The 72,089-nt window shown below is 36.3% G+C and overlaps 3 protein-coding genes and 1 pseudogene across 3 annotated transcripts in view; 2 read left to right on the forward strand and 2 right to left on the reverse strand.

The window, feature by feature from the left end:
- Positions 1-7,481: 7,481 nt before the first annotated feature.
- LOC112203699 lies at positions 7,482-10,215 on the forward strand. Its single transcript, XM_024344626.1, has 3 exons — positions 7,482-9,466; positions 9,608-9,889; positions 9,978-10,215. Exons 1-3 carry the CDS (start codon positions 7,482-7,484, stop codon positions 10,213-10,215), a joined length of 2,505 nt encoding a protein of 834 aa, XP_024200394.1.
- Positions 10,216-25,897: 15,682 nt separating this feature from the next.
- On the forward strand, positions 25,898-26,253 carry LOC112203707 (annotated as a pseudogene).
- Positions 26,254-36,844: 10,591 nt separating this feature from the next.
- LOC112203716 lies at positions 36,845-37,420 on the reverse strand. Its single transcript, XM_024344643.1, has one exon. The coding sequence runs from the start codon at positions 37,418-37,420 to the stop codon at positions 36,845-36,847; it is 576 nt and encodes a 191-aa protein (XP_024200411.1).
- Positions 37,421-61,603: 24,183 nt separating this feature from the next.
- Positions 61,604-72,089, reverse strand: part of LOC112192371 (exocyst complex component SEC5A) — a 17,943-nt gene continuing 7,457 nt past the window's right edge. The window contains exons 9-21 of the mRNA XM_024332063.2: positions 71,331-71,468; positions 71,063-71,245; positions 68,844-68,987; positions 68,269-68,395; positions 67,981-68,191; positions 66,980-67,095; positions 66,661-66,895; positions 65,890-65,983; positions 63,463-63,540; positions 63,297-63,353; positions 62,934-63,083; positions 62,304-62,519; positions 61,604-62,045 (exon numbers count right to left, since the gene is read on the reverse strand). Of these exons, the coding sequence (XP_024187831.1) occupies positions 61,824-62,045; positions 62,304-62,519; positions 62,934-63,083; positions 63,297-63,353; positions 63,463-63,540; positions 65,890-65,983; positions 66,661-66,895; positions 66,980-67,095; positions 67,981-68,191; positions 68,269-68,395; positions 68,844-68,987; positions 71,063-71,245; positions 71,331-71,468 (1,971 nt within the window). The 3' untranslated portion in view covers positions 61,604-61,823. The remainder of the gene's footprint in view (positions 62,046-62,303; positions 62,520-62,933; positions 63,084-63,296; positions 63,354-63,462; positions 63,541-65,889; positions 65,984-66,660; positions 66,896-66,979; positions 67,096-67,980; positions 68,192-68,268; positions 68,396-68,843; positions 68,988-71,062; positions 71,246-71,330; positions 71,469-72,089) is intronic.

The following is a 72,089-nucleotide window of genomic DNA, read 5'->3' on the forward strand; positions in this document are numbered from 1 at the left end:
AACGTCCAAAACAGAATTTGCATCACTTCCCAGTCAAGATCACTTCCTGGCCTATCACTTCCCAGGCAAGATCACTTCCTGGCTGAAAACTTTTCCGAGACTCTGCTCAATTCACTCCTTAAACTTCCATCACCTACAAGACCGTGACACCATCCATCCATCAATCTACAAAGCTCTATGGCGCTGAGTCAAGGACGCTCCACCACCATAGTAGAGACAAGTTCATCACCTTGTTGCCAAGCCGCTGAGGAAAGCTTCAAAGTGTAACTATGACTCTACTTACAATTTTTATTTCGGTTTTGTGGGTTTGCATTTGTGAGTTGTGTAATTGGAGACACGAAATTTTCAGAATATTTTTATTAATATTTTTCAGATTTTCATTTTATTATTGAGTTAATTTTGAGAATTCTTTTATGATGCATGTTACAATCTTGTGCCCTTTTATGTGTTTAGGTAATTTTCAGAGTTAGGTTCATAAGTTTGCATGCTAGAATAATGGTGAGAGTTCTTGTGTGTTTGCTTAATTTGCCAAGAGTAATTGTTATTTGTTAAGGCGCTAAGTTAAACAAGTAGCAATTAGTTCTAAAAAGTGGTAAAAACCATGTTCAATGGTTAGACGATTCTGGAAATTACGTGTTAAATTCTATGTGTAATGGTTAATTTGCACCTGTGAGTTGATTCGAGGGTTAGATAATACTACTAGTTATGAGAATTACGCTAAGTGTTTTCGAAAATTAGTAGTATAAGGCTTGGTAAGGACTTTTCCGATCCAATCCTACATTAGAACGAATTAGATAAATGGATTGATCCGCTAAGACTTTTCATTTGGGCTCTTATCTAGGCATTTAAGATGGACACATTTTTGTAGCATGTTAAAATGAATTTTCTGTTTTTACACTTAGTAATTTCCGAGTTGTATTGGTCTAGTTAGGGAAGTCGATCATTGTATATAGTTTTATTTGTTTTGTTTTTATTTTAAGTAGATTAGGAACCAAATTTCAAAACCCCCCATTTTATTGTTTTATTTGTTAATTGACCTTTTTGTGTAGCTGTACCCTACAATCCCCGGACTGAACGATCCTTGCTTATCCTATACTGACAACTACATTTTGCAGGGTTAAATTGTGAGGCTATTTTAGCGACATCAATTTTTGGTGCCGTTGCCGGGGATTGTTAAAATCTCTTGCACTTAAAGTGTCATCGATTTTTTTGTTTATATAGAATGCATGCTAAAGTTTTGTTCTACACTTGTGGAAATGGTGACAAATTGCGATTTATGTTAGGCCAAGCTATAATTGTGATTTAGTTTAAGTTTTATGAGTGTTACAAAATTAAGCATGTCTTTTATAATTGTTGTACAATTTGTAGAAGTTGTTTTTAAGCATATTGTAAATTGTATGTGTTTCACTTAAATATACTTAGGATATGAATTTAGCTAAATACTTAATTCACTATAAGAGAAAATGTCATCGGTGACAACCCAAAGTTGTCGTAAAAAGTCTAAATTTCTCGTTGAATTGAAAATGCGATGACTTTGGGTTGTCACAACCAGTTGTCGCCTTATGTGTTTTACTGATTGTCAAAAGCGACGAAATTACACGGTTGTCACTTTTTCAATGTGCGACGCAATTGGTTCCTCGCATATCATAAATTGTGAGACACACAAGTGTGTTACCAAAAACTATATGCGAGACTTTATATTTGTTATTATTTTTAATATACGAGGCTTCGTTTATGTCACATATTCCATCTGCAGGGCTTGTATGTTTGTCGCATTTTCAATAAGCGACTCAATTCGTTCCTCGCATATGACATCTTGCAAGACACATAAATGTGTTACATAATACTATATGCAAGACTTTATGTTTGTTACAATTTCTAATATACGAGACTTCGTTTACGTTACATATTCCGTCTGCAAGGCTTATATGTTTGATAAAAAATTTATATGTGAGATTTTTTTTGGTTGCAAAAAATAACTGCGAGGTTTCATTTTTGTTGCATATATTAATATGTGACACATATATGTATTTGTTGTAGAAAATTATATGTGAGACTTCTTGTTTGTCTTCTATAATTTCATCGAGGAACTAATTGCGTCGCATATTGAAAAAGAGACAATCGTGTAATTTCGTCGCTTTTGACAATCAATAAAACACATTAGGCAACAATCGGTTGCAACAACCCAAAGTCATCACATTTTCAATTAAGCAAGAAATATAGACTTTTTACGACAACTTTATAAAGATATAGATGCGGTTGCATATAATTATTCGCAAAATATACAAATAGTTCCTTAATTGCAAATCGAAGAGGATATACGACATCTTAGAAGCTGTTTAAGGACATTAGTTCCTTCACCACATGTGCAAAAGAAATTTCCTATATAGTTGCTCATGAACAATAATGAGCTAGTGTGTGTTGAGGTGCTGGTGTTGCATCTGGGGTGGAGGAAGTCTGAACTTAGCTTTCATAATCTTTTTCCTCGGGTTGGTGGTAATTGAGATTCCATCTGCATAGCATTGATAGCATCTAACATGAACATTAGATAAGTCAGTTCCAGTGCTTGATGTAGATAAGTTAGTTCCATCTAACATAGTAATGATAGCATATAACAGGAAAATTAGACAAGTCAGTAAAGAAGTGAAGAGTACCTTATGAAAATTTTCACCAGTCAGTGTCTAGTGGTAAGAGATAATTAATCTTTACACCAAAAGACGACTACAAAAAACACACTAACTGCAAATGTATTTGTTAACAATAGAAAGACATAAAAACCAAATAGTATATCATAGCTATCAAATTGAGACTCAAATTGAACTGAACTGAGATACCCATCAAGTTTAATTGCATTATCTACCACATTACAATGGCAAGAAAATGATTTTCATATATATGATATGAACTTGATATAAGAAGTTAAATTGGCGAAAATCTGCATTTCTATTCCCACATCAAATAAAAATATGTCTACTATTACCTACTAACTCAAGCTTGACTATTGTCACCTTCCTTAGATAACCAGTCAAAAACCAATTTCAATCATCTAATCAAATGCGGAGAACCAAAACTATAAATCCTCTAAAATATATTAAAAATTATACCTGAATGAGTGAGCATTTTGATCATCGTAATATTTTTCCTTCTTGCAGGGTTAGTACATAGGAGGCCTGAGTTTACAAGCTGAAATCTATAGAGCTCAAGTAAGAGCGCATAAACACCAGCTATGTGAATATTAAATAAGCTTAAAATTATGTATTCCTCAATCTGACCAAACAGAGAAACAACTTACTTGTTTGTCTCTTCACCAACTTTGCCATATATTGGAGGCTGGATGTATGTATATGCTGCAAACAAGAACAAACAAAAGCAGGTGAATCAAAAGTTTTCAAATACAAATTAAGGAATACAAAACTGAGGGGTGACCGAAAGGAAGTGATCTCCTCAAATATTTGTATATTTGAAATTATGAGCCAACGTTAAGAATATATGCAGAAGATAAGAAGCTTGGCCCTTTTTGGCCAAAGAGCTTCATTGAAGCAGAACTACAAATGCAAAACTAATAGGGCTAAATACAAATTACTACCCTGTGGTTTAGGTCCAAAATCAATTCAGTCTCTGAACTTCTAATTTCTTCAAAAACACCCATGCACTTTCAATTTTGATCTAATAGGTCCAATTTGTTAGTTTTCTTAATGTGGCTCATATGGCTTATGTTTTATGACGTGGTGTTGAGGTGGTCTGCATAGTCAATTTAGAAGTGAGTCCTACTAACAAAATTAAATAGTTTTTCAACAAATAATCCAACTATAACTTGAACCCTTAACAAAATATTAACGAATTGGACCTATTAGATCCAAATTGAAAGTGCAGGGGTGTTTTTGATGAAATTAGAAGTTCAGGGATTGAATTGATTTTGGACCTAAACCACAGGGTACTAACTAGTATTTAGCCCAAACTAATACAATACGTAATCTAATAAGGAAGGTTTCATAAGATCGAGCACACATATATGTTCCCCAAAATTTAAGTATCTAAAATTCTTCTATGTTGGACTGCTTATAAAATCTCACAATAGTGAACAGCTACACTACTAGAATTATGCCATCAGACATCACCACTATTAAATTGGTCGGAATTGCATGCGATGTAAAAAATACATCCTAACATCAGTTTGTGAAAAATCGATTTCTATTGTGATTATAAACATCGGTCGTTAAATTAACTGATGTGTAAAGTCTTGTTCAAAAATTTTGAAAAAACGTGGAGAGACTAACTTAAAACATTTGAGAGGCGCGGGGACTAAATTTTCTTTCCCCCCAACACTTAGTATTTTCAGACAAAAAACTCTCCAACCCTAGCTAAAGCGACTCCCACTTTCACTTCGCGCAGTTCCTTCACCTTGGCCGACCTCGTTCTCCCCTACCTCGTTCTATGACCTGAGCTCGTTCTCCGACCCGACCTCATCCTTCAATGACCCGAGCCACCTTCAGCTCCTTCACCGACCCAGAACTGCCTCGATCGACCACGACCACGATCTCCTTCAGCGAGCTCCTCCGACCTCTTTCTACGACCTGAGCTCATTCTCCGACCCGACCTCATCCTTCAACGATCCGAGCCACCTTCAGCTCCTTCATCGACCCAGAACAGCCTCGATCGACCACGACCACGAACTCCTTCAGCGAGCTCCTTCAATGACCTGACCACGAACTCATTCTCCCACCTGAGCTCGTCATTGTCCGACTTGAGCCGGCTCGAGGTAGTTCTCCGATCGCCACCATCGTAGGTCCGCTCTCTCTCTCTTCTCTTCACCACCAGTGCTGGTTTTCTGGCCGGTTTTGATCTAAAGTTTGGGTCTTTGCTGGTTTTCTGGCCGGTTTTGATCTAAAGTTTGGGTTTTTTTTGTTTAATTCTTATGTATTTCAATTGGGTTTGTTTTTGAATGGCTTAAAGCTCTAAATGCTTTGAATGTTTTTGTTTTTGATCTTTTGAGTTGTTCATGTCGATTATATTTTATTTTTGAAACTTTTAGTTCTTAGTTTGGTCTCATGAATTGAAGAGTTTTGTTGTTGAAACTATGGTGCTTAGATTGTTTGGTTTGGTCTCATGAATTTGGCTTATCTGTTGAAACTATGGTGCTTAGATTGCTTGGTTTGGTCTCATGAATTTGGGTTTTCTGTTGAAACTATGGTGCTTAGATTCGTTAATTTGGTCTCATGAATTTGGGTTCTGTTGGAACTATGGTGCTTAGATTAATCTCAGTTAATCAGTTTAATAAAGGTCTTTGCTTTTGCCAGATCGACATCATGAAATGTCTTTGATTGTTCAAATTTTGCGGTTTCTTTGTATTTGTTTCATTATCCAAGCTACTGTCCTTATCTGTGTTATATATTCTGCTAGCTGACTTGAGATGTAAATGGTTTATAAGGTTTGATTAACTTTGTTTTCGTCCTTTGTTTTTGTTGTTAGTGGGGAGTTTGAAGGCTAGGACCTATTAATTTGGAATCAAAAAAGTAAAATCAAAATGCCGTGAAACAGGAACTGTGTTGTTTGGTGGTGTTGCTCCGCGCCATACCGTAATTGTATTCACTCGGTGAGACTACACCTTCTCTGTTGTATAGTATGTTTAATGAGTTGGCCATGCCTTTGTCAATTCAGATTATAAGGTGTAGAAATTGATGTAAATATTGAAACTGGGATACCCATTTAGCTCCTGCATCTCATTTTCCATTTATATGCTCTGCAATATTGTTAACAGCACTGTAACTATATTTTTTTTCTTTTGGTGTTTATGAAAAGTTTCTTTTGTTACGAATCAAACAAAAACTTCTCTTAAGTGAAATGGTTCCTTTTAAATAAATAACCTGTTAAGTATCTTTTTTCCCCACAGCTTTCTTTGATCACATAGAGCAATGGAATGATGTTTGCTTTGTTTCTTGTTTATCTTTCAATTTCTTACTGATCATTGCTATTTTGTGGGTTTAATTCTACAGGAGAAACTGTTTGGTTGTTGAAGCAATCTTTTATTTGGTGATTTTATAGTAGGTAGAGTTGTGAGAATGTTTGTTGGGGTAACCTGGTCTTAAAGAGATACAGAGCTGAGCTAAATACTTTGGGAAAGGTAGAACATGCCACTGATCATTGCCTTCTGCTAACTGTACTGAGTTTGCCAGGTACAAACCAATATTTCATTTCCCTTCTGACATGGACGTGCTGTTGTTAATCTTACACAAGCTCCATTTGGATTCTTTGACATGGCTATTAGTTTTCAAATGTTCATTAAGAAGGATAGAATAAGATAACATGATTGCCACATGTTGATGCCCTAACATAACGTTTTTACATGTTTTTGTGATGATCTTTTCGATTCTGAAATGGGAAAAGACCAGTATTCCTATACCTATATTTGCAAGCAAGAGCTGCATATATAGCTATTCTCTTTATGGCTTTATGTTACTAGTTCTGAAACAACATGTTGACAATATTACTATGAATGTCCCAGACTTCTTTCTTTTCTACATCAGCAGCAATTGAGCAATTTGACTTCGATTTGTATACTTGTTTTCCGTAAGGCAGATTAAATTTATATATGTGTGGATTGAGACAATTACTAGTCATTTGGAAATTTATATATGTGTGAACAATTATGCAGGCATATGATAAAAGCGAAAAGTAAAGAAGCTTTCATTGCATAGATATCAAGTACGTCAACAAGGTATACTAAGTAATGTCATACCCTAATATCATTGAACTTCTCTTTTCATAGTTGCAGTCTGAAATACATGTCAGTATGTGGTTTTGCAAGATCAAATTATTTCATACTTAAATCAGCCAAATAGGCCCTGTAACTTTGCTATATCCAGAATTTATGGAGGATGGTGGGCTGCACTACATCATAGTCTAAAGTGTTATTATGACTTAACAGGTCATATAAATAGCGAGAGGTAATTGCAACAGCAGTAGAACAAGTTCACCTCTTCCTCCTCGGAAACCATAGGTAATACTAGCATCTCTATAAGAAGGCAAAGTTAAATTTGAGTTCTCTTGTTCTGGCTCAAAATAACAGATATATAAATGTCTTTGAGCTTGGTTAATGGTTTATTTTAATCATACAAAAATATTTTATTCCACTTTAGTATCATTATTTGTATTGAAGTACTTTGTTGAATTGTTTATTCTAGAATTAATTGGACAGTGAGGCATTGGGGCAGATTATAGTTACTAGTTTTGGGAAGGGCTATTCCTTGTTGATGCTTCCATAGTCAGGTTAGATTGTCATTGATCTTTTCGTTGGTTTTCCATTTATTTGTCTTGGTCTTCGGTATTCTTTATATGAGGAGCTTGATTTCCATTTTGTTGTTTGATGTCATGACTTCATTAATTGAGTGTTTTTATTTTTTTTTTTCTGTTTTTTTTTTTAAAATGTTTCAGCCATGGATAAATCTTGAATTAATGAAGATAGGAACACTTTAAAGTATGAAATGGGTGTTGAAACTTTCTTGATTTTTGCTGAAGAAAATGCTAGCAACCCTAAAAGAATTCCATGCCCTTGCTCAAGATGTGTAAACTTCAAAAAGAAGTCGATTAAAGTCATTAGGGGACACTTGTTTGATTACGGCTTTAGTTTGGGCTATACAAATTGGATTTGGCATGGAGAACCTACTTTGTCCTCTTGTGCTAGTGCACCTATTGGCTCTCCTCCAAACCCTCAGTTTTGTTTTGAAACTGTTAATATGTGTGAAGCTGCCTTTAATGAAGGTGATTATGATGAGGAGTCGTATGAGTTCAATAAGTTTGTCGAGGAAGCAGAAAGACCATTATTTGATAATAGTGACCACACTAAGTTAGAAGCATTAGCGCAACTTCACAATTTGAAAGCTAGGTTTAGTATGAGTGATACTTGTTTTTTTGAGTTACTTGCCACTGTTGGGTCTTTGCTTCCAAAAGATAATGTACTGCCTCAATCTCTATATGAAGCAAAGAAGACTCTCTCCAATTTGGGGTTGCAATATGAGAAAATACATGCATGTCCTAATGACTGCATATTATTTAGGAAAGAGTTTTCTGATGCAATTACTTGTCCTAAGTGTGGTGTGTCTCGTTGGAAGCTAAAGAAGGATAAATCTGTTAAAATGAGACAACCAGCCAAGGTGTTGTGGTATTTTCCTATAATTCCCAAATTTAAACGCTTGTATAAATCTGCTTCAATTGCTGAAATGCTTACTTGGCATGAAGATAAGCGAACTAAGGATGGACACATGCGTCATCCAGTCGATTCTCCTGCTTGGAAGTTGGTTGATTATAAGTGGCCCGAGTTCGCTTCTGAATCAAGAAATCTTAGGTTAGCATTGTCAGCTGATGGTATCAATCCACATAGCTCTATGAGTAGTAGATATAGTTGCTGGCCCGTAATATTGGTGACTTATAATCTTCCTCCATGGTTATGCATGAAGAGGAAGTTTATGATGTTATCTCTATTAATTTCTGGTCCAAAACAGCCGGGAAATGATATAGATATCTACTTAGAGCCATTGATTGATGATCTACGATCTTTGTGGGATGGGGTTAGTGATGTCTATGATGCACATGGGAAAGAATACTTCACTCTTAGAGCTGTTTTATTGTGGACCATCAATGATTTCCCCGCATATGGAAACTTATCGGGGTGCACCACAAAAGGGTACAAAGCATGTCCAATCTGTGGTGACAACACTTCTGCTATGCATTTGTCCCATAGTAGAAAAATGTCTTACGGTTGCCACCGTAAGTATTTGTCACGCCATCATCCATATAGGAGGCAGAAGAAGGCATTTAATAATGAGCAAGAATTCGAAGTTGCACCAGTACCACTATCTGGAGAGGAAGTGTTCAACAGACTTCAGCATGTTGACTATGAGTTTGGGAAGGGAAAGAAGAAGAAGAAGAACTCGGCTGTAGATGCAGCTGCACCTTCTTGTTGGAAGAAAAAGTCTATTTTTTTTAACTTAGAGTATTGGAAATCTCTTCATGTTCGCCATGCTCTTGATGTGATGCACATTGAGAAGAATGTTTGCGAAAGTGTGATTGGTACTTTGTTAAACATGCCTTTCAAAACAAAAGACAGTGTTGCTGCCCGCTTAGATATGGTTGAAATGGGTGTAAGAGTTGATTTGGGTCCAAAAATTGGGGAGAAAAGAACATATTTACCTGCTGCCCCATATAGTTTGTCAAGGGCGGAGAAGATAAAAATGTGCAAATCTCTTTTGTTTATGAAGGTCCCTGATGGTCATTCATCAAATATCAAAAATCTGGTTTCCATGGAAGATTTGAAATTGTATGGTTTGAAGTCTCATGATTGCCACATGTTGATGCAACAATTGCTTCCGGTGGCCATCCGTTCGGTGCTTCCCAAACATGTGAGAATTTCTATAATGAGGCTATGCTTCTTCTTTAATGCTTTGTGCACTAAAGTGGTTGATGTGTCAAAGTTGGATAAGCTTTAATCTGATTTGGTGCTGACTTTGTGTGAGCTAGAGAAGATATTTCCTCCCTCATTTTTTGATATTATGGTACATCTCACTGTGCACCTAGTTAGAGAAGTTCAATTATGTGGCCCTGTTTTTTATAGGTGGATGTACCCTTTTGAACGATTTATGAAAGTACTAAAGGGGTATGTCCGCAATCGTTTTCATCCTGAGGGTTGCATAGCTGAGAGCTACCTTGGAGAAGAATCTGTTGAGTTTTGCTCCGAGTTTTTACAACAATGTAGTTCAGTTGGTGTTCCTAAGGGTCCATCTAAGGTCTCTGGCCCACTTTCGGGTGCGAAGCTGAAGTCAATAGATGAAGAAGTGAGAGACCAGGCACATCTCCATGTGTTGTTCAATAATGCTGAGGTGGATCCATATAGAAAGTAAGTATTTTCAGCAAGTATGATTTCTCTCGCATCTTCTTTGAATATGATCATTATTATCGCATGTCTAATTTTATATCTACTGTAGGACACATAAGAAGATTGTGGAGCAACAATACGGAGGAAAAAAGAAGAGCAAAAAGTGGCTACAAAGTGAGCACAATCGCACCTTTGCCGATTGGTTTCAATCCAAGGTGTTAGCTGAACTTAAGTGTAGACCAAACAATGTCTCTCATACAGTGAGGTGGTTGGCTGGAAAACCAAGTTTTACAGTTTTTACTTATGAAGCCTATCGATATAATGGAGCTAAATACTTCACAAAGTAGAGAGACAATGCTAGAGCTGTCCAAAATAGTGGGGTGTCCTTAGTGGCTAAGACGATGCAGTTATTGAGTGCTAAGGATAAAAATCCGATGGAGAGTGATATGACTTTTTATGGGTTTATTGAAGAGATTTGGGAGCTCGATTATCATGATTTCAAAGCTCCCTTGTTTTTGTGTCAATGGGCAGAGAATGAAAAAGGAATTAAACAAGATGAGTTTGGTTTCACATTAGTCAACTTTAATCGGCAAGGCCACAGAAATGATAAATTTGCTTCTACTGGTCAAGTGAAACAAGTTTTCTACGTTGAAGATCCCCTTGATGCTGACTGGTCCGTTGTGCTAACTACCCCGAATAGAGATTATCATGATTCTTTCCATGACGATGATCTAGGAGACACCATCATGGAAGTACAACCATTCTGTGTAGAAATTCCATATTGCGAGGAAGATGAGAATGAGGATGATTCCACTTACATAAGAGCGAATGTTGAGGGGTTTTGGGTTCAGCAGTTCACCGCTGCAAGAGAACAATAGAGGTTTCCATTTTGTATGGTATTTGGTGCCTTCTACTTTTTTATTTTTGTTTTATAAGACTTTGAAACAAATTTGTGATTTATATAACTGCATTAGTTTGTGATTTATATAACTGCATTAAACCTCCACACCTTGTTGCCTTCTGATGGTCTTTTGATGTACATCATGTTGCTGTTGTATCTTGCTGCAATTTACTCTTTTGTTTCCCTTATATAGCATTTTCTTTATCAATTGTGAACATATTGCAGGTAGCAATGGGTTCCAAGAAGGGAATTCGCAAATCTCCAAGAGGCAAAAAATCAAAGAAAAAGAAAGATGAGGAGACTTCTCAACCTGAGACTGATGAAGTGCTTGAAGAAAAAGACGATTCTGTATCAGCCAACACTGTCACGAGCACTGAATCAGTTGCTGCTAGAGGGAAGCGAAATGTGGTTGCCATGTACAAGGTCTTGGTCAAGAAAGCTTTGGGAAAAAAGTTTAAAGTGACATACACTGACACGGGCAATCTAAATGGATCAATAAGGCACACTCTACAGTCTTATATAGGAATGTTGGCGCGGACTAAGGTGCCCATCAACATTGTAAGCTGGCCCGACGTGGACGGTGACTTGAAGGATAAACTTTGGCTCGATGTTAAGGTAATGATTTATAGTTTTCATTGTCATTATCATGTTTTGCTCATTTATATTGATGTGCTATTGTCATTGAAATGGTGCTGATGGGCATTTGAATCTATATTAATATTGAAATCAATTTGATACACTAAGCTGTAGTCACTGAATGTTTTATCTTTAATGCATAGGATACATTCAAGGTCGCCCCTGAAAGTAAGAAACTGGTATTGACATCTACTGGCGCTAAATGGAGAGCATTCAAGACCATGTTAACAAGAAAATATGTGCTCCCATACTTGGGAAAGAAGAAGAAGTTGAGAAAGCCACCAAGTCAATATGCATTTGTTGGGAGGCAGCCATGGAGGCAATTTGTGAAAGAGAGGACTATCGAGAAATGGCTGGTAATTATACTTTATGAAGTGAACTCTTATGCAAAATTTGTGATTTATATGTGATTGAGACAATTAATGGTCTTGTTTTTTTTGTTTTTTTTTTTTGTGTGTGTGCAGGAACTACATAATAAACAAAGTGAAAGAGTTCGGAAGAGAAAATATCATCATCGATTATCAAGAAAAGGATATATTGGACTAGAAGAGGAGCTGGTTGTAATATGTTTGTCCTTTGTATTTTTGGTTTCCATTTTTATGAGCTTATTGATATCTATCAAGTGAATTGTATAGTGTATTTACAAAGAGTTTTAATCTGTGGACAGAAAAAGACTTTGCCTGAAGGAGAGGTAATAGATCGTGCAATTATGTGGAAGAAAGCCCGTCAACGTAAAGATGGGGACATAGATGAAGAGGCTAGAGCTGTGGTGACAAAGATAGTAAGTGCCCGTTAACTAGAAAAACATTGATATAGCTGCTGATTATTAGGATGAATTTTTGTTAGTGTAATTTTTGGCTTATTTTCCCCATATGTAGCTAATCTGTCTATATCTTATTAGGATGATTTGTTGGAGAAGAAAAGTAAAGGTGAGCTTGAGATTTCAGGGAGTAGCGATGTTCTTTCTCAAGCATTAGAAACTCCTGAACACTCGGGTAGAGTGAGGGGTGTTGGAGGCTTCATCAATCCCTCCACATACTTTAAACTTCCGAAGCTGAAAAGGATTAGAATTACCAAGGCAGACTTACTAGCACGTGATAGAGAGCGTGATAGAGAGTTGGAGGAGACAAAGAAAATGCTCACTGCACAGCAAGCAAAAGCAGAAGAGCTCTTACATAAAAGGATTGCTGCATTAGAAGCAATGATAACAGGGAAGACACCCAACACTCCACCTTCGAATGTCCATGTTGTGGGAAACTGTAGAATTTCCCCTGTATCGGATAAAGGAAGTATCCATGATAGAACACTAAATACCTCAAATAATCTTGATGAAGCCAAGGTGAAAGAAGAGGTTCAGGACTGCGAGGTTGTTCCTCCCCCTAATGAAATGGTAACTATATATTATTTTAATTCCAGTTCCATGATTTTTACTTTCATGTTATTTCTGAAATATGTTTACATTGGGCACTATTTGCATTTGGTTCTTCGTCTAGGGTGGAACATGTGAGTTAGCAGTGGATACCATCAGCAACATAGTTGTTTTTGGTACCGTATTTGAGGATGAGAATGTTAATAGGAGGGGTGTGTTAGGGTGTCAGTGGATGGGGCCATTCAAGCTGAAGCACGACTTCCTTTCCCAATGGAGGGTGAGATGGGATTGGTTGGCCAAGCTGTTGGAAGTCATGTGGCTTGGCCTGAGGAGCTTGTTATTCGAAGAGTGAATAAGGTAAGGACCTAAATCTGATCTACATATTGTTGTTTGAAGTGAGTGTGAGTTGTTGAAGAAATTTATTTAGTAGGATCAGCTTCATTTTGCCACTGTAGGATGTGCTAATTAAAGTCAATTTCATTAAATAATGATGTGATTTAATTTATATGCTAACAGAAAAAGAAAAGGAAGATGGATTTTGTCAAACAATTGTTTGATCAAGCTGAGCTAAACTCATTTTTACCAAAGCGCTGCAAATTATTGTATAAACATGCCAAAACTATTATGAGCCAAACTAGTGAGTCGATAAGCACGATGTTGGACGATAAAGTCTTCGGGTTACACAAAGAGCTCTTCATATTGACTGAGAATGTCACTGATCTTTTAGAAATGGAGAAAATTGGCCAAGGAGTGATAGCAGCATACATGGCGTAAGAACCTTCTTACTCAACACCCAAACTTTGATTTTAAATGTCTCAAGTTTCAGCAATTTAATTAGTCTATTTTGACACAGTCACCTACATGAAACTCTTACTGAGAGAGATGAGTTGGACACCTTTGCATTCATTGATCCTGCAGCCACATAGTTGTGAGAGATCAGGATTTGGTCCTTACTTAGTGGATCGGTTGAAAGAGGGAAAGGCTGATCGTATATTCTTTATGCCCTACAATCCGGGGTAAGTATTCTTTTTATACTTTTAGTGGTCAGCTGCATTCTGCTTGGTTAGTTGCATCATGTGGGCTATGAAATAATGTAGGGAACATTGGATTTTGACAATCATTTGGGAGGATGAAGTCTACATCTTAGACCCTTTGTCAAAATCGGTCCATTACACGGCATGGGAAACTGCAGTGATGAAGTAAGCAATGTTATGCTTCTTTATTTTAATTTATTTTTCACCAAGTAACATTTCAGCTGAAACTGGACACATTTGGTGGTGCATGCAGTGCGGTTAAAAGTTACAATGCTGAAAAGGGGAGGGCTAACAAAATGCCTAAATTAAGACTACTCCCGGTAAGCATTGTATAAGTGGTTGATTGAGTTATAATATTTGATTTAGAGTGATATAGTCTTTCAAATTTAATTAATAACGTGAATAAATAGGGCGTACCTAAACAACCGGGTGGAATTGAGTGTGGCTACTATGTTATGCGGTACATGAAGGATATTATTAATGATGACACACTTTCCTTTTCGACCAAGGTATACGTATTAGGAATTAACAGAAACTTTGGTTTAAATATTAGCGCATTTCATTATGACTTACATTGATATATGTTTGTTGTGTGTATATATATATATATATATATATATATATTTGTAGTGGGCGGTAAAGACTCGGAAATGATATACCCAACAACAACTTGACGAGGTGCGCATGGAGGTGGTCGACTACTTGCAGACCTTGTTGTAGATTCTGACTAGGATGGGATTTTGAGTAAGGTTAGATAGCTTTTGGTTCACTTTGACTACTTACAGACCTTGTTGTAGATTCTGACTAGGATGAGGATTTTGAGTAAGGCTAGATAGCTTTTGGTTCACTTTTTTTGTAGTAGATGAAGTGAATGCAGCAATTATGAACAAAATTGCTATATATAGGCATTGTTAGGCTAGCCTTGTAGTAGGTTAATTGGGGTTTTGTTTTGCCTATTTTGTGAACCGTCAATGATGATGATTTTGGACAAAATACCCCAATATATATTGAAATCACTTTGGTCAACTGTGGATATTGCAATATTGTATAGCAGCAGCTACATATTTTGTGGACATCAATCCTCTTATTTCAAACTGATGTCTATGTATAAAGTTTAAATCAGTTATAGCTATAAGAACTGATGTCCAGTAAGAGAGATACATCAGTTCCAAAATCAAAATCGATGTCCCATTAACAACAGGAAATCAAATTATTATGTTGGAATCGATGTGCCATAAGCTACTGCACATCGTCTTTTAGACAAAGATCGATGTCCAATATAAGTATTGCCATTGATGAGGACAAGAAAACCGATGTTATGAAAATATATGGACATCGTTTTTTTTAGTGATTCGATATATTACATAGCATTAGACATCGTTCTTTTACTGGAACCGATGTAGTATAAGATGATTAACATCGTTTTTTCCCTAGAATCTGATGTTAATGTAAGTAAATAAATCGGTTCATATATGATAGGAGCATTTTAATGCGACGTTTTACTTGCTTTTCCCTGCATTTTCTGCGTTATTTCCTTAATAAAACCCTGTTTAGGAAAGTTTCCTTTCTTTGATTGGGAAAGCTCCTATTTGTAGAAAGTTTCTATTTTTGTAGTTTCTATTTATCATTTTTAGTAAGTTTCCATTTTCGGTAGTTTCTATTTTTCATTTTTAGAAAGTTTCCCATTTTCAGTTTAGGAAAGTTGCCATTTTTCATTTTAGGAAAGTTTCTATTTTTCTTATTAGTTTCTATTTTCAGGACCTCCGAGCTAAAAAGTGGAAATGAACTCACAAATGGAAAGAGGAGCTTGCGAAAGTCAAGGGGAGCAAAGATGAAGAACAATGAGCCACAGAAATGAGCAGAAATGAAGAAAAGAAGTTTTCCTGGTCCAACCAGGAAACCCTGCGAAAAGGAGGAAAGCTTACCTATGAAGTTTCCAACGTTATCATAAAAAAGAAATGGAAAAATGAAGTGTTATGACGTTGGAAGGTGACAAGGCTTGAAGTTGAAGCAACAAGGCCCAAGAACTCTCAAGACTCATTGGATTTTCGGCTAATTGGATAAAAGCCCACAAAAGCCCATGGAACTAGGGTTTGTGACGCAAACCCTAGTCCTAAAGATGTTATGCCGTAAATTTGCAAGAGAGAAACAAGGAAGAGGCGTCCAAGAAAATCAGAAATTAAAAGAAGACTTTCTAGGGCTATTTTTATGGAAATAAATCAAGAGATAAACCCTAGAAGACTCCTAGCCGTCCAAGCCAAGAGAAAAAGGAGGGATTGCCGTGCAAACCCTAGGGAATTCGGCCAAGGGATAATGAAGAAACAAACTAGGGTTTTGCCGTGGGGAAAAATCAGAAAATAAAAGAGATTTCGTGGAGATTTCTTAGGGAGCTTTTAAAGGAAAGAGAATATGTGTTGAACACAAAAAGCTCTAAAAGGAGTCTAGATTCATCCCTCTTTAATCCCTAAATATATTGTTGCCGAAATTGGTGTATAAAATCAGAAATTATCTTTTTATTTCGGCAAGAATTATTTAGGGAATTAATATTGGAATTTTGTGATTGGTTGCACCACTTCATAGGGCTTATGTGGCAAGAATTCATTGGAGGAAAATATGTGGACAAAGCAAGCAATAGCCGTGAGCTTTTCTAGGGTTTTGGACGGCATGGAGACCTAGGGGCCGTCCCCTATATATTCCTCTCTTCTCTCAACGTCAAGAGGTCCAAGACTTTTACGTTTACACTTTGAAAAAAATCAGAAAAACTCTCTCTAGCTAGCCGTGCTCTTCTCCATCCTCTAGGGCAACCACGAAGTTCAAGCAAGGCCAAGGAAGAAGAGGACAAGCCGTGCACATCATCCATCACCATCCTTGAAGATTGCTTTCGAAATTCAAGAGACCATTCATCAATTCATTCATCTCATCTTCATCACGGTGTAATCCGATTCTCTTTGTAACCTTTGCTTTGTAATTTTCGTTGGTTATGCCTTAGTTGACACACATGTTTGAACAATTATTGATTTCTGAAATTTTATGATTAATTGTTAATTTTCAGATTCATATATTGCGATTTATGGTTGCTTTTGTGTGAGTGTTTGATTAAATTTGCATGATAGAAATCTTTTGTATGATAATCTTGAATGGTTCGAAACATTTAGGGTTTTTATGTGATTGTTGCTACGAATTTGAGAACATGGATCAACTTTTTGGTTTTGTGTTCTTGAATCGACAAGTAGTAAAGGTTTTGTACAAAAACCGAATTTAATCAAAGAAGATTGCAATTAGGTGGACTTTTTCATACTAAGTTGCACATTTGAGTTGATAGCCTTTCTAGGTGCTTAATGCGTTAAACATGACATGATTGACTAGCTTTCTAGGGTTTGATTGCATGTTTGATAAGATTAATCTAGGTGCTTTCGCTTAGGTTAATTAGCATTGAAAGTAAAATATGGGAAATTGTTTGCTTTTGAACGTTTCACATGATCAATTCCTCTTGCATGACTATGATGAACAATGATGAACTTGAATCAATTTTAATCATGAGTTTCGACTTTGATCTTTGTTCTCACATCCCATTTGTATTTTTATGTTTTTGCATTTTAATTATTTTGTTAGCTTAGCTTTTATTTTCGAAAAAGAAAACCAAAATCAAAAATATCCCCCCTTTTCGTAAATATGTATATATTTTGTCATATATTTGTAAATATTATACTTTGTTTTAATTTTAATTGTTTAATTGTTTGACAATGACAGGTGTACCCTCAATCCCCGGAATAGAACGATCCCTATTTACTTTATACTACTAATGACATTTCAGGGTTAAATTGGTCGCTTCCCAAAAGCGACATCAATATAATATTCAACTGTGTTTATTGAATAAGGAATGGTAGGATATGAGCCAAATTACACGTCTAAATCATGAACAACAAGAAACGTTCATGGTAACTGATGTGTGAAACAATATCAGTCATCGTTTTTAAGTAAATAATGATGTTAAAATGTATAGTTGGGCTATAGGATCTATATTTCTATAAGCATTAAAGGCAAAAATATAAGGGTTTAACAATATATAAACATATAAGTTTGTCAGAATTTAAACGTATTTACATCGATTTATAATGAAGAACCGATGTATATAATTATACCAGACATCGGCTAAAAACCGATGTCTGCATTTTCCGGATCTTTCTCATCACCCACTAAGACATCGGTTGGAATTCTTTTTCTCATCGGTTTTTGGCCGATGTCTGAGGCCATAATTCTAGTAGTGCTAAAAGAATATATACTTAACACAAATTGGAAATGAATTCTTTTAAGCAAAACAATTAACAAACAAGATTGCTCAAGTATGTACCAGATTGAAGAAATACAAAAGGAAGCTTTGGCCTCCAATTTTGTATGACTCTTCCTGCACATAGAAGAACAAATACTTAATTAATTAGCTCTATTTTGTTAGAACCGAGGAAAAATTCAAAGAAATCAAGAAATAAACACATACACAAGGGACGAATTAATAGAAGATGAAATTCATATAAAATATGCAACAAGGCTAGGTAACGAACCAAGATATCTAAATTCGTTCTCTTTATTGAAAAAGAACCAAGATATCAAATCAAACAATATGATTTCAAAGCCCCGTCGCTCTGTAGTTATACCTAAAGAAATATGATATCAATAATAATAGTTGTAAGATTAATTAAGTTGAACAATTTGAAAGAGAATAGGGAAAAACTGTAAGCAATTACCTAAAGAAGGAGCTAGGCCACAACACAGCGGCGAGTAGAGAGAATATATGAGAAGAGTTTTTAGGGTTTGATCATGGAATAGGGATAAGGTAAATTTTTTTTTTTACCTAAGGGAATAAGGTAAGTTTTTTATTTTTTTATTTTTATTTTTTATTTCAAGCTAATGGAGGGAATATGAAGAGTGAAGTGGGATGTAAAGGTGGGATATTTTTTTTTTCTTCATATAAGAGGCATTCATTAGAATAACTTTTTACATGATTTTTATATTAGTTTAAAATAGCATAACAGATATTCAATTTGTCCTTACTACATGGTTATTCTTTCGTTTATGGTTATAAGGAGTTCTTAAAAAGATCCAAAACAACAAAAAGAAAAAGTATCTAACAAATTATTTGGGTCTAGAAACTTCATAAAGATCATTAAGAAAAGCAATAGTAGCTTGGGGGAAATGAAAAAAAAAAATTCTTCGAAACTTTCATATATATGATTGAGGGAATTTCTCCTTAGTCATATTTCTCTTAAGAGGATTACTTCTCACTCAGATTCTCTTTGAGGGGATTTATCTTTACTCGGATTTCCCCTGAGGGAATTTCTCTTCACCTAGATTCCACTTGACAATTATTTCTCACCCATATTCGTCTTTAGGGGACTTCTCCTCACATAGATTTATCTTGAGGGAATTCTGCCTCACTCAAATCCGCCTTAAGAGATTTCATCTCAACCATATTCGATTGGCTTGAGGAGATTTCACCTCACCCAGAATCGCCTTGAGAGATTTCACCTCAAGGAATTTTTTCCAAATAGATTGCGCTGTCTCTCTATTAGGCCATTTCCTAACTAGAAACCATTCTTAAATTTTACACCACACATAACCTCCATACTCCATAATATATATTTCTCTATGAATAATTGAGTAACTTTTTTATTTTTTCTCTTCTCACATTTTATAGATTTTTCTTCATTTTATGTGAATATATCCTAGATATCCAATATATCAGAGATATTTAACGATATCGGAGAAAATTTACAGAAACGGTAGAAGATAAGATATTTTTCCTATATAATATATCAGTCCCTCCAAAAAAGAATATATATATATATATATATATACACACATATATATATATATAAGGATATTCTAATCCTTGTCCCATACCTATTTATTTGATCGCTTGATTTCATTTATACAAGAAAATGATGATTTTGTACTTGTTGTTGGGCCTCAATAAGATTTTGGACATTCCCCCTAAAATAAATAAAAGTTGACTAAGATTAGAATCATAATCCAGTAAGGAATATATTACCTAATCAAACTAGTTTAAGTAATATAATTTAACTAGAAAAGAAAAATTTCATGTCGACAAGAAGATACAAACAATATGCTATAAAGTTCTAATAGCTGCACAAATAATTAACGACAATTCATATAAGTCGTCGCCTAATTGGTTTTCGGCGAGGAAGTTTCAGTTGTCGCATCATTATTAAGTAACAACCCGTAGAAGTCGTCACCTAATTGGTCTTTTATGAGAAAATTAAAGTTGTCACATAAACATTAATCGACAACTCGTACAAGTCATTGTCTAATTGGTTTTCGGCGAGGAAGTTTCAGTTGTCGCATCATTATTAAGTAACAACCCGTAGAAGTCGTCACCTTATTGGTCTTTTGCAGAAAAATTAAAGTTGTCATATAAACATTATCCGACAACTAATATAAGTCGTTGCCTAATTGATTTTTAGCGAGGAATTTCAAGTTGTCACAAAAACATTAAATGACAATTCATTAAGGTCATCGCCTAATTGGCATTTTGAGAGAAAATTAAAATTGTCACATAAACATTAACCGACAACTCATAAAAGTGGTCGCCTAATTGGTTTTCAGTGGGGAAGTTCAAGTTGTTGCATAACCATTAAGTGATAACCTGTAAAAGTTTTCGCCTAATTGGTCTTTTGCGAGAAAATTATAGTTGTTACATAAACAATAACCGACAACTAGTAAAAGTCGTCGCCTAATTAGTTTTCAGTGAGGAAGTTCAAATTATCACATAAACATTAAGCGACAACCCGTTAAAGTTGTCGTCTAATTGATTTTCAGCGAGGAAGTTAAGGTTATCACATAAACATGAACCGACAAACTTATAGCAGTCGTTGCCTAGATGAATCTTTGTGAAGATTGCTATCTATGTGATGACCGGTGAAATCTGTGTAATGATTTGCTGGATCATGGCTATCTGTGTAATGACTGGTGAAATCTATGTGAAATCTGTTTGCTTTGTAATGTTCATTTACCTGTGCTACTTTTCATAAATGGATGTTGATGCTGAATAATGTGGATATCATGAATCACAGCAAGTTGAGAATGGGTTGAGAAAGAACCTAAAAGGTTGGAAATCTTCTAGTTAACACACTGTAAGAATGGCAAACAAAATGAGTATGTTGATGCTGCATCTACCAAAGCAGTGGTGAGTATTGAAATTGAAATATTTCCATTGTGGTTGTATGCCTAGTTTTGAATCAAGTTCTATAATCTTTTTTACTCAAATGATGTTCTATGTTTGATTTGTTTGGAATTTCATATAATGGCTTATCTTTGAGAGTTGGTTTCATATATGGGAAAAATGATCTCTCACTGTACTTGATCATGATTTTTGTTGTTGGATTAGATCATTAATTTCTTAAACTTGTTCAGATATCTACCTATAGCTATGTCATCTTTATGCAAATCTGTATCCTACTTTCAAATGATTGTAGAAACATTCCAAAAAGATAATTACATTACTTGCAAATCATCTAGACTTAGGTTACCATGTAGACTAATGCACCGTTCTTAGTTGTTCACATCAAACTGATCAAATTTTAGGCAGTATGAAACCTGTTTGTCAAACATAGATGCTTTGATGAATCTGGTTTGACAAACAGGTTTGATAAATATAGACATAATACGCATGTTTAAATAGACCATGATTAGAGCTTAATATCCAAGATAGAATGTAGTATATGGATTCATTCAAATTAATCGACTGCAACACAAACAGAGATGTTGATATCGTAGGCATTGTCTTACACTTGCTGAAAAAAAAAAAAATTGCTTCTGACCATCATATGTATTGGAATGGAATATTTTTATACATACTTGAATTGTTTATGAACTATATTGTTTACTTATAATTAATTTCATGCTTGAATGCATCAAGATTTGGAGAAGACTGAAGAGGAGAGAAAGAAGTTAAATGTTGATATTACTCTACAAGTTAGATAAGATATCTACACAGAGGTTCTTGAGCCGGAGAATCGTAACTGAGTGAGGTGCTTGGAGGAGTTGGAGTCCGCTGCGTGATGTTTCATATATTCCTACCGAGAAAAGATGTATTTCAAGCACTATGGAAGCATTGAAAGCAACAATTGAGGAACGATGCTTGGAGACTGCAAGGTTAAGGAGCGAGGTTGAAAAAGAGAGACATGAAGTTTCCCAAAGAGAGGAAAGCATTAGGATTGAAGCTTCTGAGATGAACAAAAGTTTCACCGCATAAATGGAGGAGTTTAAGAAGTTGCAAAAGGCAGCTATGGAGAGAATGCAAGGAAGGTGAAGGAACTACCAACACCTGAAATTGATAGATGGATGAAAGAAGATGATTTTTCAGGGATTGAGACGACAGCACAAGTAGATAGTGACCCAATGACACAATACCTGTGATTCCAACCCCAGCCATCAATGATGCGCATCGACCCGAAATGCCTTAAACTGTTCCAGATTCGCAGCTGACTGAAAGAGTTAGCTTCACCTACCATTATCTAGTACTGAGTTAATGTAGAATCATAAATCAATTACTATTATTTGTTCTTGGCCATTTTTACGTGCATCTTGCCACTTTTTTTTTTTTTCCTAAGAACGATGTATGTGCCTTTAGGCTACATCAGTTATTTTATTAAGAATGATGTGTTCTTTTACACGGGACATTGTTTTTATTTATGTAAAACGATGATTACTGGTTTTATGTACATCGCTTCTTTTCATATGAACTTATGTGTTATTTCATCGTAGACATCACTTCAAGTTTTTAAAATTGATGTTCTGTGTTTCATGGTAAATTGGTTTACTTTATAGTAAGTGATTTGTACGCTGGCAATAGATTATGTTTTCGTGTTTAGAAATCGATGTTCATTGGTTTTGGGTACATCGAATTTGTGGGCACATTTCGATATGTTGTTAATCATGAAACATCGATTTTTATTTTGGTACTGATTTCTAATCTCGCAATTGACATCGTTTTCCTTGGCATTACTGTTTTGTTATGTTTTTATACACATCACTTCATTTTGACAAGCATGATGTGCAAAATGATCATCTAACTGCTGCTGGAAAAATAAATATATTTCTCATCATATAAAAATTGGGGCTTTCCATTAATTTTCTCAGCTTAATTTATGATTCCACATAATTCACAAAATAAAACCACAAATTCATGTATTGCGCTAACACTACAAAATGATCAACTTGCCAGAGAAAAGCTTCAACCAACTTGCATTAGACAAGAAAAATGACACAATATTTGTCAACCTCACATAGACCACTTTGAGGCCTACTTAAAGCTACATAAAGCATGAAAAAATGTAGAGCAGAAGCAGCAACCTCAATATGTATATCAAGATAAAGAGATCAACTAGCTCTCCTTCCTCCCAACCGATGGCAACCCTGTATATAGTTGGATAGTTGAAAGATAGTTTCAAACTCAAAGCATCTGTAAGCCAACTGCTAGCCACTTTACTTTTACATATGACACACACACACAACTAGAAAGCTTATTCCTAAAGCGTACTAACAAAGGGAGTTTCAAAGATGAGATGAGCAGATCAATAAAATTCTACAAACATTGTACAACTTACCAACCTATGAGGAATATATGCTACTTACCTTCATACCCTTGACTTGTAGAATTCTTTGTTTAATAGGATCCAACTCTTTTGTGGGAATTGCAGCATCCATCAATTCCAAGACACTAGATTGCATAAACACACAGCACACGTCAGATAGGGAGACACAGATTAACAAACAAAAAATCAAATACATCCAGTTTAGATTTCTTTTGGTTCATTATTTTGTTCATACAAACCATCTTTAGACATACATAAGTATCATAGATAGATCGTAAGTACAAAGCTGCAGATTAAGGCGATTTATTTACAAATCTTGTACCAAATATTACTTCCATGTTTAAAAACAACTGGAAATAGAAATGGCACGTAGAAGAGGAAAAAAATCCCCACACCAACTCCAACAAGAGCAACTACTGACGAAATTGCCATCTACACGATGATGCCATGCATTTGCTTCCATCAGTCCACTACCTTGTTTTTCTCATGCCTGTTTTGTGGTCCAGAATGGCCTGGAAGTAAAATGCTTGCTCAACATCTTTTCGATGTCCCTCCTGAAGTTTAGCAAAATGTTTATGTTTTCTCCCTTGTGGAGCTCAAATTGTTTTAACAAAGGTTGCCCACTGGGGATATATATATCCCATCAGCAAGAGAGTATCCCATTTTATACTCATTGTCTATGATTTTGTACTTCACTTCTAGAGCACGTCCTTCAGCAAGTTCGGCAACTACAGAAGATCTCTCCAACACATTAATTCCATGATGAGAACCTAGGAGTCCAAAGAACGCATGTCATATCCACAGATTAAACGAAGCCACAGCTTCCAAAATAATTGTTGGTTCATGGATGTGACCAAAATACAAACCATGCCATGTTGTAAGACAATTCTTCAATTTCCAATGCATACAATCAATGCTCCCTAACATTCCACGAAAGCCACGTTCTTCGCCTGTAGTAAGCAATCTTGCGATGTCATCGCTGTTTGGTGATATCAAGTACTCATCACCAAAAATTTCAACAACTGCCTTAACAAATCTGTAAAGTCCCGTATCTCAATTTACCTGTTTACTAGTCATTTGGACGGTAAACGACAATTACTTTCACTTTTTACTTTGTTTCGATAATTTTAGTGGCCCTAAAAGTTGACTTTTTATTCGGGTCAAAATTTGAGAAAATATTCTTCATGAAAGTTGTAGAGGACGTTAAACCGAGCGTGTGTATATGTGGTACGTAAAAATCGGAGTTCGTATGCGAAAGTTATAAGTGAAATATGAAAGTTACTGTTCATGATAATTTGTCTATAAATAGCCGAGTTACTGTGGTAAGTTTTCATTTTCGGAAACTTACCGAGCTCTCTCTCTTCTCTCTTCCTCTCCGACCTCTTCACCTTCTTCCGGCCATAACTCCTCCATCCGGCAATGGATTTTGACGCATAAGCTGTCGTTGGAAAGCTCTCTTCCTTCTCTTCATTTCTGGTTCGTTTGGTAGCTTAAGTTGAATTGTGGAAGGTGCAGCAATGAGAAGAAGAGGACGGTCACTGTAGCAGTTTTGAGTCAACGTCGATATTTTCCGATTCTGGCCTTCTCCGGCCACCAAACCGGCGTCGAAGGTTCGGTTTTTGCCAAGGATCATTTTGCCTAACCTTGAGCCACCGATCGGGTTCAACCTTCTCCTTAATTGTTGAGGTACTTTTACTCGTTTTTTGACTTTGTCTCAGTTGAGAAAGTTGTTGGGTATGTTGAGTAGGTGCTGCTACCAAAGTTTAGTGGCCATAAGAGCTGGTGGCGGAGGAGGCGGCTGCAGCATGTAGGGTAGTGTTTTGATTCTAGTTTTTAGCCCATTAAATCCTATAAATGTTGTAGAGCTTGTATGTGAAGTTTGGTGAATTTTGGAGGAGTTTGGAATTGTTTGTGATTTTCCGAAGTTTGGAGTTTTGTAATTGAATTGTGGGAAGTCCAGCCGTCAAATTTCCCTCGTTTTCGTTATGGAATATGTAAATCTAGGAATTGGTGTTATGGGTGTGATTTGGATTGAATCCGAGAAGTAATGGAGATAGAGATTTTCGGGTTTCGTTTAGGTTCGTAATTATTTATTCGAATTGTCGTTTATGGAAGTGTACTTGTGTACAGGACGATATATCGAGCTACCGCTTGACGAAGGAACTTGTTTGCGTGGTCGCCAACCAGTACTGTGAGCAAGGTTCTAAAAAACGCTAGGCGCTAGTCGGGCGGAAAGCCAGGGACTAGCGCCTAGGGGCCTAGGCGGGGACTAGGAGGTTTTTTTTTTTAATTTTAATTTTATTTTTATAACATATAATTATATAAAAAAAATATAAAAAGTATTATAATGTTTGAAAATAATAAAAGTACTTAAAATATAAATAAAATAAATGGATAGATATTAGCTGAGGATGTTTAATTAACACCACACCACGCGTCCCTTTCATTCTCAATGAGATAATGGATAGATGTTGGCAGACATTTACGCAGGAAAAGAAGAAAAGAAAAATCGACGGAGGTAAGATGGGAGTGGTGATAATTGACGGAACGACGGTGAAGGACTTCGTGAGCGACGAGGTGCAGTTCAAGAAGAGCGTGGACGAGCGTTTTGCTGCTTTGGATCTGAACAACGATGGTGTTCTGTCCCGGTCGGAGCTGCAGAAAGCATTCGAGTCGATGATATTGATCGAGACCCACTTCGGCATAGAAGTGGCGACCCCGCCGGATCAGCTGATTCCATATTCGATAAGTTCGACTGCGACCAGAGAGGGACGGTGGATCTGGACGAGTTCAGGGAGGAGATGAAGAGATTATGCTGGCCAAAAAAAAGATAGAAAGCGCCTAGGCGCCGACCGCCCAGAGACGCCCAGCCCCGCCTAGGCGGCCGACTTTATTCCCAGCGCCCAGCTCGGTCGACTAGGGGAGAATCGGAACGGGATTGCTTCGCCTAGCGCCTAGGCGGTGCTAGGCGCCGATTTTTAGAACATTGACTGTGAGTGGACGTTTGATTTTGAATATTGATGCATGCATTTATTGCTCTAAGTGGGACACGCTGTTGATTTTTGTGACTTACTATGAGAATTTTCGGGTACAGTTGGGAATTGTACCCGTGTTTTCTTTATTCGCAGGACTTATGGGGAAGCCTTATAGATTTACTAGATTTGAATGGTTTTTACCCACCATACCTGGGTCGCTATATTTTATTGCTAGCTAGCCTATTAGTACTCTGATACGCTTAAAGCAAGTATATAATTTAACCCTAAAAATATCATCAATAGTATAAGCAAGTAGGGATCGATCTAATCCATGGATTGAAGGTACACCTGTCATTGTAGGACAAATAAAGAATTAAAATTAAAAAAAAGTATTTTATTTACAACAATATAAGGAAGTATAAACATATTTACGAATTAAGGGGGATTTTTTTATTTAGGATTTCGAAAATTAAAAGAAACCAAGCAAAGCAAATATATAAACACAAATACAAGAATGAAATGAAAGAAACAAAGATCAAAACCAAAGTTATAATCAAATTCGATTCAACCCTAATATTATTCATCTAAGTCATGAGAAAGAATTGATCATGTGAAACATTTGAAGCAAACGATTTCCCCTTTTTTTTTACTTTCCATCACTAATTAACCTAAGTGAAAGCACAAAGATTAATCCTATCAAACATGCATTCAAGTTCTAGAAAGCTAGGCAATTATAACATGTTAGACGCATGAAGAACACAAGAAAGGATATCAACTCAAGTGTACAACTTAGTATGAAAAAGTCCATCTAATTGCAATCATTTTCAATTAAATTCGGTTTTTGTCCAAAACTTTTACTACTTTTTATTCAAGTTCACAAAACAATAAGTTGAATCATGTTCTTAAATCTAGCAACAATTATATATAAACCCTATATGTTTCGAACCACATAAGATAAATACATAAAAGATTTCATTCAAATAAATTTAATTAAACAATCTCACAAAAGCAACCAAGAATCACAATATAGGAATCTGAAATTTATTCAATCATAGAATATTCGGAATTAAGAACTTTGTTCTAACATCAATGTCAACTAGAACATAACCAACAAAAATCAAAACAAAGTTACAAAGAAGAGGTTGAATTACACCGTGGATGGATGATGGAGATAGAGATGTAGACGTTTGGATCCTTGAAGCTTGAAAGCAAGTCTTCAATGGTGGTTGATGGATGGATTGCTCATGGCTCATTCTTCTCTTCTTTGGCCTTGCCTGAAATTCGTGGAATGCACTAGAGGATGGAGAGAGGATGAGAGGCTAGACGTTAACTATATGATTTTTTTTCTGAAAATGTGTAGTGTGGAACTCCTTTGATGTCAAGAATAGGGTGGTATATATAGGGAACGGCATGGTGTTGCCCTAGCTTCTTGATTCTTCTATGATTTTCCACGAAATTATAATAAAATTCCACATAGTTTCCACCAATGAGAATTCGCCAAGTAAGTTTTAGTGTGTCTTTCAACCAATCACAAAACTCCAAAATAAGTCTAAATTCCTTTAATATATATCCTTGCCGAAATTATATAAGGATTTTCTGATTTTCTTCATGAATTTTGGCCAAAATTTCTTTAGGGAATTTAGGGATGCACCTAGACTTGTTTTGGACTTCTTTCTTCTTGCACACACTTCTTCTTTCCTTAAACTTCTCCTTATTTCTTCTCCCAAAGTCTTCCTCTTGATATTTTCTGAATTTCACGTTGGCTTCCTCCTTTCTCTCTCTCTTTTCACGACAATCACACAAAATTAACTCCTCCAAGAATATTTCCTTCCATAAAAATCTCCCTAGAAAATCTCTTGGTATAATCTTTTATTCTTTTCTTTATTTTCACGCCATCTCTCTCTCTTCCTCTTAGGATTTCACGGCAAACAACTCAACGCATACTTCTTTGCGTCACAAAACCCTAATTTCATGGGCTTTTGTCCAATTGCCGAAAATCCAATTTAATTTAGAGAGTTCTTGGGCCATCTTGCGTCACCTCCTTGCCATGTCATCTTCTAAGGTGAAGAAAAGCTTCTCTCACACCATGACACTTCATCATTTCGATTTCCATTCTTGGTTGACTCAAGAGTCTCGTTTTGGCAAGGTTTCCTCTTCTGGACAGGATTTCCTGGTTGAAACAGGAAAGTGTCTTTTCTTCATTTCTGCTCATTTATACAACCCTTTGTATCTCATCTTGTTTTCCTCCCACGTTGGTTAGCTCCTCTTTCCATTCATGAGCTCATTTCAGCTCATTTATTCCAAGGACCTGAAAATAGAAACTTTCCTAAAATGAAAAACGGAAACTTTCCTAAACTAAAATGGGAAACTTTCTAAAAATGAGAAATAGAAACTACAAAACGGAAACTTTCTACAATTAGGAACTTTCCCAATCGAAGAATGGAAACTTTCCTAAACAGGGTTTCTTTAAGGAAGTAACGCAGGAAATGTAGGGAATTAGCAGTTAAAACGTCGCATTAAAATGCTCCTATCATACTCCTCCCTGCTTACTATGTGTTCGTGGGTGAGTAGAGCAAAGCATGGGATGCTCCAGAGTGTGGGACACTCCGACCCGAGCCTGGGAGTCTCCCTTCTTTCGTATGGTGATACTTCTTCCGCATATCTTATTGTTGCTTGACTAGCAGGGCTAGTCCGTTTTTCACTGTAGCCAGCGTGGCTGGTCTTATCTTCTTGAGAAATGAGATTTCCGTTTTACGATATATTTTTCGAATGTTGTGACTGGCGAGGCTAGTCGGTTTATAGTTTTGAAATTCTTGGATTTAAAGCTAAATGTGTTTTCTTATTGTTACATGCATCAGATTTTTAAGAGAATAAATGTGGGAAAGTATGAAATCCTTTTTCTTTTAAATTGTTTATTTTTGTCCACTCACGCTAACGTTTTTCGTCTACTTTCCCCTGGACCTTTCGGTTTCTAATGCCCAGTTTGCAGGTGTTATTAGTTGAGGTCGGGCGTACATGGTTCGAGGTATAGTTGACGAATAGCTTCCGCACTTCTTCATTTGGCTCTAATCTATTGTGGGTTAGTATTTTGAGTAGTCTACTTTAGGGGTGACTCGGCCAGTTCTCGGTAGAATTATCTCTAAGGTGGGCCTTGCAGGGCCATCCTGAAATCCGAGGCGGGTCATGTCAATTACAAATCTCTTCAGACTTTCAATAACTTTACTTTGGCCAATTCATAGGTATTCATCAACTTGATCTGCCGGCACACTATAAGCAAGCATTCTTAGTGCAGCTGTCATCTTTTGGAGAGATGACAAACTGAGAACTTTAGTGGCATTCATTTTTTTAACAAAATTAGGAATCATGATTTTCCACTACGGCATGAATTTGCAAAAAAAAAAAGAGGTCATTTCATACGGAACCTCCGTCTAAATATATGACTCTTGAAGATAGGTTGAACAACAAAGTAGTTTGCATAAAGTTTGTTATGGCCATCGATTCTACCACGCGCAACAATATTGTGACCTACAAAAAAATCAAATTTAAATCAAAGTCAATTCAAGAAAATAATATCGGTTTCTTTATCTATTTTCTCCAATGGCATGGCCAAGTATGGCTTAATCTAGTTCATATATACTTTCATGTACACTTTCCAAAACTTAATAATAGAAACCAAAGTACCCACTTCTCAATTACTAGCAACAAAGACAATTTCAGAATGTTTCTTTTTTCATTAATGGTAACAAATATATAGATACATTGATTCTTTAAGAAAAGAAACTATAATGTTTTTGTGAAAAAAATATTTACTTTTTTTTTTCATCAAACCAATGTCAAGCTTCGAGAAAAAAGAATGGTTTGGCAAAATGTTCACCATGAAATAAAACAGGAATTGATCCCTGTAGGCCACTCCATGAGCTGACATTAACATGTAAAAGTAAATTGAGAGCCATCAGAACTTTAAGTCTGGATGGTAAGCATGAATGCAATTTAACTTTTGGGCCAAGTGAAGCACAAGGCTGCAATCGATGCAAAACAATAAAAATGTTGACCAAAGTTGGAAAGATGTTGTAAAATGAAAGCAAAAGTGTTTCAGAAAGAGAGAGAGTTTGGACGCATAGAGATGGAGTGTGTATATTCATCTCACTATGAGGAGGTTTATATAGGAGTACATGGTGTATACAAAAAGCCAACGTTTAATAGCAACACCAATTACTCTTATACACAATTCTATCAATCACTAATCTATAGTGAAAAGCACATATCACTCTGCATCTATTTTACATGATTTAGCCATAACTATTTACAACACTCCCCCTTAGATATTTCATGTCAATAGTGTTGCCTAAGCTGGGCGCTTCTAAGTTGCCTCGTCAAAAACCTTGCCAACTAATAAAAAACCCTGTGGGAAAAACAACATTGGTCGAAATAGAAAAAGAGCATAACGCGTGTGAATGTGGAGTAGTCGTATCACAACATATATAGGTGAAGTCTTCTTATCAGCATCATAAGTAGGTAGTATGTCTACAAGAGGGATGCATTAGAGTTGCTACACCAAAACCTTGCCCGATAAACCTAGTAGGAAAAACCAATGGTCGAAGGGAAAAGATGAGCAGATGTATATATGTCGAATCAAAGCATCTTCAAGATGCAGTAAGTGGGGTGACCATGCCAAAGATGTGCCTCGTCAAAACCCAATGGGACAAAAAAACCCTAGAAGAAGGACAAAAAGAGTACACGATGGTCAAGTGTGTATGCTTCAGGATACTCCCCTTAAAAATTACATGTTAGGTAATTCAGATAATTTACACAGACCAATACCTTGTACATGATTCTAGAATGTAGACTTTGGTAGTGACTTGGTAAAGAGGTCTGCAAGATTGTCTTCAGATCAAATCTGCTTGATTTCAATCTTCTGATGCTCTTGTTGTTGCTGATTGAAGAAGAACTTCGGTGCAATATGTTTGGTGTTGTCTCCTTTGATGAAACTCATCTTCATTTGCTTGATGCAAGCAGGATTATCCTCGTGGATAGTGGTTGGTTCATCAGTGATGGAATACAATCCACATGTGCTTCGAACATGCTTTGTGATGGCTCTCAACCATATACATTCACGTACTGCTTTTCGAAGAGGTAGCAACAAGAGTCTTGTAGACCTCTAAGAAATTGCAGTATTCCTAATGGTAAAGACATAACCAGTTTGGGAACGCGCCATGTGCAGGTCTAATAGATAGCCTGCATCAGCATATCCAACAAGGCGAGCATCATTCTGAGGATCAAGGGGGTTTGATCCATTTCTTGATGCATAGGGATAGAATAAGCTATATCAGTCATACCTCTAAGGTAGCGAAAAATATCTTTTATCCCATTCCAGTGGTGGCGTGTTGGCGCAGAGCTATATCTAGCTAACAAGTTCACAGAAAATGAAATGTTTGGTCTAGTGCATTGAGCAAAGTACAATAATGCCCCTATTGCACGTAGGTATGAGACTTCTGGTGCCAATATCTCTTCGTTATCATCTGCAGGACAAAACGGATCTCTCTTAGGATCTAGATTTCCAATAACCATGGGAGTACTTGAGGGCTTCTATTTATCCTCATTAAAATGTCTTAACATCTTCTAGATGTAGTTTGATTGATGAAGCAGAATCCCATCAACACGGTGCTCGAGCTCCAGGCCGAGGCAGTAATTCGTTCTCCTAAGATCTTTTATCTCGAATTCAGACTTCAAGTGCCTGGCGATTTCTTTGATCTCTTCAGGAGTACCAATCAGATTCATTCATCGACATAGACCGCCGCAATTGCAAATCCAGAACTTTTTTCTTAATAAACACGCATGCGCATAGTTCATTGTTTTCATATCCCATCCCGACCAAATATTCACTTAGACGGTTATACCATATCCGTCCAGATTGTTTTAATCCATAAAGTGAACGCCTCAAACAAATGGAGAGCGTGTTCCGTGGTCTAGAACTATTTACACCGGGTATCTTAAGTCCTTCAAGAACTTTCATGTATAACTCTGTATCAAGATCCCCATAAAGATAAGCTGTGACCACATTGATAGGAGCATTTTAATGCGACGTTTTAACTGTTATTTCCCTATATTTTATGCGTTATTTCCTTAATAAAACTCTGTTTAGGAAAGTTTCCATTCTTTGATTGGGAAAGTTCCTAATTGTAGAAAGTTTTCGTTTTGTAGTTTCTATTTTCCATTTTTAGAAAGTTTCCATTTTAGTTTAAGAAAGTTTCCATTTCTTATTTTAGAAAGCTTCTATTTTCAGGTTTTTGGAATAAATAAGCTGAATTGAGTTCATAAATGGAACGAGAAGTTTCATGAAGATGACATGGCAAGGAGAGAATCAAGGAAGAGTTTTTTTTTTTAAAAAGGAAAATATATTTTCCTTGGGGATTAAATTTGCCGTGCAATACTTAAGGAAAAACAAGGTGACAACGTGGGAATTAAAGATGATTGATTGAGGATTTCAAGGAGAGATTTTCTTGGGAGACTTTTATGGAAAGAAATATTGTTGGAGGAATAATTTGGTGTGATTGCCAACGTGAAAAATCAGAAATAATCAAGAAGGTGATGCCAAGAGAGATTCAAGGGAAATTCTTAAGGAAAGAATATATGTGTGCACCAAGAAAAGGTCTCAAAGGCGTCTAGATTCATCCCTAAATTCCCTAAAGGAATGTTAGCCGAAATTCATGAAGAAAATCAGAATAATTTCAAGGAAATTCGGCAATTAAATATTAGGGAGGTATTTTAGAGAATTTTGATTGGTTGGAACACATCACAAGGCTTACTTGGCATTCTATGATTGGCTGGACCACATCACAAGCTTACTTGGCGAATTATCATTGGTTGAAGCTATGTGGAAAATTCTGATTGCTTTGTGAACCCTAGCCGTGCTCCTATATATACCCACCTCTTTGACGTTGAGAGGGGTTCCTCTCCCCCATACAATTTACACTTTAGAAAAAAATCAGAAAATCTTCTTAGCATAGCCGTGAGTTCTTCCATCCTCTAGAGCAAGCCACGAGTTCAAGCAAGGCCAAGGGAGAAGAAGCATAGTCGTGAGTATCCATCATCCATCTCCAACCTTGAAGCTTGCTTTCGAGTTTCAAGAGACCACAACATTTATCATCCATCTCATCTTCATCCACGGTGTAATCTGATTCTCCTTTGTAACCTTTGCTTTGATTTCGTAGGTTTTGTTCTAGTTGACATATGTGTTTGAACAATTGTTAAATTCTGGAATTTTATGATTAATTGAGAATTTTCAGATTCATACATTGTAATTCGAGAGTTGCTTATGTGAGTTTGTTTAATTAAATTTGCGTTATAGATATCCTTTGTGTATTAATCTTATTTGGGTCGACACTTATAGGGTTTATGTATAATTGGTGCTAGGTTTAAGAACATGAAATCGACTTTTCGTTTTGTGTAAACTTGAATCAAAGTAGTAAAGGTTTTGTACAAAGATCGAATTTAATTAATGAGGATTGCAATTAGGTGGACTTTTCCATACTAAGTTGTACACTTGAGTTGATAGCCTTTCTCTATGTGTAATGCGTTAAACATGACATGATTGACTAGCTTTCTAGGGTTTGATTGCATGTTTGATAGGATTAATCTAGGTGCTTTCGCTTAGGTTAATTAGCATTGAAAAGTAATAAGGTAGCGGAACATTATGACGTCCATTACGAGAGAATATGTCTCCTCGTAATCAATCTCAGGGCGTTGAGAAAATCCTTGAACCACTAGTCGAGCCTTGTATCTCACAATCTCATTTTTCTCATTACGCTTCCTTACAAATACCCATTTAAATCCTACAGGTTTAACATGGGGAGGTGTAGGAACGATAGGCCCAAACACCTTTCCCTTTGTCAAGGAATCTAATTCAACCTAGATTGCTTCTTTCCACTTTGGCCAGTCGTCTCTACGTTGATATTCATCAACGGAGCGAGGTTCGATGTCATTGCTAATTATAATTTCGGTAGCTACCGCAAATACAAATATATCATCGATGATAATCTCATTCTAATTCCAGATCTCACTTAAGCATGCATAATTTACTGAGATTCCCTATTCTCGAGAGTGGGTTCAGACGTTGGAGCATCCCCTAACGCCGTCTCTTCTAGGACGGACCCATAATCCGAAATTGTCTCGTGAGATGGATCAGTTGAGATTGCGATGTATATTGGATTCATTTGTGCTGGTTTTACCCTCTTCCGGGGATAAGAATCCTTCGAACCTAGTGGTCTACCTCGCTTCTAGGCAGGGACATGTGACTGGCTAGCCGCCATGGTCGTACCTCGTCCATCTGGGACGACACGTCCTACAGGGACATCTATCCTTGCAGGCACATTTGTAGTAGGTATATGTGATCTTGTCACTTTAGCTAGATTAGAGAAAGCGTCTGGCATATTTTGCGCTACACTCTGTAGATCTAAATTCTCTGCACTTCATTATCGCGTTGTGCAGTTTGGGGATTAAGATGAGACATAGTGGGGACATTTCACGTCAATTCACTTCGTTCATCAGGAACGGTTACGTTCTTATCTCCTTCTAACGACAGGAAGACTGTCTCCTCAAGGTGACAATCCGCAAATCTAGCGGTAAAGAGATCGCCTGTCAAGGGCTCTAAAAAACATACAATGGATGGGGATTCGTAACCGACATATATGCACATTCTTCGTTGATAACCCATTTTTGTACGTTGTGGCGGTGCAATTGGCACGAAAACTGCACACCCAAATATGCGTAAGTGCGAAACATCAGGTTCGTACCTAGTCACCAACTGTAACGCGAAACAAGGTTGGATAGCAATGGGCCTCAGTCGAACCAACATGGCTGCATGCAAAATTGCATAGCCCCACGCAGATACTGGAAGCTTAATGCGCGTTACCAAGGTCCGTGCGATCATTTGTAATCTTTTAATGAACGCTTCTGCGAGACCATTCTAGGTATGAACAAAGGGAAATGGATGCTCAATATTAATCCCAAGGGACATGCAATAATCATCAAAAGATTTCGATGTAAACTCTCCGGCATTATCAAGTCTTATGGACTTTATTGGATAATTTGGGTGGTGAGCCCTGAATTTAATAATTTGGGCAAGGAGTTTAGCAAACGCATCATTTCTTGTGGACAATAGTGTAACATGTGACCACCTTGTCGATGCATCAACCAAGACCATGAAATATTTAAATGGTCTGCATGGTGGTTGGATAAGTCTACATATATCGCATTGTATCCTTTGTAGGAAAAGGTTGGAGTCCTTTTCAGTCTTTGCATATGATGGTCTTATGTTTAATTTTCCCAATGAGCAAGCTTGGCATAATGTATTACTATACACAAGATCCTTATTGGTAAGGGAATGCCCATGGGATGAATTTAGGATATGGCACATCATACTTTGACCTAGGTGTCCCAAACGGTCATGCCAAAGCAAGTAGTTGCTCGAATTGGTTAACTTCTGGCCAGTTATGTGATTTGCCACAATCGATCTGGTAGTCATGTAGAGACCACTCGAAAGGCATTTTAGCTTCTCCAATGTACGCTTAAGGCCATTTAAATTGGAGGTTATGCAAAGATATTCCACTCCTTTAAACTCAGTGGTTTCAACGTGACAACCATTGACTCGAATATCCTTAAAACTCAATAACGTTCTTCTAGAACGTGGAGAATATAAGGTCTCATTAATGGTAAATTTCAGTACCATTGGACAACATAAAATGGGCTTTGCCATGGCCCTCTATCAGGTTGGATTGACCTGATATAGTTGTCACAGAGGTATGAATAGGCAATAAGTTTGAAAAATACTTCCTATCTCAGAGTATGGTGTGCGTAGTAGCACTATCAGCCAGACAACAAACTTCCCCACAAGACATGCCTATTCATAAATTTAATTCAATGGATCACATGTATGAAAATAAATAACTTTATTGAATTAAACATCCAAGCATAACCAATATTCCAAAAATCACCAAAGATAATAAAAAAAAAATAGAAAGCATTATTCATAACACTAATATAGATATGGCACAAGTGCATATTATGTCCATGTCCTCGAGTTTTCAATCCTCAACGTATCCATTGGCTGCTTGGAAATCAGTATTCTCTAAGGTGGTATCCATAGGAAATGACTCTTCCACAAGGTTGGCCTCTCGAGTTCCGCGTCTAGCGTGATACTCTCCTATCTCTTCATTTGTTGCACGGCAGGTGCAGGACCAATGGTCAGTGCCTCTACATCTATAACATAGATTATGCTGATTCTGAGGGCGACGGGTTGGGCTAACATTCTCTCTAATTTGAGCTTGTTAGACCTAGGCATTTCGGTTTCCACTACATGGGCTTTGTCCACGTCCTCCTCGACCCCTTGGGTGATTACCTTGGTGGTCACGGTCATATGGACCATTTCTGGGCCCATTTCTCCTTCCATGTCTCAGATGTTCAGACCTTCTTCCCTTCCACAGCCCCAGTTCCTCCTTGCACGGTTATTTTCGTGATAGGCAATAGCATTTGCTTTAGGTAAAGGAATTATTCTAGTGCCAATAGGCCTTGCTTGATCATTCCTCAAAAGTAGGTCGTTGTTCTTTTCTGAGAACAGGACGGTGACCAATTCTGAGAATCTAGCAAAGTTTCTCTCCCTGTATTGTTGTTGCATGACCACACAGGAAGGAGGGAAGGTGGAGAAAGTTTTTTCCAATAGATCAGCTTCTGTGAACTCTTCTCCACAGAATTTTAGGGGTGACCGAATCCGGCAGATTTCAGAGTTATACTCGTTGACAGTCTTGAAATCTTGCAAACGTATGTTCTGCCAGTCGTGCCTTGCTTTCGGCAAGTAATTGGTCCTCTGATGGTTGAATCGCTCTTCTAGAGCGACCCAAAGGGACCGTGGGTCCTCTTCAGCTAAATATTCCACCTTTAGTGCTTCCTCCATATGTTTCCTGATGAAAATCATAGCCCTTGCCTTCATATCTTCAGGGGTGATGTTGTCAGCAATAATCGTTGATCTCATCTTATTTGCAATCAAATGAAGCTTGACATCCTAGGTCCACTTGAGGTAATTCATTTCGAAAAGTCAAGCTTGTTGAGATTTGACATTCTCTACAAGGATTCAAAGGATAATAGTTAGTGCTATGGGTAATAATTTCCATAAGCAATCAATAAGAACTTCAGGTTCTATAATATGGTATGAAAAATAGGATTAAACATGTATGGTGAATTCTTGGATGAAACTTCAAGTTCCTTTTATGGCATTATCGAAATTATAGGTTCGATATATATATATATATATATATATATATATATACATGAAATTTTATTACTCAACCCTTTCGGTAACTCCAATTAAATACGACCAGGTAAGAGTATGAGGTTTAGGTGGAGCGAGGCCCACCTAAATACACAGCCTCATTTGATCTTACCTAGACATCGCATCGAATTGGTTGAGCCTACTTGGAAAGATTCATAACCTTTCAATGTTATCGAAACTACGGGTTCGATACATGTGAACTTTTGGTTCAATATTTATGTATGAACTTCTGGTTCAATATTTATGTGTGAACTTCTGGATCATTAAGTACCTACATTCTACACACACACACACACACACACACACACATATATATATATATTCTAATGCAAAGAATTTTTAAGCGAGTAAAATATTCATATAATTAATATGAGCAAATAGAGAAGCAAGTAACACCACAAAATCATATAATAATAAACACAATATACGTCATTAAAATGAAATAACGAAATGATTATGGTAATGAGCATAAATTACTATGGTAATTATTTTAGATAAAAGTCAATCAAAATCAAAACACGGATTGATCAATCTCCAATTAAGTGGCGTTGAATCTGCTTCTGGCAGAATTAATACTAAATGGTGTTAACATATTGACAGGACCCGCCCCAAATTTCACCCTGAAATCCGAAGTGGCCCTGCGGGGCTCACCTTAGAAGAAATTCTATCAAAAAATTGGCGGAACTTCCCCTAAAAATGGACTACCCAAAACCAGTAGAAAGATATTTAAACTTCTAAACCATCCATCCTTATTCTCCTGGAGCCACCCTGCTCCCCAAATCACAACATCTTCCAATTCACATTACACAAATCTCAACTTAAAAACAATAATTCCACGGTTATCAAAGCAATTCTAAAACAGGTGTAAAAGAATAAAAAGTAAAGAGGATAAAGGATCAATAAATCCTACAATGCGGAAGTAGTAACAACTATGCATCTACTCCATGTACGCCCGACCTCAACTAATTTAGCCTGCAAACTGGCCATTTGAAATCGAAGGGCCCAGGGGAAAAGTATTGAAAAACATGTTAGTGTGAGTGGACAAAAATAAATAATTAAGATGATTTAAATGAAGCAAACTTGAATACTTTCCCACTTATTTAAATTTATAAAACCTCGATGCATGCAACGTTTGTAAAATTTTATTTCTTAAAATCAGGAAACTGGAAACTATAAATCAATCCCGCTGAGTATCGTATCATCGGACTAGACCCCGCTAGTCCAGAAATAATAGGATATGGGAAAGAAATATCACCATACTGGTAAAGGAGCCCCTTAGGCTCTACCTACCCTCGACTGCCACTCACACATAGATTGTGTGAGGAGGAGAACTAATAACCTCGACTACCACTCACGTGAGGAGGAGAATCCTCGACTGCCACTCACAAACACAGTAAGTGAGGAGGAGACACAATCCGAACGACCCGACTATGGTGAGGAAAACAATCGAAAACCAGTAAATCCATAAATCCAATAAAGCTTCCCCAATATCTTACAAGAGAAAAATAAGTATATTCCAATTACGTGGCCCCGCACGCAAAAATATTCTCAAAATCATAAAAAATAGGGGAGATCAAATTATAAATCGTAACTCAGAAACAAAACTAAATCCACACTCATCAATAAGGCATTCTCAATGCCAAAACCGAAAGTCGATGAGTAAATAAGAAAGATAGTTCCATCGAAATCTCATTTCGAAAATATTTTAAAAATCTCAAATCGACGAATAGAAATGTAATATATGTATATAATTCCGGAACCACCTCGGAAAATAATTCGTCAAAAAAAAAATCAATATAAATCGTAAATTCAAATTCAAGCGTAGAAAACTCTCGTTCTAAAATCATGATGGAAAATCCGATCAATATTCCAAATATATATATATTCCAAAACTGAAAATAATATGCTCGACAAAATATTATGATAATTAAATAAAGCATTAATTCAAGAAACAACACATGCATCAACATTTAAAACAAAAGTCCACTCACAGTATATGGCTAAGCTTGTCGTTCATTCGAAGTTTCCCCGTGTGATTCCTTCTCACGTCCTGTATAACTTTCATGAAGAACATTTTCTCAAATTTTGACTAGAACAAAAAGTCAACTTTTAGGGCCACTGTCAACTTTTAAGGCCACTAAAAGTATCGAAACAAAGTAAAAAGTGAAAGTAATTGTCGTTTACCGTCTAAATGACTAGTAAACCGATAAATTTAGGTTCGGGACGTAACACAACTACTACCTTGCTACAATGGCACAGTGGACAACATGTTGGGTTGGTACCTATTTTGGCTGGGTTTGAATCCCAGCAACTGCACAATCTGTTTTTTTTTTCTTGTTGAATTGGTGCTACTGATCTAAGACTAATATGACGTAGAGAGCCTCTACTAGTGATTTAGTACTACTGGACCAAGTACTAGAGATATATAGTTGCAGTCCATAAATTTTTCTTTCTTTTCTTTTCCAATCAAACAATTCAAGACACATGAATGAATATATACAAAATATACCAAATATTAGGGTTCATGCATCATGGTGATTTTTCATATTCAATCAAAGGCTTGATAAACACGAATGTGAAATTCAAAATTTAGGAAGCTTACTTGGTTGTAGAGCTAGAAGGTTGGCGTTGATTGAATGATGAACCGCCTATTCTCCGCAACTCAAGAGTTATTCGCCTCTTCTCTTAGTAACCTGCAATCTGAATCCAAGAGCTTTTCGTGCTGATAACATGTTGTAAAATGAAAGCAAAAGTGTTTCAGAAAGAGAGAGAGTTTGGTCGGATAGAGATGGAGTGTGTGTATTAATCTCACCATGAGGAGGTTTATATAGGAGTACATGGTGTATACAAAAAGGCTACGTTTAATGATGCGGCTAAAATAGCCTCACAATTTAACCCTGCAAAATGTAGTTGTTAGTATAGGATAAGCAGGGATCGTTCAGTCCGGGGATTGTAGGGTACACCTAAACAAAAAGGTCAATTTAAATTAGTAATTAATAAAACAAGTATTAACAAGTATTTATCTACAAATTTACACAAGAAACAACCATAAAAGCGGGGATTCAACTTTTGGTTTCTAAGTTCCTGCGAAATAAAACAAAAAGATAAATTTATACATGTGATCGACTTCTTCACACTCAAATCAGAATTTCCAAACCATATCAACATGCAATGAATTATTTCAATCCAAACAACCTAAAATCGTGCTAACACTAAATATCAGAAATGAATTCAAAGTACAAGTCTGAAGAGAACGAGTACCACTTTAATTCTTCTTTAATCTCCTAAGTTAGGAAAAGTCCATAACTTAAAATATTTCATATAAAACATCACGTTAATACTGAAGAGCATCCGTCAACATTAAATATGAATCATTAAGTGCAATTAGAATTCTAAATCCAAACATGTATGCATCCATAAGAAGTTACAAACGCACAAACATGTAGCATATAATTTCAACCATTGTACATAGCCTTTACCACTTCAATTTATGCCCCAAAACGATTAGGTAAATTAGAACACAAATTTGGCTTTATTAACCTGCAGATTAACATAGTTATTCAACCAAAATCATATGCTTAAATATATAAAGGATGGCACGAAATCAGATTATAAAGATATCATAAACAACTCAAGAACATAAAGAAACAAATCTGAAAATTACTAACATAAACTCATTCTCAACAAAAATCCAATTCCAATAATAAAGCTCATAAATGAAATCTGAAATTCAATACTAAAGAGTACGAAAACAGAAATAAGGGCCATGAATTATACTTTTTGATCTTCAAGGAAGCTTGGAGAACGTCAAGAGAACACAAGGCTTGGCCTTCAAGAACACGAACAGCCTTGGAGAAGTCCTAAAACTCTTCACGACAAGAGGGTTTTGGAGAGAAGAGAGCTAAGCTAATGAACTGAATTTTGTATGAAGAAGTGATGATTTTGGAGTAGAGAATGACTGCTATTTATAATGGAATTCTCATCTCTTGTGATGCAATCATGGCCAATCATCTTGAGGTGATTTCTCCTCTAAATTTGCTTGATTTTCTCATGACAAAGTCTTGATTTTTTTGATCTCTTTTCCCCTTAATGACTCATTGTATATTCCTTGAATAGTGACTAGATACATCCCTCATTCCTCTCCTTTAAATTGCACTAATATCTTCTTCCAATTGTGCACATAATGAACTCCTACAATCAAGAAAAATCAGAATTTAATTAGTGTTATAATCAATAGTAAATAAGATAATCAAGAATAAATATTGATTATAAACACTCCCTTTTATCTCCTTCAATTCTTCATGATTTTTGTTTTAAGTTTTCCTTGAATTCATCAATCAAGAGTTCTTAATGTGATGGACTCTCATTAAAATATAAAAATCAGAAATAGAAAAGTTCAAATGAAGAAAGTTTCCTAAAACAAAATAGGAAATATTTCCTAAAATGAAAGAGGAAAGTTTCTAAAACGACTTGTCCTTAATTTACGCTCATTTTTGCTCTTTTTCGCCTGTTTTCTCCATTTCAGTCCTTAAAGTACCTAAAAACATAAACTGTGTTATAATTATTAATTTTAAGAGAATAACTTAGCCAAATAAGGGAAAATACATATTAAAAACGTCACATTTTGTGCTCCTATCATTTAATAGCAACGCCAATTACTCCTATACACAATTCTATCAATCACTAATCTATAGTGAAAAGCACATATCACTCTACATCTATTTACATGATTTAGCCATAACTATTTACAACAAAAGAGTAATTCTAAATGAACATAGATTAGAAGAAACAATGATAATCTTTGGCAAACTAAGATACTCTAGCAATATATACTGATCTTTTCTTTATGAGAACTTGATTTATTGAGAGTACAGTCAGTGAACAAGAGTCCATATAAACACACGAGAACACAAGCCATGAACCGGAAGACTAAACCAACTGAAAGCCTCACCAGAACCAGAATCCTATCTAAAAACACTACAAAAACTGCTACTTGGCAATTCAACAAGAAAACAAAAAATGTAGATTCCATAAATTTTGATGAAGTAGCTGCCAAAAAGAAGTCCAAAAACAGTGTTCGCCAGAGAATATCCGTCTCCTTGATAAGGAAACAGATGGGATATATAGGATATAGATGGAAAACCAGATGGGATACATTGTGAACCAATTAAGGGAATTAATCAAATACCAAATGGGACGCATTCAATTGATACGGTATAATCAATTATTGATACATATGCCAAACGGGAGGCATTCAAATAGCATATGAAGAAGTATAATCATATTGAAACATTAACATTAAATTTTGAGACGAAAACTTGAAAAACAATATCCAAGATTATCTTAAATTAGATGTTCCCGCATCTAGCTAGGTTGCAAATTATGATGATTTTTATGAAATCGAGAAGTACCTTTAAAAGAATAGCGTCAACAAGGAGGCTTGTCTTTCTTGATTGATTGTTCAACAAGAATAATCATAATTGCTTCATCGTCGTCATCAAAGGAATCATCGTTCATCATCATTTCACGTAAATAATAAGTAATAGATAAACAAAGAAATAATCGGTATCGAAAGTGAAGGTGAAAATGGAAGATGGTTGAACATGAATATACGTCTTTTTTATAGAATAGACGTTGTAGGTAGAACTAAAACAATTAACCTTTTTAAAATTTAGAACTGGAGAACTTTTAACTACTTTTGGCCATGTAAATAACTAACATTATTAGAGATGCTCTGCTAGGTGATGATATCTTTACAATATTCCCTCAAAAAAAAAAATTCACAATATTATATAGAGTTTTTTTTTCATGAGACAGGTCAAGACTTTCATGAACCGGCCAAAATAATACCCAACTTTTCAAAGTGATCAAAATGGTACCTGAACTTTAAAAATATGATTAGCTGGATACCTTTGTTAAATTTTTGTCACTTTACCGTTATTTGTGTTTTACAGGAGAGAAAGGAAGAGAAAAAACGGATATGAATCGTTATTTCTGTCACTTTACCGTTATTTTCATACATGTGCCGTACACATGACTTAAAATTGAGGGCTATTTTGTCTTTTTATCTATCAATAACCTAAAAAGCTTGTCTTTGTGATTCCTTTCACAATGCATTAGCCGCAAAAGGAGAGTGAGATCAAAAAGGGTCCCAAGCTTAGGATTTTTTCTGAAAAAGCTTCAAAACCTGACTAGATTCGTTCTCTTTACTGAAAAGGGAATAGATTCATCTTCAAAATTGTCAAGGATGGCGAATATGTGGAGGTTCTTTAGGGAATCTGGACCAAGACCTCCTCAGGGTAAGTCTCGGGTACCATTCTACTTTCTTCATTGCACATGGGGTGTCTACAAATGTATATGGGATGAGGCTTTTAGAATTATTTCTTATGAGGTGGTTTTGGGGTTTATCAAGTGGTTTTTGTATATGAATTTATCGAGTGGTCCTAGGGTTTATTAAATTGGTTTTGTAATTGAATTATAGTTGGTTGACCATGTATAAAGCTATAGTTGTTTGTTTCCTAAGATTTTTGTATTCTTATGTAGGGATGATGTCTGCTTTCCAATTCTCACATATGGCTTTATTTGAATATTAATTGTTCATAGGTTCTTCATTCTTGTTTTTTAAATAAAGCTGGGAATTTAATAACAAAAAGTTGCAACCATGTACCATAGTATATATAGTTTAATTATGTTGACTGTATATGTGCTGCAACAGAGTGAAGGAAGCTCTAAGGGTAGCAAAGCACCAAAGAAGCAGCAGGTTTACTCTTTGTACACAGTTACACACACACGCAGATATATATATATATATATATATATATATATAGGGAGAATATCACAAATGGTCACTTAACTTTTACCTATTCGACACTTTGGTCACTCAACTTTAACTCTGTTATTCACTTTAATCACTTTGTTAATTTTTTTCATTAAAAAAAAATATTTGCCACAATATTAATTATATTTTCGTCCAACCAATTGTGAAAAATTGATAAATCTGTATTAGAATGATTGGGAGAAGTGATTAAAGTGAGATAAAATGCCCCTTGGGTGACTAAAGTGATTGACAGAGTATCTCTAGATCTAGGTTAGAGCGTTCTTCTCACGCACCTTACCCTTTTCTCTCTGTGATAGCAACCGTTCGTGATAATTGATTGTGGTGCTCGTCGGCGTTGACCTCTTATCTCCGGCATCTATTGAGCCATTCTAGTTACCTGGTGGCATCCTCGGTGTTCACCTTCTCCACCCTTCCACAGGGAAGCGGCGGAGAAGGAGGTGGTTCCTTGTTCCAACGAAAACGAAATCGACATGGTACGGAGCTGAGTTCTGAATTGGCAGCTCTCAGAATGGAAGACTTGGATTCGTGACGGGTTGAGACTCCTCCTCCTTCACCTGTGCCCAGCTATGCATGTCTATTGAAAAACCTAGTTGATCGATTCCATCAAACCATGGTAGAAGACTTCGAGATGACTGATGAGGATTATTCTTACTCTGCTAGTAAGCATGGTCTCAACGTCTCCTTTTCTCAGAAAATTCATAATAAACTCAATTATGACTGGCGTAGTGCTGTAGTTGTCAAATTGATGGGGAAGCCAAATTCTACTAATGCGTTTGATTTTATGCTAAGGGGTTTAAGGAGAAAATGGCAGCTAAAGGGTGGTTGGCATTTGATTGATCTTCCTAATGATTATTTCATTGTTAAAGTCAACCTTGATGAAGATATGAATCAGGTTCTTTGTGGTGAACCTTGGATCCTAGCTGGGCAAACATTGGTGGTGCAGAAATGGAGACTTGAGTTTGATCCAGCTGAGGAGAAAATAAGTCAAATGGCTTTATGGGTAAGACCCTGTGGTTTGCCTGTGAAATACTTTAAGGAATTCACAATTGCTAAGATTGGTAGGATAATTGGGGATGTTGTGAAGATTGATCAGGTGACTCTTGGCCAAGCTAGAGGTAAATTTGCCCGTGTCTGTATTGAAGTTGACCTGAGTTTTGAGACCATTTGTAGAAGTCGAGGGTGTGGCTTATGGAGTTGTCTATGAAGGAATTTCTATGATCTGTTTTGAATGTGGCTGCTATGGTCATGTTAAGGATAAATGTCCCCATATCCACACTGAGAATGTTACTGGCGCAAATGCTTCTGCGAATGCTAATCCTACATCCAATGATGGTAGTGGTCCTGATGATCCCAATCATAATATTCAGCAAGATATGGATACCGCCCAAGTGAATGTGGTTCCCTCTCCACCCATTATGAAGAAGGACATGGGTCCTTGGATGTTGATGACATACAAGAATAAAAGAAGAACTAATGCTGACAATGGGGATGTTAAGAAAGTTCAAGGCTCTGGGTCTCGTTTTGCAGTGCTTCAGGAGGCTTCTGGAGAGCAGAATATCGGAAATGAGACAAATGCTTCTCTTAGCAATGAACTAGCTCCTCCTTCTGATCCACCAATTGTTAAGCTTTGGAAGAACCTACAAGAGACAGTTCAACAGACCAAGGTGTCTAAAGAAACTGATGATAAAGCCTCTGATAAGAGCAATGGGAAGAGAGTGATGAATGAAAAAATCAAAAGGCTGAAAGATAAGCTTCCTGCAAGGGTTCCAATGAAAGATATGTCTAATGAAGTGATTGGGCCCTCTAGCAGTGGAGTTGTGCCCAAATCCACTATGCGGTATCAGAGGAAGAGCAAAGTTTTAACTAATCCTGGTACTAGTACTATTGGTATGAGTTTTAGTACTAGTGTTTGTCAGGAGAATAACGTGCAAAGTTGTTGTGTTCCAGCAGTGTTTGGTCATTGTCCTCCGGAGGAGAAAATGTCGAATGGGGATTGTTCAATGGAGGATACAGTGTCAAATGCAACTGAAAATTTTGTTGAGAAGACCTTTCCAGATAACAGTATTTTGACACAAGTTCAAGAGGTGCCTTCCCTTCTTGTGGAAGGTGTTATTTCTGAAAATTAAGGGATCCCTCCCTACCTTATCTTCATCTTACAATGTTTAAAATTTTATGTTGGAATCTGCGAGGTGCTGGGGGGAAGAAGTTTAAATCATCTATTCCTAATCTTGTCCATTTATATAAGGTTGATATTTTAATTATCTGTGAGCCTAGAGTTCTTTTCTCTAGAGTTAAAAATTTTCTTCGAAGACAAGGGTTTCCTGATGCTGAAGTGTCTGAAGCAGTGGGTTTTTCTGGAGGAGTTTGGGTTTTATTCGATAGGAAGAAAATGAATGTGGAGTTTGTTGATAGTAATTCTAAGTCTGTCACTCTTAAAGTTTATGTGGATGGTTCTCAGGATTGGTTCCTTTCAGCTATTTATGCTAGTCCTACAACCTCTATGAGATGCCAACTATGGAATTATCTATCTGCCTTTGCTATTCGATGTCAGCTTCCTTGGTTAATTATTGGGGATTTCAATGAATTATATTGTAGTGCAGATAAAAATGGGGGCTCAATGGTCGGAAAAATTGGTAGGTTGAAGAGGTGGATTGATCAATATGGTTTGATTGATCTGGGGTTTCATGGATCTGCTTTCACTTGGACTAATAAGAGGGTTAAAGAACGACTTGATAGAGGGTTTTGTAATGATTTATGGAAACTTGCCTTCCCTGAAGCTTTTATTCAACATTTACCACATATGAAGTCTAATCATTGCCCTCTTTTTCTACAGTCTAATTCTTCTGTCATTACCACTGGTGCAAATAGGCCGTTTTGTTTCCAGGCGATGTGGATGGGACACATTAGTTATAATCAGTTTGTTCATGATCAGTGGAAAAGCTATAATGGTACCCTGCAAAATAAAGTTGTTCAACTTGCTTGTGATCTCAACGAGTGGAACTCCACTGTGTTTGGTAATCTTTTTAAAATGAAAAGAAGACTGCTGGCTCGTATTGCTGGGATTCAGAAATGTACGGATAGGATTTCTAATTCTTTTCTTATTAATCTAGAGCAACAACTTATCCAGGAGTATGAAGCTGTGCGGGACCAGGAAACTTTATATTGGCAACAAAAGTCCAGAGTGAAATGGCTACAGAACGGGGATAAAAACACCAAATTTTTTCATATGTCAACCATGGTTCAAAGAAGGAGAAACAGAATTGAGGCTCTTCTTGACAATGATGGAGTTTTATGTAGTGAAATAAATGGTATGAAAGCTATTGCAGTTGATTATTTTGCGAATTTATTTTCTTATGATTCTACTGATGATGTGAGATTCATTATTCCTTATCTATTTCCTACTCTGGATAGTTGTGATTTGAGAAAGCTGAGTAGATGCATTTCCAGGGATGAGGTTAAAAATGCTGTGTTAAATATTGGGGGCTTGAAATCTCCTGGTGCGGATGGATTTCCTGCTCTTTTCTATCATCGCCATTGGGATATCCTTGCTGAGGAAATTTTTCAGTTGGTTAATTCTGCTATGCATTCTGGGAAAATTCTTGATGGGCTCAACCACACTCTAATTACTCTTGTTCCCAAAGTGGCTAGTCCTCAGAGTTTGGCTCTCTTCAGACCCATTAGCCTTTGTAATACTCTCTATAAAGCTATCTCCAAGATGTTGGTTGCTCGTATCAGACCTCTTCTTAAGAATCTTATTAGTCCTAATTAACCAGGCAAGTTTTGTACCTGGTAGGCATATTACTGACAATATTATTATTGCTCAGGAGGTTTTGCATAAGTTTCAACGCTTTGTTGGTAAGAAAGGATTCATGGCCTGGAAAATTAATCTATCCAAAGCTTATGATAGGCTTAATTGGAACTTCATTGAGTCAGTTTTATATGAAGCATGCTTCCCTGAGAATATTGTCAAATTGGTTATGAGTTGTGTTTCTTCCACAAGCTTTCAGGTTTGCGTTAATGGTGAGCTTTCTAATACTTTCAAGGCTAGCAGAGGCATTAGACAAGGAGATCCCTCGTCTCCTTATCTGTTTGTCCTTTGTATGGAAAAATTATCGCATCTGATTACTTCTAATGTGCAAGCTGGTCACTGGAAGCCTGTTAGGGCCTCTGGTTCTGGTCCTTTCATTTCCCATTTGTTCTTTGCAGATGATCTTATTCTCTTTGCCGAGGCTAGCTGTGCTCAAGCTAAAATTCTTAAGAGATGCTTGGATCTATTTTGTGCTCTGTCTGGGCAAGAGGTTAGTTATTCTAAATCTGTGCTATTTTGCTCTCCTAATGTTTCTAAGTCTCTAGCCAGAAATATTAGCAAAATTTGTGGTTCTAATCTCACTACTAATCTTGGTAAATACTTGGGGATGCCTCTTATTCATTCTAAAGTTACCAATCAGACTTATGCTTCTATTGTTGACAAAGTCCAAAGTAGACTTTCAGGATGGAAAAGTAAACTGCTTAGCTTGGCTGGAAGGCTTACACTTATCCATTCAGTCACTTCTTCCATGCTAGTTTATGCGATGCAAACTGTGAAGCTCCCTATGTCTATTTGTGATAAGCTTGATCAAATGAACATAAACTTTCTTTGGGGTGATTGCAATGGGGAAAAGAAAATCCATTTAGTTAATTGGGATCTTGTGTGCAGACCTAAGCAATTTGGTGGTTTGGGTATTAAAGCTACAAAACATATGAATCAGGCTATGCTCGCTAAATTAGGTTGGAGACTATCTCAGGGTGATGAGGGCCTGTGGAGCAAAGTGCTACATAAGAAGTACATTAGTGATGTTCCTCTTTTGCACCCTCAATACTCTAGTCCCTCTGGATGCTCTAGTACTTGGAGAAGTGTTGTGGCGGGCATTCAGCTTCTGAAAAAAGGTTTATTGTGGAGGATTGAAACTGGTACTACTATTAATTTCTGGACTAATACTTGGTTGCCTATTGGACCTTTAATCAATGTTGTTTCTGTTCCTCCCTGTGTTGATCTTAATTGGAAAGTTTGTGACTTTTGGGAAGATAATGGATGGAATTTAAGTTTGCTACGATCTTACTTTGATGAAGACATTATCAAAATGATTATGCATATTCCTGTTGGTTTCGAAGGAAGTGGCCCTGACAGAATTATATGGGGTGAGACTTCTAATGGGTGTTTTTCTGTGAAATCAGCTTACTTGGCCTTGATTAAGGAAGAAAATTATGATGCGTTTCCCTGGTACTTTATTTGGAAACTCCCTATTCCTCCTAAACTAAAGACATTTATGTGGCTGTTATGTCAAGGCAGAATTCTCACTAATGTTGAAAGAGTTAAAAGAAGGTTAGCTTCTGATCCTTCTTGCCCTATTTGTCATGAACATCCGGAAACTCTTATTCACATGCTTAGAGATTGTCCCTCTGCTAAGAATGTGTGGAATGGTGTTATGTGCCTAGATACTATAGCAAGGTCTATTCAATTAGATTGATCTAATTGGTTGGCTGCTAACACTCACTGCAATAGACCTTGCTTTGATGGTCTAAAATGGTGTGGTGTTTTTGTATATACATGCTGGTACATATGGAAATGGCGCAACATGGCAGTTTTTAACGGTAACTACTACCCTCTTTCAATTTCTAGCAAAATCATTTTAGATGCTGCTAATGATTGGAAGAATGCTAATATTGGTTCTGTTGCCAGTCGTAGAACTTCTACTATATTTTTATCTTGGTCTAAACCTCCTGACCACTACTTTAAACTTAATGTTGATGGAGCTAGGGGACCAAATGGACTTATTGGTGCAGGAGGGGTTTTGAGGGATCACAGTGGTACTTGGATTTCTGGCTTTTCTGCTAGTCTTGGTAATGGATCTGTTTTACAAGCTGAGGCTTGGGGGCTCTTACTTGGTCTACAATTGGCTAGCAAAAATCGCTGCCAACATCTTATTGTTGAATGTGACTCTGAGGTTTTAGTGAACTTAGTCAACAATGGGGTTAATGACCTACATCCTCTTCGGTCAGTTTTATGCAGCTGTCAATTTTTGCAGGGACAATTCTTGAGTTGTGACATTCGACATGTTTATCAGGAAATAAACTTGGTTGCTGATTTGCTGTCTAAAGATGATGTTGGTGCTGATCTTGGAGTGCATTTCATGGAGCAACCTCCTCCGCAAGTTATCAATGCATTGCTTGATGATTTGTGTGCAAGTCCTAGATCTAGGACTGTAATTTGTGATCTTTAGTTGTTTGTTTTTTTCGGGCCTTTTGGCCCCCATCTATCCAAAAAAAAAAAGTGATTGACAGAGTAATAGTTGAGTGACCAAAGTGATATATATGAAAATTGAGTGACTAAAGTGTCAAATGATTCATAGTTGAGTGATCATTTGTGGAATTATCCCTATATGTGTGTGTGTGTGTGTGTGTGTGTGTTTATTAATTGACTCTTATCAATTACATGTGTATATATGGTTTGTGATGCTCACACGTAGGCTAGGAGAACAACTGCTCCAAAAAGACCTAGGAATGTCCTGAAACAAATTATCACATCAAGGAAGGCATGGAAGAAGAGGAAAGAAGCCAAGGAAACCAAGTCAACTAGGACTACCCAAACTTCATCTTCACAAAGAGAGCATCGAGCAACAAAGATTGCCTCTTTTGTGATGATGTACAATGTGCAGCAGCCAAGTTCACAATTTATGCAGCATAGTCAAACTTCCTCAGAATGGGCAAGCTTTTGAAGATGATGGAATTTATGTGAATTGATGCTTCAATGTTGGCTGACATTAAGCAAATATTTTGTGCTTAATTTTTGGTTTTTGTTGTCCGCCTATTGAAATGTATTTTGTTATGTTTATTGTGGCAGACAATTATGCCTTGCTTAATTATGTTTGGATATTATTTGGTATTTGGTACTTATTAAATTATGTTATGCTTTTGGGATATGCAACTACGATATAGTATTTTAGCAGAAGGTGTTATGTGATTGGAATGTTCGGATTAAGCGCATGGCATTTGAACAGATTTTGAGACTTTCATGTCATATCATTAAACATTGATTTTTGATTGAGCGTAACCTGATTATTTGCATAAGACATGTTCAATTGTATGGGAAATATGTACATGATTATTCTCAGGAAAAAGAAAAAGGAAATTTTGGCGGGAATATTTGGAGGGAAAATTGGAGGTAGACTATTAGAGAGGGTACAAAATTTCAGATAAATGATTTAGGGGTATTATGGTCTTTTTCACCTCAATTTTGAGTCACATTCGTGGCACATGGACTAAACTAACGGTGAAGTAACGAATATGTGACGGAGGTATCCATTTGATTAGGCCTGGCAACGTGCGGGTATAGTGCGGGTACGGTGCGGGTTCTTAACGGGCCGGGTTTTTAACGGGCGGACCCGGTAAAAACCAGTTAAGTTAACGGGTTTCGTGGGCTAAACCCGGCGGGTTTGCGGGTTTTCCGTTGGAACCCATTAAAACCAGTTAACAAATTTTTTTTATTTTTTTTAAGCAACTATGTATATAATTTTTTTTCTTATGTAATTTTTGATTCATTTTTTGATCAACTGTTAGAGAAATATATTTAGATCAATTAATAGATATATGTTGGTTGAGCTAAGCTAGTAGATATAATTAAATATTTCAATTGCAGAAAAGACAGCCAACATTGAGAACTCTTCTTCCGTTTTCTTCTAGAAGGCAAATCATCTCCTTGTACATTTGTTGTAGCATCTTCTCCTCTTTCCTCCACAGATATAAATTGGGACTCATCATTTAAAGTCATCTACAAAAAAAGAAACGAAAATGACTTCTTAACAACGTAGTAGGCAGAAACATAAGCAAGACATATAACTATATAAGTGGAGAAAAAGAGATTACACCATTTCAGAGAGCTAAAAGTGTATGTTTTAGACAATAGCCCTAACCTTCTGCTCTTTTGCATTAGTGGCTGCTATCAAAAACTAAACCCACACTCTTGCAGTTGTCATCCCCAACAATTCCACCATTGCATCTCATCACTATAAAGGAAATTTACCTCAACTTACTAAAACTTCACAACAGGCTTTACTTGAATGTATATATGCAAAATCAGAACACGCAAACAATGCACTTGCTTCACATGCGTCAGTGATCAGTGGCACAAACTTCACTCAACTTGAGCTTCACCGGCCATACAATTTCCAAAACCCACATCAATTTCTGTTCCAAAGCTAATCCTTTAGCCCAACTAAGAATTGCACAGTAATTGAAAATCATCTTCCACTACGGTCATTAGGTGAACAGTTTCTAAAGTACCCACTTGCCAAAATTCTTACAACCCACATTTTTCAATATGCCTAACCTTATAAATCAAGCATCCAAAGAGAATTCATAAATGCATACAAGTATAAAAACCTGACCAAACCACCCAATTCTTTTCCAATACCAATTAACCTACCAACACACACTAAAAACCTAGAAATCTATCACAACAAAAACTCCATCATTCAAACCCAGAACACACTCAGATTTCAGATAATAAAATGCAATACCCAGATACAAAAATTGCAAGGAATCAAAGAAAACCCAAAGCAAAAGACAGATCCATGCAATACCTTGAGAAATTGGGCGTGCAGAGAGAGATGAGAGAGATAGAGAGAGAGAGAGAGTTGGGATTTGGGTGACGGAAATGAATGGGAGGTTGCTGTGCTCAGATTAGGTTGCATTCCAGAGAGAGTTGCGTTTTTTGTGGTTGTTGAATGACAGAAAGGGTCGAAGTGGGTTTGTTCAGAAATAAACGGGTTCCAGTGGGTTTAGCACGCAAGGCCCGTTAATTTGCGGGCTTTTTTAGCACGAATTTAATAAATGGACGGGTTCGTGCGGGCTTTTACCGTGCGGGTTTCGGGCGGGTTTGCGGGTCACGGGCTCAAATGCAAGGCCTACATTTGATCATATTTTAAAAGGTCAAGAACCATTTTGATTATTTTAAAAAGTGAAATATTATTTTGTCCGGTTCATGAAAATTTTGACCCGTCTCATAAGAAAAACTCTTATATATTATTTAATTGACATGTCGCTAACATGTCTACCGTGTTTGTTTTCCTTCATATAAGGACTAGATAGGAAAATAAAAGTCAAATCTGACCACTAGTCATGTTTGGAGGCCCAGATATGGTTGGGCCGAAAATCTTGTGTCCTATCAGACATGGATAACAAATCCATTTAAAATGGTATCATAAAACAAATTCATCTTCTGATTTCTCTCTCTCGACTCATTCTGACCAAGCAAAACGCTCTAGACGTTCATCTTGCTATCTGCTCCGTCCCAATTTTCCGGCCATTTTCGACTGCTTCCGACCTTCTCCAACCTTCTCCGATCTCATTCTGCTGTCTTTTAGGTAAATTTCTCTTCGATTTTAGCTCTTGTTTGTGGTTCTCGATCTGTAGCTGCTATTTTCTCTGGGGGATTCAATTTCAATCATATGTAATGCATCTTTCTCTCTAATTTGATGGGTTTTCTTCTCCTTTTATCTAGGATTGTAAGTTTAATTCATGGGTAATATGAATTTTTGATTAATTGAGATTTGGTTTGTATGTATGTGATTAATTCATCGAGAATGGATGTCATGAAGTAGTTTTTATCTGGGATTGTAAGTTTAATTCATGAGTAATATGAATTTTTGATTAATTGAGATTTGGTTTGTATGTATGTGATTAATTCATTGAGAATGGATGTCATGAAGTACTTTGTATGTATTTGTATTCATGAAGTAGTTTTCAATTTTGATTGTTACTATTTTTCCCTTCTTCTTGTTGCAACAATCGGACTCATGAATGTGTTTTGCATAAGATGGGAATTGATAACAATGTGTTGATTATCTAGAAGTAACTTATACATGGCCTAACTGCAACAAGGAGTGGAAGCTTTTGAAAATAATGTGTTATAATGTGTTGCATTGCCATGGTTTCTTTCTCGTTTCCATTTTCACAGTTAAGAGTTCATTGCAACTCATTAGTATTCTGTTTCATATCTTTGGTTTGCAGTTCCCTCTAGTCTAGTGCTTTCCAGTAGTGTGATAAGTTTTTGATATGAAATGCTTCTTTGTATGTGTGCAGAGTTATCATGGCTTCTAGTGGTGTTTCTTTTGGTAACTCTCTCTCTCTCTCTCTCTCTCTATCTATATATACACACACACACACACACACACACATATATATATATATATATATATGTATATTGTTATACTTATTGACTACTGAGAATAGTCACTGTATGTGTTTTGCTACTGCAGTTTTTATGAAAGTTTCATAGTCATTTCTAAATTTTTCTGTCACATACTTATTTTCTTTTCTTTTCTTCTTGGCATGTTTTTAATGATTAGATGATGATAGAAGAAAAATTTGGATGTTTTTGTTGGTAAGGCAGCTGCATGTACAAAAACAAATCATGGGCGCAATGATGTTTTTGTATTTATGTGTTGTGGTGCATAGATCCCTCAAGAAAAGAAAGGTTTTAAGAGATCGAACATTTGTTAGGCATGATACTCGCTTTAGTCTTCTAGATAAGTTCATAAATTCAAGTGACACAACATGTATAAATGAACTCCGGATGGATAGGAGGGTATTTCAGTCCCGGTAGAGGAGCAAGTGTGTATTTTCCTACACATTAATTCTTGCTCACCATGTAAAGAACCGTACAATACAAGATCGGTTCCAATGCTCAGGAGAGACTATAAGTAGGTATTTTAATTCGGTTTTAAAAGGAGTGTGTCGATCACAAGGTCAGCTACTAAAAGCACCAGAACCTGTGCGTGATGATGAGAGTGAAGCTAGATGGAAACCGTTCAAGGTATGTGTGAGTCATTATAAGTTTATAATCTATACTGTCACTGATCGAATTCAAATTGTTTTTAGTATTGTAGAGTTGATATTTTTGTTTCTCTAGAATTGTCTAGGTGCATTAGATGGAACATATATTAGGATGCAAGTACCTAAGGTTGATAAGCCAAGATATCGAACGCGGAAGGGGGAAATTGCAACAAATGTCCTAGGTATATGTGATCGAAACATGATGTTCATCTTTGTGTTTCCGGGATGGGAGGGTTCAGCCTCAGATTCTAGAGTTCTTCGTGATGCATTGAGTAGGCCTAATGGATTAAAAGTTCCTAGAGGTAAGATCAAGATGCATAGAGATTTGATGAAAATGTTAACCATTAAAAGTTGAACTCATTTTGTTATTTAATTCTTAGGTTTCTATTATCTAGTGGATGTTGGATATGCAAATAGTGAGGGCTTTCTTGCGCCATATCGAGGAACTAGTTACCATATTGAGGAATGGGAGAGTCGTAGACCAAGAAATTGTGAGCAGTACTTTAATATGAAGCATGCCTCTGCAAGAAATGTGATTGAGAGATGTTTTGGAGTTCTTAAGGGTCGTTGGGCTATCTTAAGAAGTCCTTCCTTCTATCCGATAGATACTCAGACACAAATAATTCTTGCTTGTTGTCTTTTGCATAACTTTATTAGAAGAGAAATGTCTCAAGATCCAATGGAGGAGCAAGTAAATCTAAACTACAATGGTATAACGAGGGTGGAAAGTTCTAGTCGATCTAATATTAGTAGAAGAGATGAATCTCCATCTGATCAATGGCATACATGGAGGGATGATTTGGCTGAAAAAATGTTCAATGAATGGAAGAGAAGACAAAGGCAAAGAGAAAGACAGAACATGATGATCCAATAGTTTCATATTGATAAATTTGATGTTTGTTGATGTTGATGTTTGGTAAGGCTTTTCAAAACTAATTGACAGCAATACTTTTTAAGTGTGGCTGCTAATTATTCATGCAAATGACAACTACTTTTGTAAACGTGCCATTGCATTGTTACTCTTTTTATATAAACTATCATACCAGTAGCATATATATAGTGAAGTACTACAATATTGTTATACTCTTATCTAGTGTTGAAAACCTCTTCTAAGCCTTTTGAAATAAATAGAATGGGTGGAGTGAAATGTCCTAGTTATATGCTCAGATCTGTTCTTGCCATATATAGTCCAGAAACCTAATCTAGCAGGAATAAAGTATGCTTTCCATCTCTCTACAGTGTGTGTGTGTGTGTGTGTGTGTGTGTGTGTGTGTGTGTGTGTGTGTGTGTGTATATATATATCTCATTATTATTCTTTGTCTATCCAAGAGTGTTGCTTTTGTTGACAACTTTACTGCCAAATTTTTTATTTTTATGTTTATTCATCTTTGTTTGTGTTCACAGGGATGGATTCTGAAGATAATAGTCTTATATGTGATAGAAAAAAGAGAGAAAGACGTGTATGGACAGATGATCAGGAAGATACTGTTCTAAACATCCTAGAAGAACTAGTTGCAAATGGTCATGCTCGTAAAAATGGCACATTCAAACCTGGTACATCAATTATGATTGAGAATGCTTTACTAGATAAATTTCTCAATTCTGGACTAAAGTATTGTCCACATGTTGAGTCAAAGATTAAGGACTTTAAGAAAAAATATGTTGTGGTATATGACATGTTCCAAAAAAGTGGATTTGGATGGAATGATGTGAGGAAGTGCGTTGAGGTTGACAATGATGAGGCATGGTATGCATATGTCAAGGTAAATTTTATTAGTTTGATGAATGATACACTCAAAGCAAGCATATAATTTAACCATATAAATATCATTAGTAGTATAAGCAAGTAGGGATCGTTCTATTCCGGGGATTGAGGGTACACCTGTCATTGTTAAACAATTAAACAATTAAAATAAAAACAAAGTATAATATTTACACATATACATATTATTTACGAAATTAAAAGGGGGTTTTAGGTTTTAGGTTTTCGAAATTTAAAAGAAAGAAATAAAACTAAGTATAAACAAAAACACAAATACAAGAATGAAACATAAGAAACAAAGATCAAATTCAAGTTCATAATCAAATTCGAATCAACCCTACAATTGTTCTTCCAAGTCATGAGAAAGAAGTTGATCATGTGAAACATTTGAAGCAAACGATTTCCCATATTTTACTTTCCTTTACTAATTAATCTAAGTGAAAGCACAAAGATCAATCCTAACAAACATGCAATCAAAGTCTAGAAAACTAGCTAATCAAGCCATGTTCAACGCAATAAGCATAAAGAAAGGTTATCAACTTAAGTGCACAACTTAGTATGAATAAGTTCATCTAATTGCAATCATTTTCAATTAAATTCGATTCTTGTCCAAAACCTTTACTACTTTCGATTCAAGTTCACAAAACTATTAGGTGAATCATAAACTTAAATTTAGCACCAATTACATGCAAACCCTAGGTGTTTCGAACCACATAAGATAAACACATAAAACATATCAATCAAGCAAATTTAATCGAACAAACTCACAAAAGCAACATTGGAATCACAACATAGGAATCGAAATCTTCATTCAATCATAAAATTTCAGAATTAAAACTTTGTTCAAACAGTAATGTCAACTAGAACAATTCTAACGAAATCAAACAAGGTTACAAAGAAAGAGGTTGAATTACACCGTGGATGGAGATGGGGATGAAGGATGAAACGTATGGATTCTTGAATCTCGAAAGCAAGCTTCAAGGTGGAGAATGGATGGTGATGCTCACGGCTTCTTCTTCTTCTTCTTCTTCCTTGCTTAAAACGTTGAATGCACTAGAGGATGGAGAGAGCTTTCGCGTATAGAGTAATTTTCTGAATTGTGTGTTGTGTGAGACGTCTAGGGAGAGGGAGTATATATAGGAGACGGCCAAACTTGGTCTCCAAGCCGTGATTCTTCTTTGATTTTCCATGGAATTAATTTAATAATTCCACATAGCTTCCACCAATGATAAATTGCCAAGTAAGCCCTAGTGTGTCATCCAACTAATCATAAAACTCCAAAATGATTCCCTAATATATTGTTGCCGAATTTGCATGAATATATTCTGATTTTTCTCTTTTATTTCAGCCAAAATACCTTTAGGGAATATAGGAATGAATCTAGACGCAATACGAGCTTTTTCTTGATGTCCACACTTCTTCTTTCCTTAAACTCCTCCCTAGAAAATCTCTTGGCGTAATCTTTTATTCTCCCTTTGATTTTCATGCCAACTTTCTCTCTTCCCCTTGGTATTTCACGGCAAAACATCTCTAGGGTTTCATCTTGCGTCACAAACCCTAATTTCATGGGCTTTTATGGGCCTTGATCCATTTTGCCGAAAATCCAAGTTAATTCTAGAGAGTTCTTGGGCTTTGTTGCGTCATCTTCAAGCCTTGTCATTTTCCAACGCCATTTCTTCATTATTTCGGTCTAGTTTCTTGGTTAGCTTCAGAATCTTACTTGGTACACTTTCCTCTTTTGCACAGGGTTTCCTTGTTGGAGCAGGAAAGCTTATTTCTTCATTTCTGCTCATTTGTGTTTCTTTGTGTCTCATCTTCACACATCTTAACGTTTGCTAGCTCCTCTTTCCTTTCGTGAGTTCATTTCCACTTTTGAGCTCTGAGGACCTGAAAATAGAAACTATTACTAAAAATAGAAACTTTCCTAATTTGAAAAATAGAAACTTTCTAAAAATGAAAATGGAAACTTTCTAAAAATGAAAAATAGAAACTTTCCAGAAATGAAAAATGGAAACTACAAAATAGAAACTTTCTACAATTAGGAACTTTCCCAATCAAAGAATGGAAACTTCCCTAAATAGAGTTTTTCTAAGGAAATAACGCAGGAAATGTAGGGAAATAGCAGTTAAAACGTCGCATTAAAATGCTCCTATCAATGAAAAGTGGCAGAAACTGTTTTAAACTCTGAATTGTTTTAAACTAGTTGGATGAAACACAATTGTCTCATTTGTTTCATTTCACAATTATTTATAAAGTGGCAGAAACTGTTTTAAACTCTGAATTGTTTTAAACTAGTTGGATGAAACACAATTGTTTCATTTGTTCCAATAAGGGTCAGTAGCTAGGAATATAGAGTTCCAATAGTGGTGGTAACAGCCACCCCACTAACTGTTCTAAACTCTTGGGGTCTGTCTGACTTTCATGCTAGGAATATCTATACTACTATTTTGAGTTAGATACTGATGCTTCTAGTACAAGGCTGCTTCTTCTTACGCCATAACACTGCAGTATCGTGGTGTCTTTAACATCATTCTCCTCATCTTTGTTTATAACAATTGCAACCTCTGTGGAATTAATTTATCTATATATGTAATTAGTTTAAAATGCATGTTAAGTGTATATATTGCATTTGATTTTGGTTGTGTTTGTTGGGTTGTTCTTGGCTTTCAACTCTGAATACAATGTTTTTTTGTTGTTAATACGATTGCATTTGGTCCTCAGATTACTGGTACTGATTTCTTGCTATTATGTTTGCTCTTTCTTTGTGACTTTATTCATTTGTGTAGCTTTATTGACACTCTAGATATTAGAAAAGATCTTTCTAGTTCTATAATTTGGGTTTGTGCTACTGTAATGCTTGTTGGTACATGATTACTGATTGTAAAATTTTCCATGTTAAGAAATTATCATTTTTGTTTCAGCATCACAAGGATGCTGAAGGATGGAGGGGGAAACCATTCCCACGTTATGAAACATTTTCTCATATATTTGGAGTGGACCGTGCTATTGGAAAGGCTGCCAAAGTACCCGCTGCAATAGTAGAGGAAGTTAATGAAGAGCTTGAAAACCACAAGCATGTTGATGCATTTGATTCTAAGGTAGAAGCAGACCAACTATCCACTGCTAAATCTGAGTCCACTGCTAAATCCGAGTCTACAAGCACAAGTAGGAGGAGGAAAAGAGAGGATGATGATAACATAGTTTGTGGCTTAGACAAGTTTGCTGCAACATTCAAAGAAGTGATGCAGACTTCAAATGAGCAGATCCGCCTTCTTGTTGAATACTTGCAGCCAAAAGGTAGCAAAAAAGATCAGATACGAGCTAAAAAAGATGAATTGTGGGCTGAGCTTTTAAAGTTAAACCTTTCAACGACAAATCGAATCAAAGGATTGAAAATTCTAATGGCTAATTCTACTGAGCTTTTCTTGGCTCTAGATAAGGAGGAAGAAAAGATGGAGTTCATCACACAGCTGATTCTTTAGTATCATTTTGAAATTGTTCTGCTAGCAAGGCCCATGTGGATGTCAATGCTGTAATTTCTATAAGAATAATTGCATGCAAAGCACTGCTAAGCACTGCACTTTGAACTTGTGGATGCAAATAGTGCATGTTGAAGACATTGGTGCTCGAAATGCCATATTGAGTATAATTTGAAATTACAGCTTATATCTTGTTTTTCTGTTCTTTCTTGTATGGGGGCTTTGGTTTCGACTTCATTATCATATTTCATGCTGTGGCTTGGCATGTTGTTTGGTCTAATTGGTTTTGTAACTTGATATTTTCAAATAGTAATTGTACTTGCTAGTACAAGGTATATCAAATTTTTTTTTTCTTTAGAAAATTGATTTATTAAATCATATGTCCAGAATTATTGTTGTAAATTTCATATTTTAGCTTGAATGCTTTTATTTTTATTATTATATCAAATGTTTATTAGTGCTTGATAAGAGAATAAAAAAATGATAATAAAAATAAAAATGTTCAAATGGCTGTTTTTGGCTTATCCAATCAGCCATAATGGTAGGCATGCCAAACATGGTATTGGAAAGCTACAAGACTGTTCCAATCCAATCCAATGAAGTCTATCAGGATTGGATTTCTAATCCAGTCCAATCCATGGTGCCAAACACAGCCGTCATGTCTTAACCTTTTTTATTTTGGCAATTCTCATACCGTCATGTAAGCAGTGTATCCGAGTCCAGGATACCTTATATGGGATTTATTTCTGCCAAATAAAAGTGCGAAAAAGCTCTGTCAAAGGTTGGGAATCCTGAGCATCTGAGACGATCATCAATCTTCCGTTTCCAAGTTGGCTGCAAATTGATTTTACCTCAAAAGTCTGACAACACAAGCTCCATTTCCACAGAAACCTTTCTTTGGGGGGAGCACAAAAAGCGGAGCATGCAGTAACAAATAAGATAACCAAAGCGAGCATTACTGGCATTAACACAATGGCAAAAAATATACAAAACTGTAGTTTTAGGGACAGACTAAAGCAAGAAATTCAAGGAAAAAGAAGAGCAGTACAAGAAGCTCATGGAGAACTCAAAGAATAGAAAGAATATGAATTTCAGTAAATTATAACTACAGGAGAACACTAGCAAATACTTGGAAATCTTAGGTCATTGAAAACTTCATCGACGCCTATTCCTGGAGTAGCTTGGAGATGCTGTTCCTTGTGTGCCTCTATAGTTTCTACTGGGAGAATCCAGTGACCCCCTAAAGGAAGCATAAGCACGTTTGGCTGATTCTGGTGCTGAGTCCAAAGGAATTGACTCAACAAAGCATGCTGTATTGATGTGAGTCCTCTCAAGCTCTGCTTGAAGTAACTCAGAGCTATATTGCTGGGCATGAGCCTGAAGCATTCAACAAACTGAGTTAACAGACATATAAAAGAGCTGAAAGCAAACAATTTATAACCACGGTCATACAGGAAGGTTCTTCTATACACCAAGCTCAATAGTGTCATTCATGCCTACACATTTGGCCACTAACAATCTATGATGACTTGTATTAGTACCAAACATCACCTTATCGATTAAATGTTCAAAGCACACACTATTAGATCTAAAGCTTTCTACAATAAGATATTTTGACAAGAGTAGTCTTCTTACAATCAGATCATCTGGAGACACAGTCATCCCTGGCAGTTTATCATCTGGCACTGCATCTTCACTTCCACGTGTTGCTCGCCGGTTGTGTCCTGGATTCTCCACATTTTCAGTCACACTTTCAGTTGCTTTATTCAGAAGCACCCCTTGTAAAGACTTCAGAGCCTCTCTTGCATCAGGTGTAAAATATGGATTTAAAATGGTCTCGAAATATTCAAGCTGCATTATGTACACAGAAAGAAAATGCCTTAGAAACTCAATAGGAACATTCATAGAATGTCTCATCATCCTTTCCATTTTTACTTTACTTTGTCCTTTGTTTTCTTTAACCACTGTTGTATATAGGTTGCAGTAATGATCTTTCTGTACGCAAGCTAGATACAATAAGATCTTGTCGAATTGGTATATAGGTTGCAGTAATGATCTTTCTGTACGCAAGCTAGATACAATAAGATCTTGTCGAATTGGGTATATATAGAACAAAATTTGCTATTTCAGAGGATGCGATAGAGCAAGAGTCCCAAGAAATGGAGTAACTGCCACTAATAATCAGTTCACCACCCACTCTGTAATTTCAACTACATCAACCTGGTACAAGGTTTCCACTTACGAAGATAGAACATGATCTTTTACCTCAAGCATTAGCTGGCAGAAACCATTTGTGTCAAGTGACCTAAGCTCTTTCATGCTGTTTTCGTGGAACAGGCTGATAAAAGTATCAATTAGACCTTCTACAAGAATGCCGAGTGTCTTGTCCAGAAAAGGCTTAGCACCAGAAAAAACCTGCAAGGAAAACAATGCTTTCTTATTAGAGACAAAATAACCAAATGACCAATGAGAGATAGAAGCGTATACAGATTACCATGTTACCATCGGAACATGGCCCAAGAGTACTGTTAGCTTAGGATCTAAACTAAGAGCAAATGTACAAAAATGCACAGGAAATTCTTCTGAAAAGAATATATTCAAGAGAAATACTAGGTTTCCACTAAGTACCTCTGCATGTACAGCTACCAAAGTGTGCAGCAACTCCACAGCAGCATCACGCACACCCTGAAAGACGCATCATATAATAAGACTCCTAGGGCACAACAATGCTCGGTAGATAGCTAAAGAAAAGAAAATATTACAGGTACTAATGCCAAGTTCATTGGTTTCTTACTTTTACAGCAGGTGCTGCTCCCCATTGAACACCAGAATCTAACAAATAGTTCGAAGCAGCCGTTCTGATCAAATTTGCCTGTGTAACAGAACTGTTTAGATCATGTGAAGTTGCACACAAGGGACCATAGAAAATTAGGGCACATCTTAAATCCAAATAGGCTCAAATTTTGTGAACAAATAATTTAATCAAAGAAGGGGTCATCTATTCTTTCTAATGGGAGAAAATGATAATAGAAAAATGGTATACTAAACAGTTTAAGTATTCTATCACTCCAATACCTCGACTAAAAATTAACAGAAAATAAAATTCTTTTTCATTTCCTTCTTCTTCCCCTTTCTCTCTTCTCTATTCTAACTCCAATTCATAGACCACAGACACCAATCCCACTGCCATATGCTAAAACCATTTCAACCACACTTTCTTTATTACATCAAATCGAGTCCTTTGCTGATCATTTCCTCGCAGAACATCAACATCACCATTTCAGTAATCTTCCAAGTTGGTATGCTAGGAACCTCATGACAAGGTTTGTATATCTACTTGTGTCAAACACGACAGTCCTTTGTATTCACTATATTTGTTTCTTAGATAAATCAAGGATCCTCAAAAACAAAAGCCAATAGAAGGAATTTGTAATATTTTGTTTCATGCATTTTCTTAGAAAGAAAACAAAGATGAATGCAAGAAAACTGATGTGTATAGGTGAGACTAGGCCTTGGGCACTATTTCAGCAATTTCAGACTCACTCAATTTCGTCAAAGACAGACACACAAGCAATCAACCCATAACCTGCTGAAAACCATAACAGAAATAAAAAATAATAATAATGATAATTAAAAAAAAAAAAAACATAAATAGAAACACCAATCCTAGTACCCATATAGCTTTCGACAAACAGTGGCATGTGTATGACCTGGGTGTGGTTTCTTGACTCAGGTGTGTCACCTAGACAAAGAACCCTAGACTCAAGTTTATCTTGTTTAAAATTCCTTGTTTTTTTTTTCACACAACTCTTAACTGTTGTACATGCAGTTGTGTTATAAAGCTCTATGTCACAATGTGATAGGACTCTAGCTCAAGTCTCCTCAGTAAGGCTTGTGGGGTTGAGAGCCAGACTCTTAAGTTATGATCTCACTCAAACCCCTTCTATAATTAGATTGACAGGGCCTTTCTAGTGAGGGATCCCTTTTGCCAAATTGATGATCGATGAAGTGTTCATAATCGTGATGTACCATTATGAACATGAACGGTTTAGGTTGGACAGATTCGGTTTTCCATTGATTTGATCTAGTTCAGTACCTTAACTATTATCAAGAGACCTAAAAACTGAATGGTCGAGATGCCGATATGTGACCGAAAAGTTGGTCTTATAAGTGATCCCTTAAAATGGCCAAAAAGGGATTCCTTAGTGGAAATTGCCATAACTATAATTCATGATCAACCAAATGATGCTTTATAAAAGGGAAATTGTCTTCACCGGATACTACCTTAATGAATTGGAGTCTTAAATGATGATGTCATGATTCCTCACTACTTAGTTCCACAGAACCAAACATTATTACTAATTTTTGGTTGGGCTTAACCCCAACAAAAAATAGAGGTTTGGGAAGACTTTCTCAAACTTATTCTAAGACGCCTTAGACTGCTAATTCAATGACATTAATTAGATATAGAAATGAATCAACAAATCTCCTGACTTTAGGGCCAAAATTTTTGTCTTTTGGGGATGCAGAAGACTCCACCCTTTTTGCATACCCTTTCTAATCAGATCAAGGAATCCTATAGAAACAAAATCTCTGTAAGGATCTTCATGTGAGTGCACTTCTGATACTAAGAGGCCTGACCAGTTGATCTGGTTCACTTATACCACAACCAACCCTAACTCTAGTTCATCCATGTCAACTAACTCAACCTGATACTTTACCCTGTGCAGATCAAGGAATCCTATAAAAATAAATTGAGCAAGAACAAAATCTCTAAAAGGATCTTCATATGAGTGCACTTCTGATGCTAAGAAGCCTGAACAGTTGATCTGGTTCACTTATATCACAACCCTGACTCTAGTTCATCCATGTCAACTAATTCAACCTGATACTTTACCCTGTGCAGATTTATGATACACCAAACAGGTAACAAATGTGCATTTTACCCTTCATCCGATACCTAATGAGAGAGGGGCATCTGGCACAAATACATTTAAAGAGTTCTTGCAAAAATGACCTACAGATGCCTATAACTTCACTATATTTCCTGAGCCAGGAAGGATATCAGTGTAGCAAATTGCCTATGTGCACCAAGAAAAGGAAATTTAAAATAAGAATTGGAGATCTTTATGTAGCAATCTCAAAAGAAGAGCCATTTATTACTTGGGCATAAGTGTGTATGTGTGCATGCACATTGGAATGTTCAGGTGTTTAATTATACCTTAGCAAAAGTATACTGTTCAAGAACCTTCTCTTCCAGCCCAGAAAAAGACATCACTAAATCTTGTATGTCACTATCCTCTTCCTCTCTTTCCCTGTTACAGAAAGAGAATATATCAAGTTAACTAAGCATCAGCAATACCAGTTGGCTCAGTAGTACTGCCAATTCCATCTTATTGCTGCTTACCATAGTGGATCTGAACAAATGACTCTTTTGAGAGAAAAAAAATGATAACAAATACGATACAGAACAAACCATATGATATAAAATATCATTGCGCATCTGCAAATCCTACCAAGTCTTAACCCCCAACCATCTAACAATTTATGTCATATTCGACCAGACTAATTGGACAGTTTCATTGTGGGATTTTGGAAAACTGGAATTGTATTCTTGAATTTTTTTTTTAAGGGAAAAAGTTCAATTCCACATGATACCAAAGGGAAGAATGCCACCTCGTACTTCGATGAAAGAATGTATAAAGGACTATCTTCAAACATACAGACCATTCATCCCAAACCATACAACCCATGGATGCAGCCCAATTTAGCTGAACCATAGAATGATCATATCTAATGGTTGTTCCAAGTTTTGGCATCAATAACAACCAAGATGGAATTTCTGGTTCTTCAACTCACACTTCTAGGTTCAATGGGTAACAGACATCATTTCAAATATCATTTTTCATAACTTATCCAGTTGCTCACATGCAAGAAACATCATGATATTTCTGCAGTCCAATGAAGATGGGACAACTGAAGGATTACATACCTCGACTGTAGCCAGATATGTTTGTAGTTGTTGTACAACTCATAAGAAAGCTCTTCTTTGCAATAGCCAATATTACTCAAAACTATCAACAACTGTTGATGGGGACCCACAACACTTCCCCTGAGATCAAACATTTGCTTCTCTTCTAGGTTCTGTGAATATCCATTTTCTACATGTGAACTTCCTTTGCTAGATCTGTTTTGAGTAAGCTCACTACCTATACGCTCCAGATGACCTGATCAATGTCAATGCAAGCATCATGACAGCACATAATGAAAATTTAACATTATGAAATTGAATTAGCGACTCATTATCATACCTGCAAAATCCAAAATACAATTCAAAAATGCAAGTCTGACAGATTCTTGTATTTCTTGGAGTTGCGCAAACATATCCTCTGACCTGGTCGCCTCACTCCTTAATGTCTGAATCATCCTAAAAATTAATAAGTAGTGAATAACAGTCAAAAGAAGATTTCAAAACGATTTTCAGCACAACCAGCAAATAAAACTATTACAACATCCAAACAAATAGCAGTTTATCAATCAACATGTCATGTTATTAATTAAAGATTAGTCAAGATTCTGTTGAGATTATCACATATTTTAAAGATATGGATCGACACATGTAACCGAGTATTCATACTCCCTTATCTTGTGTATGGAATTATTCATGTTCTTTTTCATTGTATATTACAAGTTCAATTGAGTCCTTGAAATACTAAAAGTTGGGAAAAAGAACAAATGCACAGTATAGTCATCGTAGAAGTAATCAGACACATTTTACTCGATGCGAGTGTTTTAGCAGGACTAGTTCACCAATAGAACAAACTGCCCTCACTCATATGTCCAGGATTTTTTGGCATAGCGGTGAAGATATTTTTGGTGTTAAATTTCAATTAAAAAAAGGGTCTCACACAACATCCAACATCCTGCAATTGAAATATAACCATCTTTAATTACTTCAGGATGAAATCGGGACTTTTTGAACAGGTAGCATGCATAAAACCCCGCACTTGGAAGCTTCAAAGTCGAATTAAGCCTTTATTTATTGTTCTAATTACAAATTCAGGTAGAGAATGGACAAAATCCCAATTTCATCTTTATGTTGCTTCAGTATGGATCAAGCTCCACAATGGTTCTCCCTCCTTTCAGAAAACGTGTAAATAGACACATACACCGTAAGGTTGTGTTAAAGTTAAGACAACACCAACAATCTTCACAACTTCAGCGGACTAATGATTCATGGGCAAGTAACATATATTTGAGCTCATTTACCACTGATGATATCAGAAAACCCTTTTAAGCTTTAGAGACTTACAACTTGATCTGATCCATTGCTGAGGTCATAACATTACGGAACGCTAGCGGCAAGTAAGATATTGTATAGGGAGATTTATTCCGTTCAAGAACTGATACTGGGACCCATGCCTCATCTTTTGAAATCTCTACCGTTGATGCCCGCATCCACGAGCAAAGCCTTAAAATATAGATCTTTGTAATCTCTGACTGAAGTGCTCGAGTTGCAATTACTGTTGCAAAATAAGTCCAACCATCAGAAGTATAGAGAAATCAGCAGATTTGGAGTTAAGAGAAAGCTAAAAGATACCAGCAATAGATGGAGCTGATTCCTTCACTTCAAAGGCTTCACAAGCTTTGGATATTTCAATTATTGCATCACTCATATATGGTTGCAGAATATTTGATTCTTCAAGATCACGAAAGGTATTGCAAACCTGCAGAAAGAGCATAATAGTCAAAATGTTCTTAACCACCTGCTGAACTTGGGTCTGAAGCTCTGAGAAAAAAGATAATAAAGAATGACCAAACTGAAAAGCATCCACTCATATGTAACTCGACTTTTCTCTTCAGTTAAATAGAGAAAGTAATCGAAGAGTAAACAACTGATAGAGAAGAATGAGAAGAAAAAAAAGTGAAGACATTAATGAAAACTAGATGTGAGTTGCTTGTCTAGTTGTGCAGTCCATTAAAAAATCCAAGAATGTAGAACTCTGATGATAAGAAAATTTTGCATTTTATATATACCACAAGAAATCAGCAACTTCATTGAAAAAAGACTAATGGAAATAAAATTCACTTATATCCACAGTCATTGATTTTATCAGTGAAAAGTAAGGTTTCCATTTCAGTATGTTAAACAGATGGTTCAGCCAGCTTCCTCACCTTCACTTCATATGCTGCTATAGTATTGCGTATCATTACGGAAACTTCATCAAGAGAATGAGTAGAGTATTTCCCATCTCCAACTTTTTCCTCAGATTTATTTGCTGGAGTATTAGCATTTGATTCCGTAGAAACTTGGGATGACTGAAAAATTAAAGATTAAACATAAGAATGAATGTGGATCTCTCACAGACCAAAATATTAGATAACATGAATATAACAACAAAAATTAGGGGATTAAATAACACTCCCCAATAGTCATAGGAATGACTTGATTAAGATTGAGCATACAAAGGAATGTGAAATTAATCCACGGAACAAAATATTAGACCACTTGAATATAATAGCAAACTAGAGTATTTTTTACCACTCCTCAATAGTGATTGTGTGTGTGTGTGTGTGTGTGTATTTCATCATAACTTTTATCATATCAATTGCACAAAACACCCTCCCTTTTCTTTTGAACCATCGAAATGAGGGAGTGGATAATGAAAATCAAAGGGAAGTTACATATAAGGGAATAAAAACTAAAAGAGGACTGTAGATTGACTTTAGGACTCGTTGAAAACACTATTCATCGTCGTTGCTGAATAACATGCATTGGTAATTGTTGAACAGACAATAGGCTTAACGTTTTATATGTGCATTCTCACAATAAATCAGCAAACAAGCACACTTTTCAGTTTGAGAATGATGAGTTTCAGTTTGAGAATGATGACACTCATCAGCTTTCTAATTATAATACTTGACCAGAAATGACAATGCTTGAAGCAACATGTCAACCACCCTAGCTTTAAATGTTGAACCAAAGGAGGCAAGATATATAAATATTAAGGAACCCAAATTATTTTTCGTGGGAGTTTTCATTCTGTTTCAGAGTTCATTTATGTTCTAGACTGTAGAAAAGTTTTTCTTTTCAAGTGGTCTAATTAAGTTTGACATCCCTTACTGACAATGGTAAACAGTTTTCTCCATTGTATTCTGCAGTTTCACATTAATATTGACCAATGCTCTAAAACTCGACCGCCCAGGCCACCTAGGCGCTGGGCGGCAGCAGACCAGGGCGAGTAATGGCAAATCGGAAGCCTTAGGTGGATAGGGTTTGGGCGGCCGCCTAGGCGTCCTGGGCATTCTGGGCAGCTAGGCGGTTTCCTCCTTTTTTTTTTCTTTTTTTTTTCCCTTCCCAAAACCTAAACTCGACATCAGTGAAACCTAAAACCCATTCGACCCGAGAACTGGAAAAATAGACCGCAGCTTTTATTCGCTCTCACCACCAAGCCACCACGCTTCTGCTCCACACCTCCACCGGAGCTCCCCAGAGCCACCGCAGCTCCATGCCTCCTCCGGGCCTCTATTCTTGGACTCTTGGTAATGATTAATGCATTCTGCCACTATGAAATGCATTCTGTTAATGAAAAAATCGATGAAGAGAGAAGCTGGAGATGGTGGCTACTGGTTTCGCAAAGGAGAGAGAGAGAGAGAAAGAAGGAAGTGAAAGTGAATGGGGTGGTTAATTGTGTCAAAGAGAGAGTATAACTCGTGGCTGTTTTTAGTCGGCAGAGAAAAAGATAGGATGGGCACGTGTGCAGGGCAACAAGAAGCATAACTGAATACTGCTTCTTTTTTCCTGTTGGATAATTGAATACAACTTCAGTTCTACCTCTCTACCTCTATTTAATTAAAGAAATGGTTAATTAAATAAATATTTAGTTTCTTTTTTTCTTGAGGAGGATAAATATTTAGTTTATTACCCTTTATAAGTTTATATATTTTTAATTACATAAATAAAACCTATAAAAATAAAATACAAATTTAAAAAAATACAAAACCACCTGGGCGCCTGGGCGCTCCTCCCTAGCCCACCGCTCGACTAGCGCCTAGCGATTTTTCGAACCTTGATATCGACTAGTACTGAATAATGAATTTCAACAGAATAAAAACTGAAAATAATAATTCCACAAAAAGGTAATAACTGAAATGAGGTTTAAAAAAATCTTTAAACTAAGAGACAATAGTGTCCCATTCTTTCTTGGGAGGCACACTACAAACATATATCAATGCACAAATGGGATGTCAAATGACGTGCAACAAAAAACCAACTTAATCTATATTATCAAATGCATGTGCATCATTAGAAGGGGAGTTCATATCAATTATTATAGGCATATCTTATCTTATATACATGCTAAAGCATGGAGTTAAAAAATTGTCCAAGATACCTTTGCAAATTTTCCGCTGAAAACAGAAAGTGCTACTTTCCAGAATGCTGGTATGTGATGTGTAAGAACAGCAGTTAATCTACGAATATACCTCCCTCTAAGAGCATCAACTTCTTCACCAGTCAAATCGACTGCCACAGAATCAACCAGAAGATTGTTGTTTCCAAAAGCAAGAGCATCTGACTGAAATTAGTGAAAAGGGTAGTTAAGCATTGACCAAGTTACTTCTCGGTCAGTGTAGAATAATCCCTTAAAGGTTCACACTTACAGATTGATTGGTATCTTGTTGAATCTGCCTCCATCTTGCATCAAATAAAGCCCTTTCACGTAAAACATTATGTAGAGTCTCCATTCTAGCTTCATGATCTAGTGTGCACTTCTCTAGCAAACCTCGAATTCTGTTATTCTGAACAAGAAACAAACTTGGAAAATTAAGTACTAATATCAGGCACCAAAAAGTAGATTCAGAAAATATATGGCCTTTCTTTTCCACTTTCTGGTTGAGAGAATACTGGTAACCATTTAGCTGTCAGTTCTAAGGACTCCTATGAGAATCTATGGTTTGACCTCTCTGTTCTTTTGTTTTAAGAAATATTATTTCATTAAATAATCGAAAAACAAAAAGGTGAAATTTATAGAAGGATTAGATGTCACATACTAAAAGTGAACAAAAATATCAATCAACCATCATAATAGTATTGTAAGAACAGTCGACTCGAAATACATGTGCAGAGATAATACACTTATTATATTCTATCAATAATTCCCAAGTCTAGTCAAGGTATGGATATGGCGTAAACCTTCAAACTACATAGTAAAAGATGCCCACAGTGGGCCCTACACAAAGGTAAAAGATGACAGAGGTGCCGACAAAGGTCTGCATCCGGACGCAACTGATTCTTCCAATTTTGAATGTTAAATTAACTTTGTTTACTATTTTTCCCAAAAGTTGAAATTATTTTCACCAGAAAAAGATATACAAAATATAAAGCTTACTTTTTTCTTTTATATGAAACATAAATTTATT

This window comes from Rosa chinensis, chromosome 1 (assembly GCF_002994745.2).
Source record: "Rosa chinensis cultivar Old Blush chromosome 1, RchiOBHm-V2, whole genome shotgun sequence".
Classification (NCBI taxonomy): Eukaryota; Viridiplantae; Streptophyta; class Magnoliopsida; order Rosales; family Rosaceae; genus Rosa; species Rosa chinensis.

Bases quoted from the DNA above. Each gene is read 5' to 3' on its own strand.
- LOC112203716 (XM_024344643.1), bottom strand. From the start codon at position 37,420: ATGAGATCAACGATTATTGCTGACAACATCACCCCTGAAGATATGAAG.
- LOC112203699 (XM_024344626.1), top strand. From the start codon at position 7,482: ATGGGTGTTGAAACTTTCTTGATTTTTGCTGAAGAAAATGCTAGCAAC. The intron at 9,467-9,607 runs GTTGGATAAGCT...TGTTTTTTATAG, and splicing joins AAAGTGGTTGATGTGTCAAA to GTGGATGTACCCTTTTGAAC. The intron at 9,890-9,977 runs GTAAGTATTTTC...TATCTACTGTAG, and splicing joins GAGGTGGATCCATATAGAAA to GACACATAAGAAGATTGTGG.